We start from the raw sequence: 72089 nt of genomic DNA on the forward strand, positions 1-72089 counted from the left end.
CAAAATGATTTGGGTACCAAAATGTGCTTAATTTCAAAATCTTAAATAACATAAGTTTTAGTCGTTTTTTTTTATTTTCATGGTTTTTAAATGATTTTTGAAATTAAAATTTTAAATGAAATTTTTATGATTTACATATTGAATATATTTACTGATCTCTTGGACATATTATTGTTAATATATACATATTTGAAATTATTTAAAAATAAAACAAGTTTAATATTTCAAAAAGGTTTTTCATGTCCCAATATAGTTCTGAATCTCGTGCGGTCGACCGACCGTGGATCTGCGGTCGACCGGATGAAGACTCGTTCTCTTATTTGGTCACTGGATTTTATGCGGTCGACCGCCGCACCCAATGTGGTCGACCGTACAGGGTTATTTCTGAACTCATTTTTTTTATTCTCTATTTCGATTTTGGGTTTTGGTTTTATTTCTTCTTTGACCCGAATTGATCTCCACCATCCATCATGAGCTTAAACGCATCTGGACCATTGCTGCTCCTCTAAAGAACCCGATCCCCTTCCCTTCTCTTTCATTCGTTCCCAATTCCCTCATCAAATCCGATCTCCCAGCTCTGTTCTTGCGGTCTACCGCCATTCCATCTCCGGTCGCCCGTGTCTGTTCAATTCATCTCCTTCGGATCCTTCATCGTACTGGGTAAATCCTTCTTCCATCTCTTTAAGTTTCTAGGTTCTGTTCTTAGTTTAGGGTTTCTTGCTAAATATGCCTCCTATGAAAAGATCTAAGTCTGATAGTGTACCTTTTCCTAATACTGATCATTATGAAGACTATCTGAGACATTCCCATCTTATTCCCAAGTACAGGGAATTGTGCAAACTAAAAATTTTAACTGGTAGGACTGTTAACTATGATGAACTTGCGCCTTATAATATTCCTAATCTCCTTAATGATGTTGGCCTGTATCATCTTTTAGATAAAAAGAACAAAGAACCTCATTATCCTTTTCTTGTTTATCTCTTCTATGCTAATATATCCTCCTACACATCTGATGATAATGTTTTATATCTTAGAACATATGTGAAGAACACCCAGATTGAGTTTTCTGCTGATGATCTTGCGGGTATCCTCAAGATCCCGACAAGTGATATTAATCTTATGTCCATTGTTCGTAATCACCCTTTTGTCGACAGTAAAATGTTTCTTCCCGACTGTACCTATCCTATGAACAATAACACCTTGAACCCCTCAGGTAAAATCATTGCTAGAATTATTGCTCACAACCTTATTCCCAAAACTGGCAGTTTTGACCACTTTGCCTCTGATAAAGTTAATGATGTCTATGCCATTTTTGCTAAAATCAAAGTCAATTGGGGGCTTGTTTTTCTTGAGAATATGATTAGCAACCATACCAAGTTCCTTCCTTTTGGCTCATTCCTCACTATCATCTTCAAACACTTCCGTGTCGATCTCTCAGGTGAACCAAAAGTAGATGCTAATAAAGAATTTTTTGATACAACATCCCTTTCTAGGATGCATCTTGAAGCCTCAATTCCTGCTCCTTTACCCTCTGCGGGTGCATCTTCTTCTAAACCATCTTCTAGTTCTAGGCCTCGACCTCGTACTCGTTCAGCTCCTATTTCTTCTAGTGAGGTCTATGATCGTTTCGAGCATCTCGATGATCGTCTTGACAGAGTTGAGTCTACTGTTTCTGGTCTTCGGCATGACGTGAGGGAGATTCTGCGGCTCCAGCGTCAATCCCTCGGGATTCAGGCGTCTATTTCCGGATCTGGTTCTGGCTCAGCCTCTGGTTCTGATGAAGGTTCTGCTGAAGAATCTGGTTCAGAGGCAGGATCTGAGGATGTTGGTAGTGATTGATGGACTTTTGGTGGTTCTTTAAATATGATGTTTTTTATTTCGACGTTGTAGTATTTAACTTAAAACACCTCTGTTCTGTTTTGATCTGCAATGTTTTGGGTAACAATCTGACTGTTTGGACTTATACTCGTTTCTAGTTAAAACTATGAATGTTTGGATGTGATTTTGGTTAACAATCTGAATGTTTGGATGTGAATTGATGTTTGAAAACAATAATTGTTTTTGTTTAATGCTCAGTTCTATCTATGTTGGTTTTTTTGTGCTGAATAATTCATATTATATGTTTAGCTTACAACATCATGAAGTAGATTTATTCTATTTTATGTTGCCTTTTTCATCCACATGCTTCTATGTCTCAAATGATCTATCTGGTGGTAAATGTTTGTATATATCTGGTTGTTATTGTTTGTATTCATCCACATGGTTCAACTTATTTTTGTGTGCTTATATCATCATGAAGTGGATGGTACATCATAACTCAAATGTTTGTGAGTTCTTCCTTTTCATTGAGTATGGATCTTATATATATCACATGTAATCACTCATGCTTCTTGACAGGGGGAGTTTGTGTCTATACATATCTTCTAACCTATGCATATATGCAGGGGGAGCACTGCTCCTATCTTTTCCCCATTTTGATGTTGTCAAAGGGGGAGAAAACTTGGTTTATTCATATGCATGTTGTATCTTATTTAATAAATTGTTTGACATCATCAAAAAGGGAGAGATTGTTGGCCCTTTGGTTTTGATGATGATTTGCCAAACAATTTACAGCTAATTTGTTTTCTAGTGGTTGTGGTTTATTTTTCCTTTTCAGGAAATCAACACATGGTGAAAAGATTTCTATATCAAGAGTTAAAGATGCAAGTTTATATGTGACAATCACCTAGGTATAAGAGAGGTTTGTTTACATATATTGTATGACTTTATTTAAGCTCAAAATATATATACACAACACAAGTTTGTTCAAATGATTTTTGTTTCAAACCTTGTTAGAATTGTTTTTTGTTCTTATGTTTACATCTCTATCATACTTCTTAATATATATAATGTATTCATAAAACATAAATACAATTTCATAGTTTAATTCTTATTTTTATGAAAAACAGGCTTTCTGTACACTGTTCAGAAAAACAATGAGCTTTTACAAAATAAAATTGCATTTCCAACAATTCTTTTTCAAAATGCTTATGTTCTCATTTATAAACTTTCCCTAAAGTTTCATAATTGTTGGACAACATTAGCTAATTTTTACATGCCAAAAAAATCCATTTTTAAGTCTGTTGTTTTCATAAATATCTGTCTTCGGTCGACCGAGCATGTCGCTGCGGTCGACCGCAAATTATCCCGAGAGCATACTCTGGGTTTCAGCCTTTGGCGGTCGACCGGCCATGGATCTGCGGTCGACCGCAAATATAGCCGTTGCACTGTAACGGTTACTTCCCTGTTTTGTTTTCTAATGGGTTTTTGGTCTTTTTACTTGGTTTTTTACTGATGTATTGGGTTGATATAAATACCCTACTGCTCTCAACCTTATCCTCTCTAAGAAAATTAATTACTCAAGTTTACAAAGTGTTTTAGACGTGTTTAGTGCCTTGTTTCAAGCCTTGTTTCAAAAGAGAAGTTTTTCACAAAGAAGAAGCCTTGAATTCAAATTGAGGAATCCATCCTCATCATCATTTCTTCAGCTCTTCTTGTTTACTGAGAAGTTTCCCAAACTCTTTCTTATATAGCTTATTATTTCACTTTCATTTGATTAGCTATATTCATTGAGTTATATTATTTTCATTCACTTTTATCACACACATATTTTGAGCTTAATATTTTCATACCATATAGTGTGGGTTGTGGGGTGTGATTTAGTGAGTGTGAGCTTCATTGTGTTCTCACTTGTTAATTGAGAACAAATCATTGTATTTAACTTTTTATTTGTGAGAATCACTTGTAATACACTTGTACACCGAGAGAAGTGTGAGGAGAGAGAGACGGGATCAAATCAAATAGGAGTGGTGTCGATTGACGAACCTAGGGAGATGTTGTAATCGAGCACTTGAGGAGGAGGACACGGGCTAGGTTCCTACACTTAGTGTGTAAAGTGTGATTGTTGAGTGATTGTGTAGTGTGAGAGTTTTCGGTGAACTTGTAAACCGAGTGTGTAGAAGTTCCGACTTCCAAACCGGATTGTGATAGTGGATATCTCCTCGAGGTGAGGAGCGGGGACGTAGGTCGTGGGGACCGAACCTCGTAAACATATCGTGTGTTTGTGTTTTGCTTGTCTCACATTTTATTTGTGCATACTCTTATTACTCTTATTATTCTTATTGTTCTTATTGTTCATATCTATCTCTTGCAAGAACATATTGATCAACATAATTTTAATTGCTATTAATTGGGATTAGATTAGCATAAGACCCTAATCACCCCCCCCCCTCTAGGGTCTAACAAACGCCAGTCAATGCGTTGCGATGAAAAAGTCAACGTTAGGCGATCCGAAACCCTAGGTCAACATTCATCTTGTTTAGGATATGCTATTAATATTGCTCCTCGTTTGGATATTTTTCCCTATGCTCAATGGCGTATTAGATTCAAACTTTTCGTTCAATCTAATCAATTTGATTTATGGGAAATTATTGAGGATGCCTATGTTGTTCCCATTTTGGAAAAATCCAAATTGTGTGAGAATGATAAAAGATTGTTTAACATGAATAAGCTTTTGTTAGAATATTTGATTAGTGCCTTTCACTCATCGTTTTCTAACAAATTTGCTAATTTTGATAGTGCTCACGCTTTATGGAAATTTATTGAAGCACATGAAGGGAAATTGGAGGCTATTCAACAAGCGTTGGAAAATCCCGCTTTGAGTTCTAAGGAAGCCTAATCCCCATGTACAATACCACTAGGTGATAACCCTAGTGAGGTATGCGATAACGATGATATGATTACTTTTGATGAACTTGCTCTTAAGTTTGAAAAATTACACAATTGCTATATTGATGTAAAGAGTAAGTATGTTAATATGAAATTTATTCATGAAACACTAGCTACTAAGTTTAATTTTATTGCAAATGAAAATATAATTCTTAAAGAATGCAATGAAAATTTGAAAATTGAAAATGCTAGTTTGCTTCATGAAAAACGTGATGCTATGTTAGAAGTAGATAAGTTAAAATCTATGATGAGTAATCTTGTTTATCCTACTTCTAGTAGCAATGCTTGTATGCACAATGATGAGTTGAATCAAATGAGAAAAAGAATATCTACCTTAGATTCAACACTAAATACTTGTATTGCTAATAATAAAAAGCTTATGGACTTATGTGCAAAGTTCAATGTTAATTCTTCTAAGAAACCTATTCACTATGCACATATGTATGACAAAATTCACAAATGTTCTATTTGCGGTCTTAAAGGCCATTTAGCTCAATTTTGTCATAATGCACCAAAAATTGACAAACCTATTCATGATTGTGCATCCCATCAAGCTTCTTCATCACATACACATGTACACACACATAGTGTAAATCATAAACATGCTCATGTGTATAAATGTGATTATTGTGGTCGTTTTGGTCATTTGGCCATGTTTTGTTTCGATTTGAAAAGAAATTCTCGTTTGCAAAATAATTACAAAGGAAAATCTATTTCTTAAATTTTATTTGAAATTAAAATTCTAAATAAAATTTTTATGATTTACATATTGAATATATTTACTGATCTCTTGGACATATTATTGTTAATATATACATATTTGAAATTATTTAAAAATAAAACAAGTTTAATATTTCAAAAAGGTTTTTCATGTCCTAATATAGTTCTGAATCTCGTGCGGTCGACCGACCGTGGATCTGCGGTCGACCGGATGAAGACTCGTTCTCTTATTTGGTCACTGGATTTTATGCGGTCGACCGCCGCACCCAATGCGGTCGATCGTACAGGGTTATTTCTGAACTCATTTTTTTTGTTCTCTATTTCGATTTTGGGTTTTGGTTTGATTTCTTCTTTGACTCGAAAACATCTCCACCATCCATCATGAGCTTAAACGCATCTGGACCATTGCTGCATCATGAGCTATGTCAAAGATTTGGTAGGATTCATCTTCAATTGATGAGTCCGCATCAGGTCGAACATCGTTTTCAAGTCTCTGATGTGATCATTCTTGTCACGACTTTTCACGACTAGATTGTCCATGTAGCATTCGACAGTCTTCCGGAGATGCTCCTGAAAAATCTTTGACATAGCTCTCTGATATGAGGCACATGCGTTCTTTAAGCCAAAGAGCATAACCGTGTAGCAGAAAACACCGAGGGGTATTCTAAACGCGGTATGCTTTTTATCATCTGGATGCATCTTTATCTGATTATAACCAGAAAATCCATCCATGAAGGACATTCTCTCGAATCCACACGTATTGTCGATGATAATATCTGTGATGGGAAGAGAGAAATCTTCTTTCGGGCAGGCGGTGTTAAGGTCTCTAAAGTCGATACAAATCCTGATTTTTCCGTTCTTCTTAAGGACAGGGACAATATTAGCAAGCCATTTAGGATGTTGCTCCTCCCTGACAAAACCCGAGTTGATAAGCTTTTTAACTTCGGACTCGATTGCCTCCATAATTTGCGGACAAAACCGTCTTTGTTGTTATTTGACAGGTTTGACATCCGACTTAATATTGAGGCGATGCATTGCCACCTTTGGATCGAGCCCTGGCATATCCTTATAGTTCCAAGCAAAAACATTGATGTACTCCCTAATAAGGGCAATTAACTCCTCTTTCTCATTTGGCGGGAGACTGTCGCTAACGAATATCGACTTCGGATTATCCTCGTTACCCATATTCACCTGGATTATTTGGTCTTCAGTAGGGGGTTCCCTTTGTTCAAATCTATCACCGTACTACATATTCAGATGATGAACCCAAGGGTCTTCCCAAGTTGGCATTTGATCATCTTTCTCTATTGTGGTAGAGTCGACCGTAGCCATGTTCGACATTAGTCTTTTAAACATATTTTCAAGACTAGCGTCGGAGTCTCAGGCTGAAGAATCGGAATAATATCCATCTTTACCCTTATTAACTATTTGGTCAATGACCTGCCAGTAGCACTCGTCGTCGGACGAGGAGACATAGCCTAAACCTCTTCTGTGACTATAATAATTATCGGGTTTTCCTTTTGGTACATAGGCCATACGAGGTGGAACTCGCAAACCTCGACCAAAACAAAAACCTTCTCCGAGTGCGAAGTCATATCCATATCTCTTCATGAGGTTACGCACTTTTGTATCATATCTGAATAAATGAGGAACATGTTTATCATCATCGTCCTCTTCTTCCAAGAAGTGATCTGGTACTGAAAATTCCTTCCCTTTACCATAAACGACTTCTTTTTTACTCCCTGTCTTTGCGGGGACAACAAGTGTCGTTCCGAACGAATCCTGAACATGTTTCTTCGTCATGCAATATGATTGAAGTGGCATATACAAGTTAGGGTCATCGTATAATCCCTTCATGATGTTATCAAGACACAACGAGTACTCTAAATCATCATTTATTGCTATTTCTTCAGCAAGTTGCCAATTACAACTACTTTCTGATGATTCTTCATCGTCAAAATTGATTATAATGGGTACAATGTCATTAAGTACAAAACCATCATCGTAATCAAACCCAGCTTCGGTATCAGCCTCTTCTCCGCTGTCCGTACCTTGGGCCGATGGTTCAGTATCGGATTTAACATCGTAGAGAAGAGAGTCGGTAAAATAATTTTCCAACCCCTTAAATGGTTGCTTATCCGCGACCATCGTCTTGACTTCGTTATTGGTGTCCACATATTTAAGACATTGATGGAGGGTAGAGGAGACTATAACATTACTATGGATCCAGGGTCGATCCAACAGTAAGTTATAGGAAGTCTCTGTGTCAATCACATAACACGTGACTTCCGACTTCAAATCTCCAATCTGGCACTTTACTCGGATTTTACCCAATGGTCTGGATCCATTGGTATTGAATCCGTAGATTGTAGTGTCTGTGATGGCCAACTTACTGATCGGTATTCCGACACTATACATCAATCAGAGTGGCATGATGCTGATAGCGGAACCCAAATCGACATGGATTCGGTTGACAACGTTGGAGCCAATGTGCCCGGTGAAATACAAGGGCCGATCATGCTTTGAATTCTTCATCTGCATGTCCTCTTTGGTGAAAGAAATGCAGGAAAAGTGGTGTGCCACGAGGTTGCAATGTTGGACTGGCGGCTCTGGTTCTTCAGGAGATGGCTTGATCTGAGTCAGGAAAACTTCAGAATTGGGCAAGCCTTATTGTAGTGCTTCCCTTGTGTCTTTTAAAAGACGCAGCAGCTCATATAAGGTTAATCTAGCCAGTATATTAGCTAGTTGCGCCATAATATCGAAGTAATACGGAGTACTCGAGCTTCCCTGTTTATCTCTTCCAATCGGTTGATTGAATCGAGACTGCTTCGGGTTCTGAACCTCTTGGTATAAGGGCTCTTTCCCCTTTGGTTGAGTCTTCTTTGCAACTACGGGTGCTAGGGGATAGTTTGGGTTACCCCTTGCTTAGCTAACTACTCGGAGGTATCCGGATATTTGAAATGATATTCATTTCCACTCCGGGTTGTAAAGGCCGGTTCTCCGTTGGTTACAAAGACTTCTTGTTCATCTTCAGAGAGCGAAAAAGCAGGGATTCTTTCGTCATCTTCTCCCGGATGGCAGAGGCTCCGCAACAGCACTTTCCTTTGCCTTTTGATTTCTTCTTGGATGACGATCCGACCTACTGTTCATCTTCAATCAGATCGGGATGAACCTAGAGAATCTCACCATTTGGGACTGTGTGTGGCACAAGTCCATTCTGGCGCTACTTGTGAGGATCATCGTTGACGGTCTTCACTACTACATTTATTACGGGCTCGGGCTGAAACCAATTCAAAGGAACAGATCCGAAGCTGATTGACATTACGTTCGCACCCACCTTCTTCTCCTTAGATTGCTTCATAGTGATGACCCCAACATCGATTAAAGCTTGGATTTTGTCTTTGAGGGCGTCACATGACTTGGTAGGGTGGTGAACCATCTTGTTGTTCTCTATTAGGTATTTAAAAATACCGGGGACTTTGTCTTCTTTAAAAGAGTAAATCTTTGGGAATTTCGGTTCTGAAGCTTTCTGCTTTTGAGGTTGACGTTGCCACTGTGACTGCTGAGACGCCTTTGGCTGTTGCTGTTGCTGTTGTGGTTGCGTTTGCAGCTCGAACGTTTGGTTCGCGTCGACTGCATTTGCTTGAGCCTTTCCTTTACCCTAGGGAACAAAATTCTGCTGTGGGGTATTAATAGTCGTCTGACCCCTTTCAGCCTTCTTCCTTTTGAGGAAGCGTTCGGCTCGTTCTCCTCGTACTTTCAAATCCCTTCAGGTTTTGGATGGCGCCATTTCCATGACTTTGAGGATATCCAACGAAAGATTATTATGACAAGTTTTAAGGATGAAGTCTTTGCTGATCGGATCTCGATAATTCATTGCTTTGTTTCAGAATCGTTTGACGAAGTTCTCGACTAATTCTCCATCCTTCTGTTTCTCATCGAATAATGTTCCGATTGAAACCTCGGTGCCGTCATTGAAGAAATTTATGAGAAACATATCTTTCATGTCATCCCAGCTGCTAATACTCTTCGGCTTGAGATGGCGATACCAATCGAAGGCTGCTCCGCGAAGAGTGCCGACGAATGATCGTACCATCAGAGGTTCATTCCCGGAGATTATTCCCAAGTAAGACTTAAAGTATATTAAATGCTGAGTGGGGGAACCCTTTCCGTCAAATGGGGTAAAGTTGATCAGATTAAACTTTGTCGGATACGGGATTGATTCCCACTCCCTCAGGTACGGACAAGGTAGCCCAGACTTCTTTATTTCTTGAGCACTCATCAACGCGTTGATTTTGCTCTCCAAGTCCTTCATCTTCTTATCATCGCTCGTATCTTTCTTCGAGCCATTTCAAGGAGAAGTAACGTGGTCCTCCTTCGTATTGTTCTCATCTAAGGGATCACCCCCAGCATTGTTGTCAACGAGAGTGGTGTCCATATTGGTATTCTTATCCGCTTCCCGATCACTATCATCTTGGTTAGGATTATTGTGACGGCTAGACTCTCCCTGCTGATTCGTCAGCGCCGTAATTTGTTGGGTGTGCATGTCTCTCATCTCCTACATAGCCATCTCCATTTTAAATTTAAAATTCTCTTCCTGCTTGGTTAAAGCATCCTCGAGAATTTTAGTCATCTGCTCTGTGCTGATCATGAGTGACTCATAAGATTGCCCTGCGCTAGATGTCATATCATCGGAAGCTATTGCTGAGTAAGCATCTGAGCAAGTATCTGACGTTTTGTCATCTGAGAGTAGTCCTTTTTGCATTCTCTGGTAATCCCATCTACTGGTCCCCGATCGTAATCGAGTTATTCGTTGGGATACTCTTGAAAACTGGACAGGACTAAAGAGTCGTGTTGATTTCCCTCTACCAGTCATATTGATAGATACTTCTGAAAATTCATCATCTTGAGTGGCTGATTTCTTTCTACGAAAACGCCTTGGTTTGGATTCGAACGTTCCGATGAAGATTCTTTCAAACACTGAAACTCTCTCTGGGGCAGTCTTGGGACAACAGTATTCTGACAACACTGTCTTGATGATCTTGGCACACGGACAATGAGAATCCGTTTCTGGGTACTTCTTTTTCGAGACTTGTTCGTACCCCCGGCCCGATAGTACAACTCATCGATCTGATGATCGGAGCAACCCATCGTGTGTTGGCACGACTCCCCAGGTATAACATCATCATCAGACGAATACGCTTCCCTCTGGGGACTCAAGGCTTTGTTAGCGTCTTTAAGAGTCACACGTTCGAGGCTAAATTTACGTGAGCGTAGGACCTCAACGAGCTCCTGAACTTCGACACGCAATCCAATGCGGTCAGTTATAGGAATTTTCCTATCATGCGTTCTCCTCTACTGCTTAGGAGGATGATTACGACCTTCAGCCTGAAAAACCGCTCGAGATCCGTTCAATGGGCCTAAGCGCTCTTTGACTGGAGCTTTGCCTCGATCATCATGTGCAGGGCTAAGGCGATCTGTGATCTTTATCTTAAATCGGGACAAATCCATGCTGTCACGGGGCTTCACCGGAGATACGAAACTCGAAGGGGTTGACGAAACAGGTGCAGAACATCTTCTGTCTTGACCCTAGTACGGGTCAGACTTGAGTGACCCGCGAGTTAGAGGGTCAGATCTAGGTGACCCGCGGGTTAGAGGGTCAGACCTGAGTGACCCGCGGGCTGGAGGGTCAGACCTGAGTGACCCGCAGCTTGGCGGGTCAGACTTGAGCGACCTGCGTTTTTCGATCTTTGCGACCGTCGTTTTAGACTTTGGCCTCCATACTTTGTGCAGTCTTGGTGGCTTCTTTTTCACTTCTTCCTTCTGCAATTTCTTGGCTTCTTGTAAAAGAATTCTCGCATGTGCAAGCAATGTGCGGCGTTTCTGAATCCGCTCCTAAAGAGTCGATCAGGTCCTTTTGACGCGGATCCATTCGTTCTTCGCTGGTTTGAAGGAGGGGTTGTCCACTCGCTGTTGTGGCGGTTGGCGCCTCCTGGACTTCAGATCCGCTTCATAGCGGATTCTATCAACTGGCTCCAAGGCTTTGGCCAGCTGGCGTGCGAGGCGTTGGCGTCGCCTCTGACGTGCTCTCTTTGATAAAGTGGGCACATCATCAACAGTCAACCCTTTGCTCAAGGGGTTCAGATCTGTGGTTTCAGCCTCGTCGGATACCGACGGGGCCTTGGTGCCTCCTGGACTTCAGATCCGCTTCATAGCGGATTCCATCAACTGGTTCTAAGACTTTGGCTAGCTGGCGTGTGAGGCGTTAGCGTCGCCTCTGACGTGCTCTCTTTGATAAAATGAGCACATCATCAACAGTCAACCCCTTGCTCAAGGGGTTCAGATCCGTGGTTTCAGCCTCGTCGGATGCCGGCGGGGCGTTGTGAGCCACAAGCGTAGTAGTGGCGGGAAGATCTTCTTCTTGGGCTTCTGAAGCCGAAGTCCAACGGGTCTTCTTGGAGTAGGCCTTCCTGCACCTATGAGGAGAGGCTGATCTGGAGGAGGAGGACAAATATTTCTCGTACTTCTACTGGTCGAATTCATATTCAACCTCTATTTCAACCAGGATAAGGATCCGAGGTTGCGACACGTCAGCCTTCACAGAAGGCTGTTGGTTCCCACTGTGAATGCCAGTTTATTTTCGTCGAAAGTCGCCTTCATTATCGATTTCATTATAACTTTAATCATTTATAATGAATTCAAATAACAAAAATAAAAGTTACAACTCTCTTGAAAATAAACACAAGAATCATTTATCGGCTCTTGCTTGCGTGGGTTCTTCGCCGATGCCGGGGTTTATCCGTGGACGACCGCGGATCGGATCCGGTTCTCGAAAAATTGACGGAGCTCTTACTTCACCAAGGAAGTATTCGTTTGAAGTTCTGAAATCGACCAAGCAAAATCAGTAGCTCTTCTCGAGATTAAGACTAAGCCTAATCTCAAGAAACGGACGTACGGGGCTTCGGATCATTCGAAAGACTTCTCCTTTATGCTGAAGTTCACCGGGATCTTGTTGGCCTTCGCTGAAATTTCGTGCTCCTTGACTCCTCAATCCAGCAGCACCTTGTCCTCTTGATAAAATTCCTAATCTGTAAAATAGAGGCCTTAGGCTGATATTTATAGGCCTCGGGTGTGGGTATTTGGATGAGAATGAGTGATTTAGCCATATCTTCAGTTAACAACAGCCTATCCACGTTTGTGGATGATATCAAATCAGTTGGGAACCCCTGGAATAGATAAATCCTGTGAAAACCGCTTTAAAACCGTTAAAACGCGTTTCGGACTCTGGACTGCGCGACGGGCCTTGCTGACTCGCGGGGGGGCGCGGGTCGGCAAACCGACCCGCGGCTTGGCGCGGGCGGACAGATCGCGCGGTCAGACACACTCCGACTCGCGTTTACGCGGGTCGGAACAGGCTCGGGGACGTTCCGCCGGCTTAGCGTGGGTCGGAGCAGGATCCGACCCGGCAGCTGGCGGTGGATCAGCACTGTGCCATCCTGGCGCTAGCGCGGGTCCGCCGCCTCCGCCGAGCTCCTTTTCTTTTGGCGCTTTTCTTTTCGGGATTTGTACTTTTCACAGTTTCATGTATTTGGTCGACTCGTTGACTTATACGCTTCGTTACGGGACTGGCCGTCGACCGCGTCGGTCACTTGGGGCTGCCTGATGTACGTGTGTTGGTTGACGTGCGCATGTTGGTTGAGGTGCGTGTGTTGATTGATGCGCGCGTGTTGACTGACGCGCATGAGCTGATTGACGCGCGCGTGTTGATTGACACACACGAGCTGATTGGGTAAACCTTCTTGACTTGTCCACTCTATGCTTCGAGTTTCGTCTGGTCTCTCATAGGCAATTTTAGACGCCTACATCCTTCAACAACGTCTATTTCATTTAAGGGCTATATAACCCCCTCTCCATCCCCCAACACTTAAAGCAAGGCTCACTCAAGATTACCAACTAAAATGAGCAAGTAATTTTCTTCTCTTCCTCCTTGCTATTTATTCTCCGCTCTGACAATGCAAATAGTAAATTAGAAGCTAAACTATTTTTATAGTTATCAACTAAATTTATTAAGTCGCTTTCCTTGGTGGCCAAACTTGACAGTACTGGTGGAGGCTTTGGTGAAGGTGGTGCCGATGGAAGAATAGATGGAAGGTCTTAGCTCGATGGTGGCGACGGAGGTAATGCTTGAAGGAGGCAGAGAAGAAGATGGGTTAGGAGAGACACCAGTGGAGCGGGCAATGGAGATAGAGTCTGTTGTGGGGGCAATGTAGGTGGTGGTGGTCGAGGGGGAAGGGTCGTTGCCGGTGCCCATCATATGGTCTTGCATGTATGAATTAATGAACATTATCCAATTTAAGGTTTAATATGATGTGTTTGTTTGTTGTTGTATTGATAGAAAGTTGTTCAATTATTGGGTTGCAATTAAACAAATATTGTGATTGTTTTGTTTTGTTTCTTTTCATGTATGGTTAATTTGATGAGCACCCAATATTAAGTTGGGTGGACATTGACATATAAGGGTTGTTGTGGGTTTGTACTGCATCAATTCAATGGATTATTTAATAGTGAATATAAAATAAATAAATTATTAGGGCTATTAATATATTTATTAATATTTTAAATCCTAATGTTGTTATTAGAAGATAGTATTAAATATTTTACAAATACAAATTAAAAATTGCAAAAATAATATACTTTTACGACATTAGTTCCCTAAATATTTGATAAACTAAAATTAATCCATCGGTTCCTTAAATCTTTGATATTCTGAAGTACCTCAAATCAGAAAATTAATATCAAGTCCCTCCCCTAAGCTATTTTGAATTAGTCCCTCAAAGTATTGAAATTGCTATTATGCTCCTCAATTAATAAGTTAATTTAAAATTAGGGACAAGTGGTCAAGCTCCTTTGAGAGTTTGTAATAAACTTGAGATTTCATTAATTTTAATTTAACTTTCACTGTATACTTTCTGTATATTTCATCTCTCTATTGTTATCTTATTTATATATCAGTACTATATTATTAGAACAATAACTAATTTTCTTCCTACTCCCTATTAATATTAATTAAATTAATAATTAATGTCAAATTTAAGATTAGTTATCAACTAGAAATAAATTGAATAGTTAGGGGTATAATAGGATTTGAGTTAAGTACTAATTAAAATAGTACATTTTTATTATTTAAAATTATATTTATTTTACAAATACGTGTAATATTTAATGTATCACTATAAATTTAAAAATTAGAACATAAAACAAGTATAAATGCCTACGTGCAACGCACGTCTACTATACTAGTAAAGAAAAATGTATGTGACAATGTTATTAATGTTGGATTTAAATCTAATTAAATCTATTTGTGGGCACATATGATTAATCTGTGTGTATTGCTATTTTTCAGGATAACCCACTAAAGTGATCAATTAATTTGGGTTAATGGGTATTTAAATAAATCATGGGATTATATGTGCAGATACCAGGTTGTAATTGTAATTTGATGAGAGGCCAAATTATAAATATACAACACCTATATATATGGGGTTATGGTCACTAATTTAGGGTTAGCCACTCTCATTTTCTTATCCCCATCTAAAGAGATCTTAAGGAGAGAAACCCTAAGATTAAAAGATCCAAAACCCAACTCAAGTCCAATCCATGGATTCAGGAATAAGCTTCCGCTCTTAATGTTTAATCTCTATGATTTAATCATGCTTAGATCAAACAAGTGGTATCAAAGTCACCCGTGATTAATTCTTAGGGGTTTAAGTTCTTAAAAATTGGGTTTTTTTATCTTAAAAATCTCAAATTTTTCTCAGAACTGTTCACGGATGAACAGTAAATTTCCGTGAACAATAAAGTTTTTTAATTTTTTGTTGGTTTTTCCTTCGATTTTTTTAGGATCTGGATCAAGAAGTTATCTTTCGATTCTGGATCTGGTTTTGAAATAAAATCGATGAATTTTTGGATCTATTTTGTTTGGTCGTCAGTCTCGTGCTCCTCGCTGGCGAAGTATCGCTGGCGGCCTCGCTTTCGACTCTGACGGTGACGGCGACGTCAGGAAACCCTAGGGTTTTGACCGTGGGTGCAGGAGCAATGGCGGTGGTGGTTTCAGAATGAAACCTAAGGGTTCGTGCGTGAAAACGTGCGGGAATTAAGGAGGTGGATACCTCAAATTTTGGCAAGGCTTGAAAGCTTCAAACGAACTTCGCGTTCATTCTAAGGTGAGCCTCGCGCTCAATTCAAACGAACTTCGCGTTCGTTCTAAGGTGAGCCTCGCGCTCAATTCAAACGAACCTCGCGTTCGTTCTCAGGTGAGCCTCGCACTCAATTCAAGTCGAACCTTGCGTTCATCCTTAAGTCGAACTCCGCGTTCATCCTCAGGCGAGCCATGTGCTCAATCTAAACGAACTTCGCGTTCGTTCTCAAGTTGAACATCACGTTCATTCTCAGGTCGAACCTCACGTTCGTTCTCAAGTTGAACATCGCGTTCATTCTTAGGTCGAACTTCGCGTTCATTTTCAAAACGAATCTTGCGTTCGTTCTTAAGTTGAACATTACGTTTATTTTTTCAAACGAACCTCGCGTTCGTTCTTAGGCGAGTCTTGTACTCAATACAAATGAACCTCACGTTCGAAGTCAAGAGAACTTTGTGTTCACTATGGTTAAGCCTCGGCTTTTTCATATTAAATTATGGGTCCACTTTGATATACTTAATTTATTCAATTAAGTTATGAGCCCTAATTAAGCTATGGAAAATTCTTCTAATTCAAATTAAGTTGTTTAATTTGAATTAATTTTGGTAGTTAATCAATTATTCAAATAATATGACGCTAAGATATTAAGTTGTCTCTCATTCCAAATAATTAATTGAAACAAGATGTTGCCAAAGTAACCTCTCTTGTGTAGATTGATCATGAGGGATGTTAGATATTTGTGTGTATGTTTTCGTGTAAATATTTAATCGACCCAAAGGAAGGTTAATATTTATTTAGACTGCATACACATCTGTAATGATAAACATGTGACAATTATAAGTGTGGATAGTAAATCAATCCAAAGATAGTTTCATTATTTGACATGTGTTATTATCAGTGTTTGATTGTTACAACAAGATATCACTTGCAATTAATATTACTGTCCAAAGACTTGATATTAATGTTGTACAGGATATCTTGGATGAGATTTGTCATTGTTTGCGGGAAAAATTGTTTTCTTTGATGATTCCATTGATTACTTTGACAACAGTTTATCGGTTACAAAGATCCGGTCTTTTTATAAGATCCGGTTACAACAAAATCAAAAGAAAAGAAAATTACAACTTTCCTTATTTGTCGAACAAATCGCGAGCTCCTGTTTTTGCGGTCACTCGCTTTGGTGGGTTCTTCGCCTGCGCCGGGGTTTATCCGTGGACTACCGCGTGATCTAGATCCGGTCGGATCTACACGATATAACGGGTATTATTTCGCGAAGGAAATAATAGCCGGGGGGGGATTAATTCACCAAGGAAATAATCGCCCTCTCGGAATCAAATGCCAAGCTTTGATCCGGAGTATAATCACGTAGATCTCAGATCCGATCCCTCTCGAACTCCTGCCTCTTTTGACGTGGACGATCGCCGAGCACCGGATCTGAAAGAGCAAGTCTTCAAAGTTCCAAAGCTTTAATATTTTTTAAGTTTTGAGCCTTCAATCCAGCAGAGCTTCGCCGTCCAAAGTTCCAACCTTTGACAAATGAACCAACCTCTCCTATTTATAGGCACTCAGATTTGTGCCTTGGCATAGATCTGGGTCGGCCACAGGTGGCCGGCCACCTATGGGTGGCTCGGCTTTGGCCGAGCCCCCCTTAGGCGTGGTTTTCCATAGTTTTTCGTTTTCGGTTCAGTCCGTGATCCGGTTCTGTGGTTGATTTATCCGGACTTGAATCGTTGACCTGATTTGGCAGTAANGATTACTTAGGGCTATTATTTCCTTGGTGAAATAATCCCCTCGGCTGTTATTTCCTTCGTGAGATAACACCCGCTATACTGTGTAGATCCGACCGGATCTAGATCACGCGGTGGTCCACAGATAAACCCCGACGCAGGCGAAGAACCCACCAAAGCGAGTGACCGCAAAAACAGGAGCTCGCGATTTGTTCGACAAAGGAAAGTTGTAATTTTCTTTTCTTTTGATTTTGTTATAACCGGATCTTATAAAAAGACCGGATCTTTGTAACCGATAAACTGTTGTCAAAGTAATCAATGGAATCATCAAAGAAAACAATTTTTACCGCAAACAATCTGGCGAGCACAGTGGGAGCCAACGATCTCGCTGCCGAGATCGTCGCGTCGCAGCCGCGGATTTCAATCCCGGCCGAGGAGGAGGTCGAGTATGAATTCGACCAGGCCAAGTTCGAGGAGTATCTTTCATCCTCGTCCGGATCCACCTCCCCCCGCAAGTCTAAGAAGTTCTCCTCCAGGAGAAAAGTTCGTTGGTACGAAGAAGTTCAGAACGCCAATGAAGCTCTCACCCCAGCTGACGCCAAAGTTGCGTCGGGGGAAGTTCCGCCGACCTCCAACCAGGTCAACCCTACTCCCGCCGATGCCTCCACCGTTGAGGGCGTTGTGACTCTCTCGAAGAGAGCCCGCCAGAGGCGACGTCAACGCCTAGCGCGGCAACTCGCAAAGGCGATGGAGTCCACCGATGGAGTCCGCTATCACGCGGATCTGAAGAACAGGAGAGGCAAACAGCCTCAACGGCCGATGAATGGCGACTCCTCCAAGCCTCCAACGAACGAATGGGTCCGTATCAAACGGAACCGTTCGACACTTGAGGAGCGCATTCGCAAGCGCCGCGCACTATCAGCGCAGGCACGGGCTCAAGTCCAAGAGACCCGTAGAAGACTGCAGAAGGAAGTGGCCAAGAAGCCGCTACCAACCCGCCAAGTATGGAGGCCAAAGTCTGAAGCGGCGATTCAGACTAAAGCGAAATCGTTGCAGCATTCGAAGCAAGTTCAACCTCCGGCGAACTGACTGAAGTCGCCGGTAATTCCCATAGCTTCTCCGGGAGATCCCGCGCAATCATCACGAAGAAGGAGATCGGTTCTGGAGCGCCTCGGTCCAATTCCCGATGAGAAATGCAAAGCTCCAGTTCAAGAGCGTTTGGGCCCGATGAAGAAGCCCCGAACGACTCAATATGCTGGGGGTCGCTGCCACCCTCAACATGACAACGAGTTCAAGGTAGCTGCGCGCTCCACTTTGCGCATTGAAGTCCGGGAGCCCGCTGAGAATTCACGCCCAAAAAGGCATGTTTCGAGGCGCGTTACAAATTGGAGGTGATAGGCAACATGTAGGGCTACTCACCAAAGAAGAAATCGGCGAAAACGGAGATTAGAAACGATCAGAAAGTGCGTGCGAAGTCGGCACAAAACTATAGTTCTAGCCCACATCCCACCAGTTCTAACTTGTATCCCACCAGTTCTAACTTGTTTTGAAAGCCCAAAGAAGGCAGTTCGCCCTCAGAAGGAAACATTATCGTCTGATGACGATAACGTTATACCTGAGAAATCGTGCCAACACACGATAGGTTATTCCGACCTTCAAACCGACGAGTTGTACTATCGTGTTGGGGGTACGAGGAAAACCAGGAAGAGGAGTCCTCGAGGACTAGAAACTCAATGCCCCTGTTCCAAACTCATTCGGGCAGTATTGTCGGAGTGCAACTGCACCAATACAGTCCCTGAAAGAATCTCGATTTTCAAAAGGCTCAATACCGAAACGCCAAGGCCAAGGTCTAGGCGTTTCCGACAAAGAAGAAGGGTAGTCGAAGATGGAGAATTTCCGAGGGTCACCACTAATATGACCAGCAAAGGGACATCGGCACGGGATAATCTCGAGTCGATTCAGGAAGTACCCCGGCGTGTAACCCGTCTGCAGTCCGGAGCCATCATACGAGGAACTTATGGTAGGGTTCGGACAAGATTACCTTCAGAAGATGAAGAATCGGATGCCGGCTCCACGGTCGCATCAGATAATACGGTATCCAGCGAGGGACAACCCCGCGAGGCACTTATGATAAGTGCGGAACAAGTGGCCAAGATGCTTGAAGAAGCCATGGCTAAACAACAGGAGAGCTTCAGATTCGAAATGCAGATGGCCATACAGAATATGAGAGAAATGCATAACCAACAAATCCAAGCACTGACGAACCAGCAAGGCGAACCAAGTCGTCGTAACCAGGTTAATCAGGAAGATGAGGATACAAATGCGAATGAAGCTCATAACGCCAATAATCCTCCCGTCAATGTTGGGGGTGGTAACGAGAATGTTAGCGAAAACACAAGTGAAAGCTTGAAGATCAAAAATCTCGAGAGCAAAATCAATACGTTGATTTCCGCTCAAGAGATGAAGAAGACGGGTATTCCTTGTCCATACCCAAGAGAATGGGAATCAATCCCTTATCCGGCGAAGTTCAATCTAATTAACTTCACACCGTTTAATGGGATGGGTTCACCCACTGAGCCTCTGATGGTACGGTCCTTCGTTGGCACTCTTCGTGGAGTCGCCTTCGATTGGTATCGTCGCCTCAAGCTAGGAAGCGTGAATAGCTGGGACGACATGGAGACTAAATTCCTCGCTAACTTCTTCGACGATGACACCGAGATATCCATCGGGTTGTTGCTTGACGAGAAACAAAAGGACGGGGAATTGGTGGACACCTTCGTCAAAAGGTTACGGAACAAGGCGATGAACTGTCGGGACCTGATCACTGAGGAGTTTATTCTCCAGACTTGCCACAACAACCTCGCGTTGGACGTGTTGGAGGCAATGGGAACGGCACCGTCTAACACTTGGAAAGACTTGAAGGTGCGCGGTGAACAAGCCGAACGCTTCCTCCGAAGGAAGAAGGCCGAGAGGAACCTACTGACGGCTAATCCTCTGAACTCAAACTTTGCCTCTCGTGGTATCTTCCGAACTCAAACTTCGCCTCCCGTGGGAAGGGCAAAACACCTACAGCTACTGGTGGCGCTAGTCAAACGTCACAACAGCAATCCCGAAGGCAGCAAAAGACTTCGGACCCGAGACTCCAAAAAGAGTATTCCTTCAAGGACGAAGACGTTCCAGCCATCTTCGAATCCCTCCTTGAAAATAATAAGATCAAGCTACCACCTATCGCAAATCAGGAGGAAGCTGACAATACTGCGGATCCAAAGTACTGTGCATACCACAGGAGGGTCCTTCATCCCACCAAGGATTGCTTCGCTCTCAAGAATAGCATCCAAACCTTGGTTGAAGCCGTAAGAACGGCAAGACTCCGACAAGTATAAGAGTATAAACTGCTTCTCAATCCTCCGACCGGTATAAGAGGTTAAACTGCTCCCTGATACTCCAACATGTATATGAGTCTAAACTGTTTTATTTCTTTCACGGGAAGTTCCTGGAGAATTTTTATATGTAACATTCTTAAGGATAACCCGGTCATGTAACTGAGTACAATGTCGGACCCAGTTCCACAAGGGAAGCTGGGGGTGGATTATTCATGTATCGGGAAGTTCCCGAAAGAATACCACGGGTGATATTCTTAGGGATAACCCAATCACTATAAAAGTGATAAGTAAAACATCCACATTTAAACTCTAAATGTCGGAATGTTTTCCATTATTGTTATCAAATTCACTAATTCTCATGAGTTATCTTGTTGAGACGAGATTCGATCCTTTTGACAGATTAATCTTTCCTCACAAAAATCCCCCACTGATCAAGTCAATTGACGGTGGGTCCACTAAATTTTCTGTCCGCCAATTCATGGCAATTTCCAAAGCTTGACGGGTTAAGTCCTCATCTTTAGTTCGGTAATCAAACCTTCCAACAGTTAGGGTTATCTGAATCTTTTCGATTCTCGGAGTAGAGATCCTACTTTTAGTTTCACCTTTCCGGATTCTGGGGGTGGAGATCCCACCTCGAGTCTCCTTTCCAACTGGAGATAGAATATAAAATTCTACCTCTTCAGCTTTGGGAGATAGAATATAAAATTCTTCCTCTCCCATTTCGGGTTCGTCTTTGCCCCAAGAGAAGACACCACCTTTTTCAACTCTCAAAATCTATGCCTCACAGGTACGGGGAATTTTATCCCGAATCCTAAGCAGGGATAAGTCTGCGCCTAATACGCGCTGCCGGTTTAGTCTTTTTTCCGTAGAAAAAGACACCAGAGTTCGATTCTGGGGTATTCTATCCTAAAACCTAAGCAAGGATAAGCCTGCGCTTAACCCGCGCTGCCGGTTAGTTCTTAACCGTTAAAAAGAACACCCGTTCACATATTCAATAAACATTGTGGCAGGGTGGTATTAATAACACCCAAATCCATGCCTTACACTCGACGCCTAACACGCGTCGCCGGTTTAGTCTTTTTCCGTAGAAAAAGACACCAGAGTTCGATTCTAGGGTATTTTATCCCGAAGCCTAAGTAGGGATAAGTCAGCGTCTAATACACGTTGCTGGGTAGCCTATTCCCGTAACAATGGCGAAGTCTACGTATTCGAAGTCGTAGCACCGAGTCTAAGAGAATTCACTCTCTTAGCATAACGTTACATGCAGAACGGATTTAGACAATCCGTATGCTAGACCGACTCAAACGGTAGTCGGTAAAGGCTTATCAAACCCGTTGAAGGCTGGGGGTTAGCCAAAAATCCTAAAGTCAACACCTAACACGTGTCACCGGGTAGCCTAGTCTCGTAACAATGGCGAAGTCTACGTATTCGAAGTCGTAGCACCGAGTCTAAGAGAATTCACTCTCTTAGCACGGTAGCCTATTCCCATAACAATGGCGAAGTCTATGTATTCGAAGTCATAGCAACAAGTCTCAGAGGATTCAATCTCTGAGCGCAACGTCACATGCGGAACGGACTTAAAATAATCCGCATGTAAGCCCGAGTCAAACGGTAATCGGTAAGAGCACGTCAAATCCGTTGAAGGCTGAGGATTTGCCAAAAATCCTAAGTCAACGTCTCATACACGTTGCTGTTTAGTCTTTTCACAGGAGAAAGCCGAAGTCTACGTATTCAATATCGTAGCACTAAGAGCGTTAACTCTCTTAGCACAACGTCACATGCGGAACGGATTTAGACAATCCGCATGTAAGCCCGATTCAAACGGTAGTCGGTAAGAGGACGTCAAATCCGTTGAAGGCTGAGGATTTGCCAAAAATCCTAAGTCAACGTCTCATACACGTTGCTGTTTAGTCTTTTCACAGGAGAAAGACGAAGTCTACGTATTCAATATCGTAGCACTAAAAGGGTTAACTCTTTTAGCTTAACGTCACATGCGGAACGGACTTTAATAATCCGCATGCTAGCCCGACTCAAACGGTAGTCGGTAAAGGCTCATCAAACCCGTTGATGGCTAGGGATTTGCCAAAAATCCTATAAATGCTAGAGTCACTGACGCATCAGCTTCATTAGTTGGTCTCGTGACTTGAGCATCCTACGACGTTCGAAACCCTAGGGTTAACGCCGGACAACGCGTACCCCTAGGCCAACGCCAGTCAACGCGTTGCGATCAAAAAATCAACGTACGACGTTCGAAACCCTAGGGTCAACGCCGATCAACGCGTAACCTTAGGTCAATGTTGATCAACGTGTTGCGATCAAAAAGTCAACGTACGACGTTCGAAACCCTAGGGTCAACGCCAGTCAACGCGTAACCCTAGGTCAACGCCGATCAATGCGTTGCAATGAAAGAATCAATACTCCAATAAGGATAACTCAACAACACTACGCCGGACAACGCGTCGCAAATAAAGACTCAACGCTAACAATCAGTTCTATGTTGAACCAACAAACACGAGCTAAAGATCAGAAAATCAGGAATTGACTTCAAGTTTAAAATTCCGACAACGGTCAGACAATAAATGCAGCACCGGAGCCCTTACAGACATTCGACAAAGCACCGAATAGCCTGAAGGATCGAAGGAATCAAGAACAGAAGCCATTCCAAGGTCCCGTTACACCGACTGAAGGTTGGGACAATCATATCCAAAGTATTCCAGACTCTTCTATAAAAGAACGAGACTGAAATACTTTGGAGGGGGGTATCTGTAGGCGTATAAAACTGCCTATAGGTCCCTTAGAACAGCTCGGCATGGTGATTCGACAAACCAACGAACCATCAGGCGACGTATCCAAGCGTGGTCGTTAAACCACAACATCGAAGCTAAGTGAGATGCGACGAAGCGGATTAACGAAGTGACGAGGTTAACGAATCGCACGTAAGCAACGAAATGCATCCATTCGCGTGCGGAATCAAGCCAACGGTTCGGGGAGTCAACGAGTCATCCAACCATAGAACGGATTCAAACACCAAGGCAGATTTACTGCCAAATCAGGATCCAGACTCCCAAATCAAAGTCCAGATCAACAACGAAGCGCGGAACCGGACAACGGACACAACGGCGCCACACCCGGGCGACTCGGCCAAAGCCGAACCACCTAGGTGGCTCGGCCAAAGCCGAGCCACCAAGGGGTGGCTCGGCGGCCGAGCCACCCCATGGGGTGGCCGAGCCACCACTACAGTTGGATGACTCGTTGACTCACCGAACCGTTAGCTTGATTCTGCACGCGAGTGGATCTATTCCGTTGCTTGTGTGCGATTCGTTAACCTCGTCGCTTCGTTAATCCGCTTCGTCGCATCTCACTTAGCTTCGATGTTGTGGTTTAACGACCACGCTTGGATACGTCGCCTGATGGTTCGTTGGTTTGTCGAATCACCATGCCGAGCTGTTCTAAGGGACCTATAGGCAGTTTTATACGCCTACAGTCATTATTTGAATTTTATTGATTACTAATTATGGTTATTAATGTGAGCATTTTTTTATTTTTCAGCTAATGCATCTGCTGCAATAATTTCTGCTAACATCAACTCAATTCTCATACTAAATAGGACAAATTTAAAGGTTTGGAAAGAGAACATATTAATTGTTCTTGGCTGTATGGATCTAGACCTTGCATTAAGAACTGAATAACCTCAACCTCTCAATGCGGATAACACTCCTGATGCAAAGCAGGAGTATGAGAAGTGGGAGCGTTCAAATCGCATGAGTCTTATGATCATTAAACGCGGCGTTCCGGAAGCCTTCAGGGGCATAGAATCCGAAGGGATTACTAAGGCTAAAGATTTTCTTGCTGAAATTGAGAAGCGTTTTGCGAAAAACGATAAGGTAGAAACAAGCACGCTTTTAGCTCGCTTGATTTCGATGAAGTATAAGGGCAAAGGAAATATCAGGGAGTACATTATGGAAATATCTCATATTGCTTCAAAACTTAAGGCACCTAAACTCGATCTTTGTGATGAGTTATTGGTACATCTGGTTTTATTGTCTCTTCCTGCACAGTTCAGTCAGTTCAAGGTCAGTTGTAACTGTCAAAAGGAGAAATGGACTCTAAATAAGCTCATTTCATACTGTATACAAGAAGAAGACAGGTTGAAGCAAGATAAGACAAAAAGTGCTCATTTGGCTTATGCCTCTAAGGATAAGGGCAAGTAAAGAAAGAATGATAATGAAGCTGCTAAGGGTCCAGTTCAGAAGAAATAACATAAGGATAATCAGTGTTGTTTCTTCTGTAACAAGCCTGGACACGTAAAGAAGGATTGTATCAAATATCATGTCTGGCGTGCTAATAAGGGTATGTTCCTTACTTTGGTTTGTTCTGAGGTTAATTTAGCTTCAGTACCTAAAAACACTTGGTGGTTAGACTCTGGTGCAACTACTCACATAAGTGTTTCTATGCAAGATTGCCTGAGCTACCGAAAGCCAAGTGATGTTAAAAGACACATCTTTGTGGGCGACTGACAATCGGTAGATGTGGAAGCAATTGTGCACTTTAGGTTGCTATTAAGAACTGTTCTTATTTGGATTTGAAAGATATTTTTGTAGTATCGTCTTTTAGACGGAATTTGATTTTAGTTTCTGTATTGGACAAATCAGATTATTCTTGTTCATTTGGAAACAATCAATTCAGTTTATCTTTTAATTCAAATGTTATGGGAACTGGTTACTTAAGTACTTATGACAACCTATATTTGCTTGATATAATTGCTTCTTATAATGAAACTTTGCATGCGGAATCGCGTGGTACTAAGCGTAAATTAAATAAGGAAAATTCAGCAACATTATGACATAAGCGTTTGGGTCATATCTCAAAAGATAGAATTGAGCATCTTGTGTCTGATGGCATTTTGGATTCACTTGATTTTTCGGACTTCGACGTATGTGTTGAATGTATCAAGGGAAAACAGACCAAAGTTAAGAGATTAGATGCCAACAGATCTTCGGATATCTTAGAATTGATACATACAGATATTTGTGGTTCATTCCCTACGGCATCCTGCAATGGTCAATAATATTTTATATCATTCATAGACGATTACTCACGTTATGGGTACCTATATCTTATTCATGAAAAATCTGAGTCTCTGGACATGTTCAAAGCCTATAAAGCTGAAGTTGAGAATCAACTCAACAGAAGAATTAAAATCATTAGATCCGATCGTGGTGGTGAGTACTACGGCAGATATGATGGTTCAGGTGAATAACGTCCAGGACCATTTGCTAGATACCTAGAGGAATACGTTATCGTCCTACAGTACACCATGTCGGGTTCACCTAGCATGAATGGTGTAGCTGAAAGACGAAACATGACTCTTAAGGATATTGTAAGAAGTATGATTGCTCATTCTTCTTTACCAGAGTCACTCAGGGGAGAAGCACTAAAGACAACATCTTATATTCTGAATAGAGTACCAAGTAGCAGTTGCTAAAACACCTTATGAGCTTTGGACTGGTCGAAAGCCCAGTTTAAAGCACTTACATATTTGATGATGTCCAGCTGAGGCAAGGTCTTATAGGCCAAATGAAAAGAAATTAGACTCCAAAACAGTTAGCAGCTACTTTATTGGGTATTCTGAACGCTCTAGGGGCTATAAGTTTTATGATCCCACACTCAGGAATATTTTTAAGACAGGAACAGCAACATTCTTTGAGGATGTTGAGTTTGGGGTGAGAAATAAGGTTAGAGACATTGTTTTTAAGGAGGAATTGGCTTCAGATCTAATTCATACAGTTACTCTTGACAATATTCAGGTTCATATACCCGCTGTTGTTGCTCAAGAAGTAAATCCGGAACCTCAAGATGATAATGTTGAACAACTCCTTGTTCCAGAAGAACAAACTCAATAACCTCAAGAACTAGTGCCATTAAGGAGATCCACGAGAGAAAGGAGAAATGCTATTTCGGATGATTATATTGTATTTCTCCAAGAACATGAGGAAAGTAATTAAATGTTGGAAGATGATCCAATCAACTTCTCTCAGACCATGAAAAGTTCTAACTATCAACAGTGGATTGATGCCATAAATGAAGAGTACAAGTTTATGCAAGACAATAAGGTTTGGGAACTTGTCCAATTGCCAGAAAGTGCAAAACCAATTGGTTGTAAATGGATTTTTAAAACCAAACGGGATACAAATGGTAATGTGGAGAGGTATAAGGCACGTCTTGTAGCTAAAAGCTTTACTCAAAAGGAAGACATTGATTATACATAGACTTTCTCTCCGGTTTTATCGAAAGATTCTTTCAGAACAATCATGGCATTTGTTGCTCATTATGATCTTGAGTTACATCAGATGGATGTTAAGACTGTATTTCTCAATGGTGATATTGGTGAGATGATTTATATGGTGCAACCAGAAAACTTTGTGTCAGGAGACCCAAAGAATATGGTTTGCAAATTAAGGAAATCCATCTATGGACTCAAGCAAGCTCCTCGTCAATGGTATTACAAGTTTCAACAAATAATTATCTCGTTCAGTTTTGAGATGAACATTGTTAATGACTGTGTATATCACAAGTTCAGTGGGAGTAAGTATATTTTTCAGGTTTTGTATGTCGATGACATATTGCTTGCCACTAATGATATAGACATGTTGCACGAAACCAAGAGATTTCTATCAAAGAATTTTGAGATGAAAGATCTTGGGGACGTCTCTTTTATATTAGGAATCCAGATACATCGAAATCGCTCTCAAGGTATACTTGGATTATCACAAAAGAGCTATATCGATAAAGTACTTAAAATGTTTGGAATGCAAGATTGCAGACCAGGAGACACCCCTGTGGCTAAAGGAGACAAGTTTAGTCTCAATCAGTGCCCTAAAGGCAACCTTAAAATCCAAAAAATACAGAAGATTCCTTATGCTTCAGCTGTAGGAAGTCTAATGTATGCTCAGGTATGTACCCGTCCGGATATTACGTACATTATTGGGATGTTAGGCAGATACTTAAGCAACACTGGTATGGATCATTGGATAGCAGTCAAAAGGGTTATGAGGTATCTTAAGAAAATAAAAGATTATATGCTCACATACGGAAAATCAGAACAGCTGGAGGTCATTGGGTACTCTGATTCTGATTTTGCTGGATGTCAAGATAGTAGGAAGTCTACATCAGGCTGCATTTATATGTTAGCAGGAGGAGCTATATCATGGAAAAGTGTCAAACAAACACTTGTAGCTTCCTCCACTATGACAGCAGAATTTGTAGCTTGCTATGAGGCATCCAATCAGGGAATATGGTTGTAAAATTTTGTCACTGGACTGCGTATTTTGAAAAATATGGAAAGACCACTAAGATTATATTGTGATAATAAATCTGTAATAATGTATTCCAATAACAACAGGAGTTCAACTAAGTCAAAACATATTAACATTAAGTTCCTGGTTGTGAAAGAAAGGGTACAGAGTGGACAGATATCCATAGAGCACATTGGGACAAACTCCATGATAGCAGATCCTCTTACTAAGGGATTGCCACCCAAGGTCTTTCATGAGCACACCGCTCATATGGGTGTGGTGATATTAGAGGATATCATGATTTAGTGGGAGTTTATAATTTTTGGTGCTTTGTGTTTGGTTGTATTGTCTGATTAAAATAAAGCATTCAGTTAAGACACTCTGTTACATTATGTTTGGTTTTGACCTCACTAAAGTAGGATCAGTTGAAAATAGACATGTACTGATCACATTGCATGTAATTTTCATGCTGCACATCCATGATTGATCTATGTCGTTTGATTGTATTGGTATATGTGACCATTGATGGGTCGAGTCACGATAAATGTGACGAAGGCCTCTTTGATCCTATATTGATATAGTCAATGGACGGGATTGTTCAGAAATACATTTTCAGTGGTAGCAATTTTGAGCTCATAAAGTTATACACAATTTAAGGAATCATATGGTGCTCAAGTGGAAGATTGTTGGATTTAAATCTAATTAAATCTATTTGTGGGTAAATATAATTAATCTGTGTGTATTGCTATTCTTCGGGATAACCCACTAAAGTGATCAATTAATTTGGGTTAATGGGTATTTAAATAAATTATGGGGTTATATGTGCAGATACCAGGTTGTAATTGTAATTTGATGAGGGGCCAAATTACAAATGTACAACACCTATATATATGGGGTTATGGTCCCTAATCTAGGGTTAGGCACTCTCATTCTCTTATCCCCATCTAAAGAGATCTTAAGGAGAAAAACCCTAAGATTAGAAAATCCAAAACCCAACTCAAGTCAAATCCATGGATTCAGGTATAAGCTTTCGTTCTCAATGTTTAATCTTTATGATTTAATCACGCTTAGATCAAACAATTAATAATACGATGATATACTTTTCTCAACATATGAAAACTTATTGAGGGTAATTATATTTTTTTAATTATTAATTACATGGTGACACTATTTTTCAAAAATCCAAGATCATGCTGCTGACATTCACAATCAGAATTGAATTGGAACCATCTATATACCGAGCCCAACAACCAGACACTTGCACGAATATACTCGCTACCCTTGATTTCGTGTCTCTAGGGGCTTAGTGCATAAAGTTGTAGCATGTTCTTCGCAACCCAGCTGATGGCCTTGGACAAATAGTCTCCACCTTTGCATGAGTTAGGCAAGTTCTTCATTTTGTCGCCACAAGGTCCACAAGCCACTTTCTTCCACATCAATAATAATGCCAAAAGTACACGAACTTGACTTCCCATGAAACTGCAGTTTTGCCTTTTACCAAGCGAGGATTTTATGTATTGTTTTGGTTAATTGCACAGAGACCCTATCTTAAGAGTATAAAATGGTAAAGGTGAGGGTTGAACGTCTATATTTTATATTCACACTCTTCACTATCCTAATGTGTCATTTATTTATGGAGAATTTTTTTTTTTAAAAAAGACTTTTTTATTTTATAAGTAAAATCCAATTCTTTGTGTTTTAATTAGCAAAATCAATTTTTTTTGTCACGTCATCACAGCTAGCTAAAAAGAAGTCGAATTTACAAAATACAATGTTGGAAATACACAGGACTACGAGTCCCCTATTTAACAATCACTAATTACTAGCTAATTAGATCTTTACGTGTAAAGAGGACTAAATAAAAGTAGTTAATTCTTAATTAACGACATATAAATATAGGGGGTACTAGTCCCTTATATTTTGAAGGTTACATTTTATATATTCGACCTCTTGTTAGCTAGCCGTGATGACTTGACAAAAAAAGAGATTGATTTTGTTCATAAAATTGCAAGAAAGGGTCTTCATAAAATTGGCGGGCCTAAACAATATCTAATGGTGTTATAGGACGCCACTGAATTGACTAATTTTACTTGTTTTCACTATTTAGAACATCACTAGAATTATAATAGGACACCACTAATTAAGTTACGAGGATCTATCATCGGTCACGGTGGGGTTCAGCTCGGCTTCAGGACTCTATTTGCCAATATCAAACTTGAAGAAATGCAGAGGGTCTAAATGTAAAAAAAAAATTGTTCTTTTTTGAAGAGCAAATGGAAGGAGACCTAAGCAAAGATTTTTCTCTCCTGGATTTATGTACACGTCAGTAAGTTTGCGTTAGCTTGTGATTTGGATTCTCTTGCAACGGCTTGGGAGAGAGGAAGCAGCTGAGTAACTTCTTCTCACCTGCTGCCTTTGAGACCTCGGATTCCGATGAAGAACATGCTCTGGATTTCTCCAAAATTAAAGAGAGGACAGCACAGTACCAGACAAGTAGGTAAAAGAGATGCTTCGTTAATTAAAGAAGCCTTTACGGTAAACTGTGGGCTTATATTTTTATGCTGGCCCATTTTCCCTCAAGTAACTTTGAAATCTTGTTTAAAAAAGCTTGCAGTTGTTAAAAACTGTACTGATTTTTAAAAAATATATATGTCGGCACTTGTTTACATTTTTTAACGTTGAAAATCAATTGGTGACGATCTGATTAGCGTCTTCAGATCAATCAAACAGACGGCTTCGTGGGGCTCCACTAATCATCGTCCTTAATCAAACTACACGACAGAAATGACACTCACCTTTCCAAATCTATTATATTTGCAAATTCATCCCTGAAATCTAAATATTTACCTATTTACCCTCCAATATATTATATTGATTTCTTCTACCCCTAAATTTTCAAATATCAGGAATTTGCGCCTATAAATTAATTAATTTCGTTAACTTATTATTAAACATAGAGAAACTGGCGGGTGAACGGTTATTCATATGCAAAAATTAATCAACTTAGTCAAGGAAATACTAATATGATTATGGAACACCAGGGCGTAAGAAACCAATGTGGGGCTTTGGTGTAAAGTAGAGGTACCTGTATTTGGGGTTAAAAAAAATTGGATGCCTGATAAATTCAGCTGCATACGTGTGCAAAAACCCAGAATTAGTCAAGTTAATTGAGGATATATATATATATATATATATATGTATATGATTTGTGCTTTTCTTCTTGTACCCATCAATACTCGCTTAAAAATTCCAAAAATCTGATGAGAAACGAGAAAAGAGAGGAGAATTTGTTGCACACCCGAGACAAAATCCTCAAAGGAAGCTTCCTCGCACTTTCCCTCCTCTTGCTCTTGCTGCTCCATGCGGCCATGCCCACCCTCAATAAATAAACACCCCATCCTCCTCCTCCTCCAATGCTCCACCTCTCTCCTAAGAAACAATGAAGCTCATCAAAACCCTCAAGCCCTCATTCACACATCCTACAAGAAGGCAAAAGCAAAGTACCCCTCCTTCGCCTCTCCTCCTCTCCGACTCCCTCTCCTTCCCGCCGAAAATCGCCCGCCAAGAACTGAGCGGATCCTCCGCCGCTCGCCCGGCCCGCACCGCCGACGCAGGCCGAGATCCTGACAATGCTGGCGGAGGCCGACTCGATGAGCGTCGACGACATCGTGGCCTCGGGTCGGGCCTGGGGCCCGAGTCGAGGAGCTGGAGGAGGCGTTTCGGGTTTCGACGCGGACGGGGACGGGAAGATATCGGCGGAGGAGCTGATGGCTGTTCGTGACGATTGGGCGACGAGGGACTGTGGGATCGAGGAGTGTAGGAGGATGATCGATGGGGTGGATTACGATGGGGATGGGTTTGTTTGCTTTGAGGATTTTGTGAGGATGATGATGGAGATGGAGAGATGAGAGGTGTTTTGTGGGTTCGGGGTGTAATTAAATGAAAATTTAGTGGTTTGTTGGGGGTTTCTTTTGCACTTTGTTTGATTGATCTCCAGCTAAGGTTGTTTTGTTCGCTCGTCCTTCTCCGGAAGGGACCTGGCCATCTAGGGGGCTTAGTTAGGGCGTGTTCGGCTAATACTTACCTCTTCAAATTTATTATTTATATATATTACTTATTTTTACAAGTGCCTATGCCCATACCTGCACGGCTGCACGGCGTTATATATAAAAAAAATATTAAAATATGGTTAAATTTCACTAAATCCCAACACGTTTAGGTGTTTGGAACTAAATCCCTGGTATTGTTGAAACTCTCACGAAACCTCTGCAACATTTTGTAGAAAATACTTAAAATTAACATTGTTTGTTCATGTGTAGTCAAATGATTAAAATATCCCCCAATAAATTTTGGGGGAAACCGTAATAAGTTTTATATTTTGTCACTCAACCCCTAGTAATTTGGAAAAAAACACTCCCAAAAACGGATGTTTATAATTTTCAGAATTTTTTTGGGGATTTGTTTATAATTTTTAGATTTTTTGGAGCATATTTGTAAATTTTTTATTTTAAGGGGGTTGTTTATAATTTTGGACTTTTAGGGGTGCTGGTAATTTTCAAAAAATTTGGGCTTTTGCATAATTTCATTAATTTAAAGGGTATGTTTTTGTAATTTTTGGGAGTTGTTTGTAACTTTTAAATTTGTCAGGGTGCTATTTGTCATTTTCTATTTTTATACGGCTTTTTAATTTTCATATTTTCAAGTGTTTGTTTGAATTTTTAGGTTGTTCAAGGGTTGTTTGTAATTTTTAGATTTCAAAATGGTTTGTTTGTAGTTTTTAGATCTTTCAAAGAGTTATTTAGAATTTTTTTCATTTTTGGTGGGTCATTTATAATATTAGAATTTTAGCATCTTTTTGCAATTTGTAGATTCTCGTGTTTCTGTTTGCAGTTTAAGATTTGTTTGGGGGTTATATGTAATTTTTTTTATTTTCTGTAATCGTTAGGGATTTAAAGGCATTGTTTACAACTTTCAAAAATTTCAATGAGTTGTTTGTATTTTGGGAAAAATGTGTCCAGGCCTCAAAAGCAAAAACTTCATGTGACAAAGCCCCTCATATTTTTTTCCCCATGTGGATCAGCCCCTTGAAGTGTGACACTTTGTACTGCAGCCCTTTTTTATTAATTATCACATGCCAGCTAAAGTAAAATTCCCAAACTATCCTTATTCTCTCTCCTCTCTGACCCAGCACTCACATCATCTCTCTCTCATCTCTCCTCTCTCTCTCTCTCTCATCTCCTCTCTCTTTCTCTCTCTCTCTCTCACCTCTCTCTAAAACTAAGAGCTTTATTAAGCTCGTCGTCCTGGCCGAGACGCACAGAGCATTAATCTATTAGCTAGAAGAAGAAAAGAAAAAAAAGAAAAAAAGAAAAAAAGAAAAAAGAAAGGTAAGGAGAAGTAGAGTAGAAGGGGAATGAAGAGAAATATCGTAATTAAGAAATAACGAAAATGTGTATTAATGTATCTCTATGAATGAAATTGCCACGGTGTCGCCGAGCGATATTCGAAACAATATAACGAGAGGTAGAAAATGAGCTCAAATGAAAGAAAGATACCGTGTGATAGACAATATAAAGGGCTACACACCGGCGCAGACGGTAGTGAAAACGGAGACCGGAGGTGGCCGTAAAACACGCGCGAAGTCGGCACGGCGCTGCTGTTTTCTGCTCGCTGTTAGTTCTAGCTCACATCCCACTAGTTCTAACTTGTATCCCACCAGTTCTAGCCCACATCTTGCTAGTTCTAATCAAAGCCCTTGTTTTTTTCATGCTAAGTTGTTAATTCTGGGTTCCATGTTAGTTCTAGCCCACATCCCACCAGTTCTAACTTGTATCCCACCAGTTCTAACTTGTATCCCACCAGTTCTAGCCCACATCTTGCTAGTTCTAATCAAAGCCCTTGTTTTTTTTCATGCTAAGTTGTTAATTCTGGGTTCCACGTTAGTTCTAGCCCACATCCCATCAGTTCTAACTTGTATCCCACCAGTTCTAGCCCACATCTTGCTAGTTCTAATCAAAGCCCTTGTTTTTTTCATGCTAAGTTGTTAATTATAGGTTCCACGTTAGTTCTAGCCCACATCCCACCAGTTCTAACTTGTATCCCACCAGTTCTAGCCCACATCTTGCTAGTTCTAATCAAAGCCCTTGTTTTTTTCATGCTAAGTTATTAATTCTGGGTTCCACGTTAGTTCTATCCCATATCCCACCAGTTCTAACTTGTATCCCACCAGTTCTAGCCCACATCTTGCTAGTTCTAATCAAAGCCCTTGTTTTTTTCATGCTAAGTTATTAATTCTGGGTTCCACGTTAGTTCTAGCCCACATCCCACCAGTTCTAACTTGTATCCCACCAGTTCTAGCCCACATCTTGCTAGTTCTAATCAAAGCCCTTGTTTTTTTCATGCTAAGTTATTAATTCTGGGTTCCACGTTAGTTCTAGCCCACATCCCACCAGTTCTAACTTGTATCCCACCAGTTCTAGCCCACATCTTGCTAGTTCTAATCAAAGCCCTTGTTTTTTTCATGCTAAGTTGTTAATTCTGGGTTCCACGTTAGTTCTAGCCCACATCCCACCAGTTCTAACTTGTATCCCACCAGTTCTAGCCCACATCTTGCTAGTTCTAATCAAAGCCCTTGTTTTTTTCATGCTAAGTTATTAATTCTGGGTTCCACGTTAGTTCTAGCCCACATCCCACCAGTTCTAACTTGTATCCCACCAGTTCTAGCCCACATCTTGCTAGTTCTAATCAAAGCCCTTGTTTTTTTCATGCTAAGTTATTAATTCTGGGTTCCACGTTAGTTCTAGCCCACATCCCACCAGTTCTAACTTGTATCCCACCAGTTCTAGCCCACATCTTGCTAGTTCTAATCAAAGCCCTTGTTTTTTTCATGCTAAGTTATTAATTCTGGGTTCCACGTTAGTTCTAGCCCACATCCCACCAGTTCTAACTTGTATCCCACCAGTTCTAGCCCACATCTTGCTAGTTCTAATCAAAGCCCTTGTTTTTTTCATGCTAAGTTATTAATTCTGGGTTCCACGTTAGTTCTAGCCCACATCCCACCAGTTCTAACTTGTATCCCACCAGTTCTAGCCCACATCTTGCTAGTTCTAATCAAAGCCCTTGTTTTTTTCATGCTAAGTTGTTAATTCTGGGTTCCACGTTAGTTCTAGACCACATCCCACCAGTTCTAACTTGTATCCCACCAGTTCTAGCCCACATCTTGCTAGTTCTAATCAAAGCCCTTGTTTTTTTCATGCTAAGTTATTAATTCTGGGTTCCACGTTAGTTCTAGCCCACATCCCACCAGTTCTAACTTGTATCCCACCAGTTCTAGCCCACATCTTGCTAGTTCTAATCAAAGCCCTTGTTTTTTTCATGCTAAGTTATTAATTCTGGGTTCCACGTTAGTTCTAGCCCACATCCCACCAGTTCTAACTTGTATCCCACCAGTTCTAGCCCACATCTTGCTAGTTCTAATCAAAGCCCTTGTTTTTTTCATGCTAAGTTATTAATTCTGGGTTCCACGTTAGTTCTAGCCCACATCCCACCAGTTCTAACTTGTATCCCACCAGTTCTAGCCCACATCTTGCTAGTTCTAATCAAAGCCCTTGTTTTTTTCATGCTAAGTTATTAATTCTGGGTTCCACGTTAGTTCTAGCCCACATCCCACCAGTTCTAACTTGTATCCCACCAGTTCTAGCCCACATCTTGCTAGTTCTAATCAAAGCCCTTGTTTTTTTCATGCTAAGTTATTAATTCTGGGTTCCACGTTAGTTCTAGCCCACATCCCACCAGTTCTAACTTGTATCCCACCAGTTCTAGCCCACATCTTGCTAGTTCTAATCAAAGCCCTTGTTTTTTTCATGCTAAGTTATTAATTCTGGGTTCCACGTTAGTTCTAGCCCACATCCCACCAGTTCTAACTTGTATCCCACCAGTTCTAGCCCACATCTTGCTAGTTCTAATCAAAGCCCTTGTTTTTTTCATGCTAAGTTATTAATTCTGGGTTCCACGTTAGTTCTAGCCCACATCCCACCAGTTCTAACTTGTATCCCACCAGTTCTAGCCCACATCTTGCTAGTTCTAATCAAAGCCCTTGTTTTTTTCATGCTAAGTTATTAATTCTGGGTTCCACGTTAGTTCTAGCCCACATCCCACCAGTTCTAACTTGTATCCCACCAGTTCTAGCCCACATCTTGCTAGTTCTAATCAAAGCCCTTGTTTTTTTCATGCTAAGTTATTAATTCTGGGTTCCACGTTAGTTCTAGCCCACATCCCACCAGTTCTAACTTGTATCCCACCAGTTCTAGCCCACATCTTGCTAGTTCTAATCAAAGCCCTTGTTTTTTTCATGCTAAGTTATTAATTCTGGGTTCCACGTTAGTTCTAGCCCACATCCCACCAGTTCTAACTTGTATCCCACCAGTTCTAGCCCACATCTTGCTAGTTCTAATCAAAGCCCTTGTTTTTTTCATGCTAAGTTATTAATTCTGGGTTCCACGTTAGTTCTAGCCCACATCCCACCAGTTCTAACTTGTATCCCACCAGTTCTAGCCCACATCTTGCTAGTTCTAATCAAAGCCCTTGTTTTTTTCATGCTAAGTTATTAATTCTCTAAAATTCAATTTATTACCTCTTGCATATAAATCAAAACAACCACTCATACAATCACACTTATTCTTTATTCCTAATTGTCATGCACAAAACATAAGAACCATTTCTAATAATCCCTTAAAATCACCTTCCTCGTGGGATCGATATCTTAAATACTATAACTTGACACGGTTGTGCACTTGCAACAATTTTGGTACATGTTTATGCCGCATCAAGTTTTTGGCGCCGTTGCTGGGGAAGGTGCTAAAATAGGATTTTATTATTTTGGTTCTTTAACTTTTGTGTTTTTGTGAAAGAACTACTTGGAGATTAAAGACCAAAGAATTGGAGATTGAGGAATTGGAGATTCGCTGTGGTAAGTCTTCTTTCTAATATTTTCAATTCCACACCTTTAGTTAGTTTCTCACAATTAGAGACAAGTAAGGATTTTAAAAAAAAGATTTTATTTTTGTTGACCATAATAAAATTCACCTTTCACTTGGACATTAACTAACAAGATAATAAATTAAAACAAGAGCTCTCTTCTCACATTTGAGTGTAAAAAATATAAAGATTTTTTTTATCATCCTTTTTTAGTCACTTTTAATTTCTAGGGTTGCATTTCATATAGTTAGTAGGAATTCACCAAAGTGATTTGAGCATCTTGGTTTGGCACACACCTGGAAATATTTTTAAGGGCAAAATCCCATAATCAAGATAAGGTGGGGATTTCATCACCCTTTCCTTAGCCCAAAATCACTAATTCCTCACTACACAACCCAAGCCTAATAAAACTCATTAGACGTTGGCCCTAAGGAATCGAGCTCAATAAGGAACAAGAAATCCTTAAGTGAATCGGTTTAAGTTTTCTTAGATTAGTTGGTGTTTAAGGCAAGGTTTAGGGGTTGCGTAATGCGCTCCGCAAGGAACGAGGTACTTAATTGATCACTGATCACCCTCTAGTACTATCCTTACCTGGCTAACTACCTGTGTAAAACTTTAATCTTTTCACTGTAGGAGTTTTTGGTTAGGAGCTGGTCTAGTTGAGTTTGGCTAAACCTTAGAATTAGAGTTGATTGAAAAGTGTTTGATTTGATTTGTTTTAGTTAGGATTTTTCTTTTTCTTTATCTTCTCATATATTTTAAAAAAAACTAATTTTCTTTCCTTAAAAAAAAACTAAATTTTTTCTTTCCTTAAAAAAAATTTCCTGGGATAATTTTCCTTCCTTTTATAAAAAAAAAATCGAACTTAAAAAAAATAGGATTTGTTTTAATTAGGTTTTCCCTTTCTCTTCTAAAAAAAACTACTTTTTTTTCTTTTAAAAAAAAGACAAATATATATACATATTTCCTCATTTTGCTTTTCACATATATAAAAAAAAAGAAATATTTCGAATAGTTTCTCAAAAAAATAATACATATATAGATGTTTATTAAAAAAAATTATATACATATTTCCTCATAAAAAAATATATACATATTTTCTCACCTTTTTGTTTTTCACTTAAAAAAAACACCAAAAATTTGAATAAGTAACATAGTAAAAAAAATACTTACAATTTTTCTTTTTTTTTATTTCTTCATCCTCATACTAACAGTAATTGCAGATCCTTATCATCATTATCAACCGAACTACTGTAAGTTCTTCAATTTTATCTGCTTTACTTTGTGCTTCAGCGAATTTGCATTGAGGACAATGCAAAATTTAGGTGTGAGGGTGAGAATTAGTTATTTTTTCTCTTTATTTTACATTTTTAGTTACATTTTTTACCTTTTTCTTTTAAAAAAAATTTATAAAAATATTATCACTTGCCAAATTAATAGAGTTAAGTAATAATTGATCAAATTGGTAGATTTTAAATTTTCTAATTCATAGTTAGTGATATATTCAAGTTCACCTTTTATGATAACTCCAAATAAAATTCTTAAGAAATGATTTTTCAACTAGTATATACTTTGCTTAAGTCTTACCTTAGACTTTTAATTAAAAATAATGAAATTTTTGCATGCTTAACTTAGAGTTGAAAATATTTTTTCAAGTTATCTTAATTTACACAAATTTTTTTAAAAGACTATATATACTTACACATATATATATTAAAAAAAAACTAACCTTATAAAAGAAAAGTGCGAAAAATGGGCACCACTAAAAAAAAAAAAACTCTTAAATTCAAGGTGATTCTATCTTATAAAGCCAAAGTTGACTGAGCAATTAAGCCCAAGGAGTATCTCTATACTTAATGACCTAAGCCCAATTGGGTTGGGATTCATTGGCCCAAAACTCGTTAAATGGTCACTTAGAAAGCCCGTTAAAATAGAAAACAATCACCAAGAATTAGAGAGTGGAAAAAATATACATATATATAACACTAACAATTGTTTTTATATATTGTTGTTTTGTATATATGGTCTTGAAAAATAATTTTTGATCAAGAAACTTAAAAGTTATTTAAAACAAAGAGTTAGCATGTTCTTTTCAAAACTTTTTAATTAAATTTCTAAGATTTGACTTGGTTTTGTATTGCTATAATGAAAAAGATTTTCTAGGGGATTTACATTGGAGTTATATATAAAAACGTTTTCTTGATTATTAACTAGCTTCAATTAGAATGTTTAAATATATCAAGGAAAATCTGTTATTTACTGACTTATTTAACTTGGCAAGTTGACCGAATTTTGTGGGTATATTCACTGCAAACCCTCACGAGACTACAACTCGTCCACTAGGGTAACCTAGGGGTTTAAAGGCTTGTTGTATGCGCTAAATACAACCGCGATTCCTGCGAAAGTGAGTTAGGATTTTCTTTTTATTTTCTTTGCTAGAGGACTAGCAAAAGTTTAGGTGTGGGGGTATTTGATAATCACATTTTATTATAATTTTATACCCTCATTATCTATTTTATATGAATAAATATACCACTAATAATTGTTTTTATCTTTTAATTGCAGGTTAATGAAGAATAAATCTCAAATTCCCATCTCTCAACAAAAAGCCCATGATTAAATGAAGAAATGAAGCCAATTGGAAAATCAATTTCCAAATTATCCAAAAGCCCAAGCTAAGAAAAAGAAGAAAAGCCCAAGAAATGCCAAAGCCCAAAATAAATACATGAAGAAATCAAGAAGCCCAAAAGCCCAAGCAAAAGCCCAAAATCCAAGTCCAAAAGCCAATAGAAGAGGAACTCTGCGGACAGCAAAAGGAGAAGGGCAGGCATCGATGCCTGCATCGATGGCGGCATCGATGCCTGCATCGATACCGACATCGATGCCTGCATCGATGCCTGTATCGATGCCTGCATCGATACGCTGGGCAGTCTGTTACGAATCTAAGGCTGAAATTTGTTGTTTTTGGATAAGATTTCAATCCAATGGCTCTCATTCACTGATGTTTACTATAAATAGGGGTAGAGAGTGAGGGGTTAGAGGTGTGAAAATTTTGTAAACTCCTTTTGGAGAGGAGGGCTACTCTTAATTGAGAAGGCCTTCCAAAAATTGTAACTTTAGTTGCAATTAATAATAATAATTTTTTCACCACTTTAAATATTTCTTCTCTTTGTTGGATGATGAAGATGGAGATGAAGAATTATTTAGAGGTTTGCATTTTCTTTCCTTTTTCTCTTTTATTTCCTTTTTATTGCTTATTAGTGTAGATTTATTTCTATGCTTGTAGTTTAGATTTTATTTTCTTGTTAAATAGCCAAGAGGCTAGAACCCTCTTGCCTTAGATTTATTTCATGCTTATAGAATAGATTTAATTTCTTGCATTTAATTCTTGCAATTTTATTTTGTAGTTTAGATTTTGCACTTTATTTTGTAGTTAGATTTTAATTTCTTATACTATTCACCTTGAGGCTAGAACCCTCTTGGGTTTAGTTTTTCTTTTTGTTTATTTTTATTTTGTTTGATTCGCCTTTAGGCTAGAACCCTCTAGGGAATCACCCTTTTCTAAGAAGTGGGTTCAATTGTAGATTACCCATATCTATAATTGAATCCACCATCTTTAATTTCTTGCATTTTCTTTTATTCTTGAATTTTATTTTCTTTATTCTTGATTTTTATTTTCCTTTTCCTTCTTGCCTTATTGATCATATTCATTCTTTGTCACATCCACTCTCACTTATATCTCGTGCCGATTTACACACTATCACTTCCACTCTCTCTATCTCTCCACAATCACATTCACTTATCACTCCTACTTGTCACACACACAACATAAGAACCGATTTTATATTTTCTCCTACAAAACACCTTCCTCGTGGGATCGATATCTTAAATACTATAACTTGACACGGTTGTGCACTTGCAACCTTTTTGGTACATGTTTATGCCGCATCAAGTTTTTGGCGCCGTTGCCGGGGAAGGTGCTTAAGTAGGTTTTAATTATTTTGGTTCTTTAACTTGTGTGTTTTTTGTGAAGGAAACGCTTGGAGCTTGAAGATCGCGGATTGGAGAGCTAGGATTTGAAGATTTGCTTTCGGGTAAGTCCTCTTTCTAGTTTTTAATTACACCCTTTAGCTACTTCTTCACAATTAGAGACAATTAGGACTTAAAAAAAAGAAAGAATTTTATTTTTTTGACCATAATAAAATTCATCCTCCACTTTGACATTTACTAACAAGATAATAAATTCAAACAAATCCCCCCTTCTCATTTGTTTGATTGTTAACCCTAATTAAAAAAAAAAGAAAAATATTTTTTTTTCCCATCCTTTTTAGTTGCTTTTAATTCATAGGGTTGCATTTCATATAGTGTAGGAATTCACCAAGTGAAAATAAATACACCAAGAAAAGCAATGGAATGGACTTGGATGCAAATAGTTGGAATGAATGGGCTTTTATGCAAAGATTTGGATTTCATCAAGAGACTGGACTTCATTGGACTGCTGAGGGATGTGGGCTTCTAATTTTGAAAATCAATTCTCACTTGGGCTTGCTTGGACTTTTAATTTTTGAAAATCAATTGATTAAGGACCTATGTGCTGAAGAACTTCATGGACTGGACTTCAGCTTTGATGGGCCGAAATCAAGTGTTCTTTGCTGCTGATTTTTCTTCTCAAAGACCACGGACTGTTGCTATGGCTTAGGGACTTTGGACCTGCAGCAAATAAATCAACACCGGACTTGAGTGGCCGGTTGTTGCACAAGTGGGCCGAAAGAAATCAAATGTGAACCTGCAGCCCAATGGAGAATTTGATTTTCTAGATCATATGGGCCGGACCTCTTTTGCTAAAGTTTTCTATAGGCTGAAAAATCAAATACATATTTGTATGATTAGCTTCAAAGGACCGGAGTTGATTGCTAAGCTTCATTTTTCGGTTTTGACAATGAAATGGGAAAATCCAAATGGGCCAATTGACATTGCTTTGCTGCAGAGAATTAATGTAAAATCACACACATGATAGACCGGACTTGGGCTTGGAATTTGCAAGAAAATTCTTTTGAAAATCAAATGAACATGGGCTCAAGAATTGGATTTTGATTTTCTTTTGAAAATCAAATAAATCAAAGGTGGAGATTGTTGCTTGGGGCTCAAGACAAATCCAATGGCTCATATTCATTGAAGATTACTATAAATAGGGGTAGAGAGTGAGGGGTTAGAGGTGTGAAAATTTTGTAAACTCCTTTTGGAGAGGAGGGCTACTCTTAATTGAGAAGGCCTTCCAAAAATTGTAACTTTAGTTGCAATTAATAAAAATAATTTTTTCCTCTTTAAATTTGTTCTTTCTCCTCTTTGTTGAATGATGAGGATGGAGATGAAGAGCAATTTGAAGGTTTGCATTTCTTTTCTCTTTTATTTCTTTTTAGTAATTTCTTTATTATTGCTTATTAGTTAGATTTAAATTCATGCTTGTAGTGTAGATTTATTTTCTTGTCTTTTTTATTTCTTTTTGCACTTTAATTTGTAGAGTAGATTTATTTTTCTTGCATTTAATTTCTGCAATTTATTTTGTAGTTTAGATTTTTATTTTCTTTGTAGTTAGATTTATTTCTTGTTCATAGTTTAGATTTTTCTTTTCTTTTTATTTTTGTAATTAGTTCTTTTTCTTGTTTTTATTTCTTAAAGATGTGAATTTAATTCTTGTAGGAAGTTTAGAATTATATGAAACTAGTCTAATTTCCTTTATATTGTATGAATTATTCTCTTGCACTTAAAATGTTCATGTTTAGGATAATCAACTAGAGAACTAATCGGTAGAAGAAGAATTTGATAATCTATGCTTATCTTAAATGGTTTGATAGGTTATGCTTATGAATTCTAGGATTATTATCATGTTGTTGTTCTTATCATGAATAGTAATTTTAACTTAGATGATAATTTGATAGGTTATACTTTCTTTAAATGGTTTGATAATCTATTCTTAATAAATCTAAGTTGAAATGTAATTGAAATTGGTTAGTGGATTATATTCTAGATTTCTTACCTCTTTTGAATCCTCCATCTTAACTTTCTTTAATTTTCTTTTCATTCTTGTTTTATTTCTTGATTTTATTCATTCATCTTTCTTGTCTTGTGATTTCATTTATTTTTTAATTCTTCCTTCTCTCCTCTAAAATTCAATTTATTATCTCTTGCACATAAATCAAAACAACCACTCATCATAATCACACTTATTCTTTATTCCTAATTGTCATGCACAAAACATAAGAACCATTTCTAATAATCTCTTAAAATCACCTTCCTGATACAAGTTAGAACTGGTGGGATGTGGGCTAGAACTAACGTGGAACCTATAATTAACAACTTAGCATGAAAAAAATAAGGGCTTTGATTAGAACTAGCAAGATGTGGGCTAGAACTGATGGGATACAAGTTAGAACTGGTGGGATACAAGTTAGAACTGGTGGGATGTGGGCTAGAACTATAGTTTTGTGTCGACTTCGCACGCACTTTCTGATCGTCTCCAATCTCCGTTTTCGCTGATTTCTTCTTTGGTGAGTAGCCCTACATGTTTCCTATCACCTCCAATTTGTATCACGCTTTAACTCATTCTCTATATCTATCGGTAACATCCGAAACATCGCTCGGCGGCAGCAGCGAGCAGAAAACAGCAGCGCCGTGCCGACTTCGCGCGTGTTTTACGGCCACCTCCGGTCTCCGTTTTCACTACCGTCTGCGCCGGTGTGTAGCCCTTTATATTGTCTATCACACGGTATCTTTCTTTCATTTGGGCTCATTTTCTACCTCTCGTTATATTATTTCGAATATCGCTCGGCGGCACCGTGGCAATTTCATTCATAGAGATACATTAATACACATTTTCGTTATTTCTTAATTACGATATTTCTCTTCATTCCCCTTCTACTCTACTTCTCCTTACCTTTCTTTTTTCTTTTTTTCTTTTTTTCTTTTTTTTTCTTTTCTTCTTCTAGCTAATAGATTAATGCTCTGTGCGTCTCGGGCAGGACGACGAGCTTAATAAAGCTCTTAGTTTTAGAGAGAGGTGAGAGAGAGAGAGAGAGAGAGAAAGAGAGAGGAGAGATGAGAGAGAGATGATGTGAGTGCTGAGTCAGAGAGGAGAGAGGATAATGATAGTTTGGGAATTTTACTTTAGCTGGCATGTGATAATTAATAAAAAGGGGCTGCAGTACAAAGTGTCACACTTCAAGGGGCTGATCCACATGGGGAAAAATATGAGGGGCTTTGTCACATAAAGTTTTTGCTTTTGGGGCCTGGACACATTTTTCCCTTGTATTTTTCATATATTTTAGAAAGCTATCTATAATTTTTATTGTTTAAAGAATTGTGTGTAATTTTATAAGTTAACTTACAAATAGGAACGATTGGAGGGGTATATACCGATCTTTAGGGTTAGTTTTCCTCAATGCAAAATTATGGGGTAACGCCATATAGAGGTTAAATACAAAAAAAAGTATTTTTGAGTTTTGTTGAAATTTTCAAACTTGCTGGGGATTTAGTGAGAGTTACAAATATTTATTGAGTTTAGTGCTAAATGCCCAATGTTGTGGTAGTTCTATTGAAATTTACCCTTTAAAAAATTAAGTAGAATCATATGAAAATGTTTTTAGATTTTTTAATGGGAAAAATGTGTCCATGCCCCAAAATGAGAAAGTTCATGTGATCCGCCCCCTTGTATTTTGGCCCATGTGATTCAGCCCCAAAAAGTACCATTTAATATTTTAAGGCCCCTCCACGTCAGCAGTATAAAAAAAGAGATTGTATTTTAAAAAAAATCCGAAATTACCCCTCCACTTATCTTCCCTAGACGTTTGGTCCACAAAATACATGGAAAGTCACGCCCATTAATGCGATCTGATGGAAAAAATAGAGGGAAAAATTTCCCGCCCTTTTTTGAACTCTATCATGAGCAATAACTCATGTTAGTTCTAAGTTATTTAATGTTAGTTCTAAGTTATTTAATGTTAGTTCTAACTTATTTTATGTTAGTTCTAACTTATTTTATGTTAGTTCTAATTTAGTTCTAATTCGTGTTAGAGCTAATTTTATGTAGAACTAATATATATACTTTAGGCTATTTGGTCTAGTGATAAACCTTATTTTATATTAGTTCTAACTTTTTTTATGTTAGTTCTAACTTAGTTCTAATTCATGTTAGAGCTAACTTTAATAGAACTAATATGTTTATACCATGTTATAGTGGCTATGTTAGTTCTAGTTAAGCTCATGTTAGTTCTGGTGGTTCTCGTGTTAGTTCTAGCTGATTCCATGTTAGTTCTAACTGATTCCATGTTAGTTCTACTTCTAGCTAGTGTTGGTTCTAATATAAGCGTTAGTTCTAGTGGCTATATTAGTTCTAGTTGAGCTCCTGTTAGAACTAACACGATACCTGTTAGAATTGATACTGGAGAAACTAGAACTAATACATCATCAAGTAGAACTAACATGACGTTTAGACCTAACAATTACACTAGAACTAACGACTTAAATAAATTAGAACTAACACGATACTAGTTAGAACTAACACTGGAGAAGCTAGAACTAACACATCATTAAGTAGAACTAACATGGCGTTTAGACCCAACAATTACGTAGAACTAATGACTTAAATAAATTACAACTAACACGATATCTGTTAGAACTAACACTAGAACTAACGCATTAAATAAATTAGAACTAACACGAGCTGGTAAAAATTAGAACTAACCACATTAGTTCTAATTTATACAAAGTTAGTTCTATTTTATAACAAGTTAGTTCTAATTTATACCAAGTTAGTTCTATTTATACCACGTTATAGTTCTATTTTATACCACGTTATAGTTCTATTTTATACCATATTATATCTAATTTATACCAAGTTAGTTCTATTTTATACCAAGTTAGTTCTAATTTTATACCACGTTAGTTCTAATTTTATACCACGTTAGTTCTAATTTATACCAAGTTAGTTCTAATTTATACAAGTTAGTTCTATTTTATAACAAGTTATCTCTAAATTATACCATGTTAGTTCTATTCTGTAGCGCGTTAGTTCTAATCTACACCATGTTAGTTCTATTCTGTAGCGTGTTAGTTCTAATCTACACCATGTTAGTTCTATTATGTAGCGTGTTAGTTCTAATCTATACCATGTTAGTTCTATTCTGTAGCGTCTTAGTTCTAATCTACATAATGTTAGTTCTATTCTGTAGCGTGTTAGTTCTAATCTACACCATGTTAGTTCTGTCGCAGTTCATGTCAGTTCTAGTGTATGCCACGTTACTTCTAATTTATACCAAGTTAGTTGTAATTTATAGCAAGTTAGTTCTATTTTATACCACGTTATAGTGTTGTTTTATAACAAGTTAGTTCTAAATTATACCACGTTAGTTTTATTTTATACCACGTTATATCTAATTTATACCAAGTTTGTTCTATCTTATAACAAGTTAGTTCTAATTTTAACCACATTAGTTCTAATTTATCCCAATTTAGTTCTAATTATACTAAGTTAGTTCTATTTTATAACAAGTTAGTTCTAATTATACCAAATTAGTTCTATTTTATAACAAGTTAGTTCTAATTTATACCAAGTTAGTTCTATCTTATAACAAGTTAGTTCTAATTTTAACCACATTAGTTCTAATTTATCCCAAGTTAGTTCTAATTTATACCAAGTTAGTTCTATTTTATAACAAGTTAGTTCTAATTTTAACCAACATTTACGCTAGAACTAACGCATTAAATAAATTAGAACTAACACGAGCTGGTAAAAATTAGAACTAACATGAGCTGGTAAAAATTAGAACTAACATGAGCTTTGATAGAACAAACATGAGCTAACTCTAGTTATTTATGCCCTTTTTTAAACTCTATCATGAGCTAACTTATGTTAGTTCTAACTTATTTCATGTTAGTTCTAACTTATTTTATGTTAGTTCTAATGGCAAGTAAGAGCTAACTTTAAGTGGAACTAACATTAACACTTTGGCTACTTGGTCAAGTGGTAAAGCTTGGGAATTTGAAGAGGAGGTCAGGAGTTCAAACCCTTGTAACTACAATATATATTTAAAGGTCTTTGATTGGGCCTTGGGCCTTGGGGCTCTTTGTTAGTTCTAACTAATTTTATGTTGGTTCTAACTTGCTCTTTGTTAGTTCTAACTCACTTAAAGTTAGTTCTAACTTGCTCTTTGTTAGTTCTAACTCACTTCATGTTAGTTCTAGTTCTAATTTATGTTAGTTTTAACTCGTTCTTTGTCTAACCCACTGCATGTTAGTTCTAGTTCTATTTCATGTTAGTTCTAACCCACTGCATATTAGTTCTAGTTCTAATTCATGTTAGTTTTAGGCTCTTGTGCTCTTTGTTAGTTCTAACTCATTTTATGTTGATTGTAACTCACTTCATGTTAGTTCTAGTTCTAATTTATGTAGTTACTTTCACCAACATAAAATCTATAGACAATTGGGAGTACACAAGCTCATACCTGATGTAGTTACTTTCACCATCCTTCTCAAGGGAATGGCTGTGCAAGGAATGTTGAAGGAAGCAGCAATAATTTTCTTTCAAATACTAAAGAGGAGATTTATGCCAGATGCCGTAGCACACTGTAGTTTGGTCGATTGCTTGTGCAAGCATGGCAATCAAATTGCTGGGTTTAAACTTTAAGAATGATGCTTAAAAATGGTGTTCATCCTGATATTGTTGTTTATAATGTTCTCATAAAGAAGGTAGAACGGACAGAACTAACATGGCAGCGAACAGAACTAATGTAAGAGATAACAGAACTACCATGAAAGCGGGTAGAACTAACGTAAGAGATGACAGAACTAACATGAAAGCTGGTAGAACTAACAGTCCAGTCCTTAGAACTAACAGTCCAGCCTTTAGAACTAACAGTTCAGCCATTAGAACTAACATTCCAGCCCTTAGAACTAACAGTTCAGCCCTTAGAACTAACATTCATAGTTCTAATTTTCCTTGTCCCCCCTTTCAAATTCACATGTTCTTAGATTCTTTAGTCGAATTTTAATCACATTATCTTTAATTTTTAGCTAAATGTCGGCATGCCTGAAGATTCAATGTGAGCTTTTGAAAATTTCTGTTGTTAATCTCTTATATAGAACTCTGTCAATCACCAAATCACACAAGAAAAATGCATTAAAGGAAAACCCAAACCACTGTTTAAGAATTCAAGGAGATCCCATTTCAATTAAATAAAAGAGAAAAACTACAAAAACCCAATATTGATTCCCTTCATAAATTACAAGAAAACAAGAGCACTATCTTGATTAAGACATTGATTTGGGTAAAGATATTCCGTAACTTAGAAAGGGGAGAACAACGATGCATCAGACCAAAGCTCCGGGCTCCGTCAGCTCGCGGGCCCCACCGGACCATGTTCCATGTTTGTCGTTGAACCAGCATTCACGAACTGTTTCTAAGATGACTCCCCGACCTCCGACTCCATGACCACCGTCCTCGCCTTCGCCTTCCACGACCTCTCCAGGGTCTGATCATTTTCAGTGGCCATGACGGAAGTGAGAGAGAATGAGAAGTTGAGAGATAGAGGGGAGAGAGAGAGAGAGAGAGAGAGAGAGAGAGAGAGAGAGAGATGAGATGAGGTTAAAGGGATGAGTGCAGTTACCAAGCTCAATCAAATCAAAGGGTAAATTTGTAACTTTTGTTGGGCTTTTCTCAGGATCCGATACTTTGGGGCCTTAACACAAATACAGTGTGTATTTGGGGCTTATACACATAGGTCAGAATACAAGGGGGCGGGTCACATGATTTTTCTACTTTTGGGGCCTGGACACATTTTTCCCTTTTTTAATTATAGGTAGATATTATTTAATTAGGTTTAACAAAGATTAGCTTATTAGAAAGTTCTACTTTTTCATGGATAGAATTTCTAAATATGGATATGAATAATTTTAATTTGATGTGAATTCCTGTGAAGATAGAACTAGTTATACATGTACCATCTTTTAGTAGGATAGTTATTGGCATCTGACATGTGATAATATTTTATACACGTGATGCCTTTTGGTTTCTTAGGAGTGGGTTCACTAATTCCTCTTAATTATATAAAGAAGAATTACAGGATAAAGTAGTCATTTAATATTAATAAATAAATTTATTGATAAGTATGCACAAAATAAGTAAATAAATAAAACTTTATCAAACATCACTTCGAGCACTTAAATTTATAAGTTCAAAAAGTAGGTAGTCAAACACGCTCTTTGTTGACAGCTAACAGGGTTGCAAAGCTAGTGACACAAGTGAATTTCTATTTTTTTTTTTTTTTACAAAAGAAACAGAGCTTAAAGCCCTGTTCATGTATATTTATATATTCATGAAAGAATAAGAGGTAACATTTACAGTAAGAGAGTGTGGTGAAGAGAGGGGGAACATTGGAAGATGTGAGCTACCAGGAGAGGGCCTTGCCGTCACTGGTAAGTACAAATCTTCAATGTTCCCTCCCCCATACCAGCATCAAAACAACAAAAAGGAAATCCAAAAGACAGAGTTAAGAGCTGATACAGGTCAAAGAAAACAGCAACAAAAGAGTACAAAGAACAAAATGAACCCTTGGGGAGGCTAACTGATGGCTAGCTGAAGGGAGGATGGGAATCATGCAAGCCTGTTGCTGTCTTCGCTGGATTCCAGGATCTCAGGGAGGCCCGATGAATGAAGGATATTCTTCAGTTTAGAGGCCTTCTTGGAGGCAGATGCACCTGTCCAGAGAAGAAGAGAGTTAACTGATTTGTTGATGATATGCTGAGGGGAGCTGCTCAAGTTGGAGAAGGTGCAATCATTCCTAGCTTGCCATATAACCCAACAGGTGGTGGGGAAGCATATGCTCCAGAGGTGGCGAGCTGCAGGTTGAATGGATCTATCCTGGCAGATGGAAAAGCATTGGGGGATGCTGCTAGGGAGAGGGCCTATGTTAATCCTAGATAGCAGAGGAGCCCATATCTGGAGGACGAAGGGACATTCAAGGAAAAGATGCACTTGTGATTCATGCGAGCTGCAAAAGGAACAGGAAGGATCCCCTAGCCATCCTTGGTTAGACAATCTATCTCTGGTTTTAAGTCTGGATAGACTCAGGAGCCAGAAGAAAATTTGCACTTTACTAGGAAGCAGGTTGTTCCAAATGATTGATAAAAATTTGCTGCGCAAACCTCCGTCTGCCAGGCAGAAATAAAGAGATTTGACTGAGAATGTGTTTGACTTAGAAATAAGCCATAATAGCCTATCATCGGAAGTGGAGAGTTGCAGATTGCAGGAGGTAAGATGGTTCATAAGATGCTGCACTTGGAGTCTTTCTTCTTCATTAATAGGGCGTCTGATGATTGGTTTCAGATGGTTCATAAGATGCTGCACTTGGAGTCTTTCTTCTTCATTAATAGGGCGTCTGATGATTGGTTTCTAGATCCAAGTATCCCCCTGATATCTTCCTTGGGAACAGGAGGGGACTAGCTTAGTGAATGCTAAGAGGTACGCCTTCGGAAAGAGGCTAGCAAGAGAGTTGGGACCTGTCCATTTGTCTTCCCAGAAGAGAATCTTAGAGCCATTACCAAGAGACCAATTGATGAATCCAGAGAAGTATTTATAGCAAGATAGGACATCTTTCCAAAATCTGGAGTAATGAACAGGGGTTGGAATGAGAAGATTAGGTGGGTATATAGAGAGGAGCACTCTACCAATGAGGTTGTTACTGTCAAAGAATTTCCACATCCATTTGGAGAGGAGGGAAATATTGAAGAGATGAAGGTTGTGGACTCCCAGCCCTCCACAAATTTTGGGAGAACAAACAATCCCCCACCTAACTGGGTGATGGCCAGAGAATTGGGCAGCAGCTCCTCCCCACAGGAAGTTGCGCCTAATTTTGTCAATTTTAGAAATGAGCCAGGAAGGGAGTTTGTAAAAGGACATGTAGTATAGGGGGATGGACGAGAGGGGAGTAGGAGTAGTGTTAATCTCTCCGAACGGCCACGTAATCCCCAGGGGATTCTCTTTAATCGAACCTTGCACCAACAATGTAGCCGAGTATAATGCTCTGCTATTAGGAATGCAATGTGCTGAAGAACTTAATGTTCAGCACCTCGAGGCTTACGGTGACTCTCAGCTTATCGTTAATCAAGTCCGAGGAGAATATGAAGTACGTCATGAGGATTTGATCCCGAATTACTTCGCAGTACTAGAGCAGGCACAAAAGTTCGAAGGCTTCTTTATCGAATACGTGCCAAGAGCTCAGAATGCATATGCCGATGCTTTAGCCTCTTTGGCAACTTCCCTGGCCTTGTCACCAGAGGTCGAAACAACGATTCCGGTCATGAGACGTAAGCTATACTTTTCCAAGATTCCTACAGAGGAAAACTCAGACGAGACGACGTCAGGAGAAGTCTGTACGGCATTTATGGAGTTTGAATCTAGGGATTGGCGATTCCCGTACATCGACTATGCCTTATATGGAATTCTGCCTGAGGATTCTAAGGAAGCGGCTGCAATCAAACGAAAAGCCCTACGATTCTATTACGATGTAGTTTCTCAAGTCCTGTATCGTAAATCACACGATGGGGTCTTACTTCGATGCCTTTCTCGGAAGGAAGCAAAAGAGGCCCTCAAGGAAGCTCACGGCGGAATGTGCGGGGGATGGACGAGAGGACTGATTTAAGGAGCACCAGTCTACCACCTATCGATAGATGCTTGCTTTTCCAGAGGGAGAGTTTATTGTTGATAGAGTCTAGGAGTGGTTGCCAGTCGGCTCTAGTTAATGAGCCTCTTTTCATAGGGAGACCTAGGTATTTGAAGGGAGGGGATAAAAAGGAACAGTTGAGGGAGTTGGCCAAAAAAGTACCCTTATTGGCTGATTTGCCACTGTAAAGGAGGTTGGATTTAGAGAAGTTAATGGCAAGACCAGAGACATCTTCAAAAAGATAAATGATAGATTTGAGGTTGGTGATGTCAGAGAAGTTAGCTTTACAGAAAATGAGAGTATCGTCTGCAAATTGTAAGGATTTGATATCATTGAGTAATCCCTTGAGGTGGAGTTCAGATAGGTCTCCATGGTTGCAGCTATTGTGGAGCATCCTAGAGAGGACATCAACAACTAGGAGGAAGAGCATAGGAGACAGTGGATCTCCTTGCTTGAGGCCTCTATGACAATAGAAGGGGTTGGTAGGAGTGCCATTAACTAGCACTGAAGAAGATGAAGAAAACAGAATGGATTTGATCCAAGAAATCCATTTGCTGCCGAAGCCCCTAGCCTTGAGAAGAGAGAAGAGAAAATCCCAACTTACACAGTCAAAGGCTTTGCAGAAATCGATTTTGATGATACAAGCTTCTAATTTCTTGGAGAAGCATTGATGGATCATCTCATGACCCAGAGCAATGGAGTCCAAGGTGGATTTATTCTTTTGGAAGGCCGATTGGGAGGGATGAACCAAGGACGATATGAAAGGACTTAACCTGTTAGCTACTACTTTGGTGAAAATTTTAGATATGCCATTGATGAGGCTGATGGGTCTGAAAGCTGAGGGATGATCAGGAGAGTGAGATTTGGGGATGAGGGATATGAAGGAGTGGTTGATAAGGTGGAGGTTGGAGGAATCTTGGAAGATTTGAGAGAAGAAGGAGATGATGTCTGGTTGAAGGACGTCCTAGAAAGTCTGGAAAAAGAAGAGAGGGAAACCATCTGGCCCAGGAGCTTTGTCTGGGTGAAGGCCAAATACTGCTGACTTGATCTCATTAACTGTGAAGGGATTGTCCAGAGAGGAAAGATCAGGGCTAGGGAGAGGGTAGAGATGATCCCAGTCTAACTGGAAAGAGGACGGGGATTTGGATTTAAACTGGTTGGAGAAGTGATGGAAGAAGGCCATTTGTTTATCCTGTTCTGAGAAGAGAGTTGTGTTGTTGATGGAGAGGAGCGGAATAAAGTTCCTTCTTCTGTGGTGAGAAGCAATCTTATGAAAGAAGGAGGTGTTGGAGTCACCTTCACGAAGCCATTGAATCCTGGATCTTTGCTTCCAGTAAATTTCCTCTTGTTTGGCTATGGAGGAGAGGGATGCAATGAGTGAATTTCTATTTTTATTATTTGCTAAGTAAGAAATAAGTAGGGAAACGTTATTTAATTTACATTTGCACAAAAAATTAGAAGCATTTGTTATAGCTAATTTTCCTTTAGAAGGAACATAAATAATTGGGAAATAAATATTTTTGCAGTTATGCATATACATAAACTTCAATTGCAATGAAAATCGATCTTTTACAATAAAGTAAACATTGAAATTGAATTTAAAAATAAACTTTCTATAATAATATACAAATGTCTAAATAACAGATTTAAGATTATTTTCCCGCATTAAATGTTGCATAAATGAGGATTTTTCTCTTAAAAAAAACCCTGAAATTCTAGGGGATAGTTAGGAACGAGTCTACGATTTTTTCGGCTGGGGGAACTGGTGTCATGGATGGGCAAATAAAGGTAAATCTATTATTAACTAAATCATCTTCCATTTTGTCGATTTCAACTAGGTTGTCCTGTATAAAGATAAAAAGGAGAACAAAATTACTTGTCGGTTTTACTTAAGTACTCAGTAACAAATCTTTACAATTTTAGTGGTTACTCATAGTTTCTAAATTATCATGGCAAGGCAATATATAAGGATAATTTACTGATAATGATCATGCATCCAATTATATTGAAATTATTAAAGAGCAATCTCTTTAAGAAGATATTTTTTTGACAAATTCCTAACTTTGTATACAATATATATGTTGAAATTCATAATTTTTTTGCTGTTGAATTAAAAAATGTTTGTGATAGAGACGTATTGGAAATTTTCATGTTTCCAGGAGAAAAATATATTTTATTATGCATAAACCAAATAAATCAGGGTTTCTTATGCTGGGTGTTAACTGTTGATTGAATTAACTAACCAGCTCTTCTCTTTCCTTCAGTTAATATTCACAGCTGAAAACTACCAAAACAAATTCATCAACAGAAGATGCCTGCAAAATGGCAAATGATAAAATTGAGAAAAGCTTATTAAGAGAATTTTGTGAGACACCTCAAAGTTTACGTGGTTGCATGAGATTAAATAAATAAAAAAAGTTCGAGAGCCTTAAGTGCAAAACCCCCTAAAAATCAGTCGGTTTTGTGAAATTAACCCGTTTTATTGCTCTATAGTATAAGTTGGCTCAAGAGTTCCCATCAAAAAACATTGGGCTGGAAGCTAGCTCAAAGCAGACACCTTGCCCAACGGAATTCAACACATAAGCTGCTCTAAACTTCCAACCCACTATATTGTTGAACTGAGTAAAGCCCATAATCTTAAATGGCTTGAGAGAGTTCTTAAAAAATGTAAAAGATACGTGATGCCGAATAAAGTTATCGATTATAAACTACACATCTTCTGTATTATTCTTCAACAACTAGCTAATATGGTCATATCTTAAAGCTTGATTTGGTAGGAGAGAATGTGAGAAGAGGGAAGGGACAAAATTTTAGTTTTGACTCTAAAATATTAGAGAAAGACGAATCCACTAAATTGGGAGGACGCAAGATAAGAAGGAAAATAAACTATAAAAACATGCACCTCTCATCCCCTTCTTCCAAATATAAAGGATGTTCATTACTCCACCGCATTGCATCTCCCGTCACCTCATCTTCCCTTCTCAAGCCCCCTGCCAAACCAAGCCTAAGACTTCAGTCTAAAAACGAAGGTACCCATTAATGTAATTTATATCTTTTAAACAGTTCACTTGTGAGATATTATTATAGACCTTTTAAGCATCAACAAATAACTTTTTCAAAGAGTGATCTCAAATTATGATGGTTTCATATTTAAGCTCGAATTACATTCATTTCGAAGAGTAATGTACTCCTTTTTTGGGTAATTGAATAAACTTTGCTTACCGTGAGAAATATGTACAGCGGTATTCCCAGGCATATATACGTGGCTATATGTGGAGAAGAATTGGAAAAAGCAGTTTTTTGGTCATAAGTCGACTCATGCACAGGCATAAGTCGACTTATGGTAAGTCGACTTATGTTGGTGCATGAGTCGACTTACGTTCTGCTCTGGATTGTTGGTTTTTTGCTCTGCCAAGTCGACTTATCAGGTCTGATAAGTCGACTTATGATCTCTTCTCCAGTTGCTGTTTTTCGCTCTGCCAAGTCGACTTATGCAGACTGATAAGTCGACTTATGACGGGTTTTTTGGAAAGTTCAGGTTCCTATTTGCAGTCTGTTTGGGTTTCTGTTTTGGTATAAATACCAATACGATTTGAGGGTTTTGTGGGGAGAGTTTTGGGGTTTTGGAGCACAGAAAAAGAGAGATCTTTCTGAGCTATTTGTTAGGGTTATTGGTTGAGAGATTGAGAGATTTGTTGGTGAGATTAGTTGGTTCGTTTGAGCGATTTGTAATCTCAATTTGTACTCTCCTTCTCTATTAGTGAAAACCCACCCCCTTCTTGCCCCGTGGACGTAGGCAATTTGCCGAACCACGTAAAACCTTGGTGTTTGTGTTTTGTTTGGTCTTTCTCTCGGCGTTCGTTGGTTTGGTTTCTCAAAGCATCAGTCACAACAAGTGGTATCAGAGCACGGGCAACGCTTGGGCTATTTGGAGGAGTAGATCGCTTTGGAAGTTCATCTAGGGCTTCGTTTGGTGATAAAGGTGGGATCTTTTTTTGTAAAAATCTCGTCTTTTTCAGTTTGGATCTATTTCTCGTTTGTTTCCGCATTGGTTTGGTGGTGCCTTGAGGATTATGGCCGAGAAAGAAGGAGTTGTGGGCAGTACTTCCGGCGTGAAGACCGTCCAAAGCTTGAATATCCACTCAATGAAGATTGATGTGGAAAAGTTCAATGGCACAAACAATTTTGGACTTTGGCGATGCGAAGTCATGGATGCGCTCAACGCGCAAAATTTGGAAGATACGTTGGAGTTGGACGGGAAACCGGACAACATTGATGAGAAGGTTTGGAAAAAGATGAATCGAACGGCGTGTGGTGTGATTAGGTCTTGTCTCACTCAAGATCTAAAGTATGATGTGATCAATGAGACTTCTGCAAAGAAGATTTGGGAGATCCTTGAGAGCAAGTATTTGACCAAGAGTGTGGAGAATCGCTTGCATTTGAAGAGGAGGCTTTACCGCTTCCAGTTGAAGAAAGGAACCTCCATTGGTGATCACATGAACCACTACACGAAGCTTCTTGCGGATTTGGCGAATGTGGATGTTAAGATTGAAGATGAGGACAAGGCGTTGTTGCTATTGAGTTCCTTGCCTGACGAGGAATATGAGACCTTCGTTCTTACTCTTATTAATGGGAAGGCATCTCTTTCGTATAGTGAGGTCACCGCTGCACTTGTGAATTATCAGCTTCGAAAGAAGGATAAGGAGACTTCGTTTGAGCCGGTAGCGGGGGCGTTGGTCGCAAGAGCAAAGGGTCCAAACCGTAGTGGGAGGTCGCAGTCTAGAGGGGCACATCTTGGAGTTCGTAAGAATCAATGTGCCTTTTGCAAAGAAGATGGACATTGGAAAGCCGATTGCCCAAAGTTAGTTGATCGAGCCGGGAAGAATAAGGGAAAAGCTATTCAAGCTTCAGAGGCGAATGTTGTCAAGGCTAGTGGCAACGATTCAGATTCGGATTCTTCGGGCTACTCGTTATCTGCACTGCCGTCAGTTTGTGTTGCCTACTCTACAGAGTGGATATTGGATTCGGGTGCTACATACCACATTTGCCCTAGGAGGGATTGGTTCTCCAGCTTTCAGGAGTTGGAAAGAGGGGATTTCGTGCTCATGGGGAATGATCACAAATGCTCTATTGGTGGTATTGGTACTGTTCGGATCAGGATGAGTGACGGGGTGATTCGGGAGTTGGTTGGAGTGAGGTTCGTTCCTCAGTTGAAGAAGAACATCATTTCACTTGGAGCTTTGGAGGCAGCTGGCTATAGGGTGACCTTGGCGGATGCACGCTTGAAGGTTACATTTGGGTCCATGATTGTGATGAAGGGCGTCAGAAGAAGAAATTTGTATTATTTGCACGGAAGCACGGTGATTGATAGGGAAATGACGACTTCATCAGATTCGGCTAGACTGTGGCATTGTTTGGTGCTGGGGTATATGATTGGTAATACCGTGCATTGGTTGTTGAGGAGTGCTATGACCTGCAGATTGAAGTCCTGTGAGCACATTAGGATGAGCGAGACCGTGGTGGAGTTTGGCACTTCTATCCATCGAGCGAGGGGTCTTTTTGGAGGTGTTCAGTCAGGCATTTGGGGGCCTTCCAAGGAGGCATCATTGGGAGGTAATCGTATCTTGGTTTCCACAGTTGGTGATTGTTCTAGGCATTATTGGGTCGCGACCAGTTCCCGTTGGTGTAAAGTCCTAGAAGTCAACAACAATTGGAAGAAGTGTATTGGCAGAAAGGTAACTCATTGTTTCAGCTTTGGTAGGGGTCCTTTCTTGCGTTGGTGCCGAGCTCACGGCAATAGGAGACACTTCATTGGTGTGGAGACTTTGGGGCGACGAGATGAGATGACAGTTTCGATGGGTCGTTCCTTTCTGGAGGAGGATCGGCGTTTGATGTCGAGCATTGGCATTGGTGTGCGGGCTTCGACATATTTGGGTCATCTTATGCATAGGTCGCCGACTGCTGCTTTAGGAGTTATTAGATCTGGTGGAGCTGCTTCAGATTTTGGGTCGCGTCGGATATTTGGATACCCAGCATTTGGTCACATCGTGGATGTGAGATTGGATCCGATTGCGCGTTTGGGGTTCGGAGGCTCAGTTGATTATCGTTTGGGAGCTTCTGATTTTGTTCTGAGCAGGTATGTCACTTTTGACTCTCGGCAGGTGGAGAGTGTTGATCAGGTCATTTGGATATCGCAGCAGGTGGAGAGTGATGCTACTCCACGTTGGGTGGAGATTACTCCACATACTCCAGATCATACTGCGTCATTTGGGATTCCAGCTAAGGTGACACAGGTTGGAGATCATTTGGTTTTGGATGCAGATGATGGATTGGTTTTGGATTCAGTTGCAGCTGGTAGATATAGTTTGGATATGGCCATTGGTTTACCTCAGGTGGAGGTGTTTGATTTGTCTCAATTTGGGGTCATTGGGAATACTATCAGTTGCAGATCGTTTGGTGATATTGGAGAAGAGTTGCAGACTTTTCTATTTGATTGAGGGCCTTTGGAGGCCGTTTGGGTGAACTACGTGAAGGCTTGATTCCTTGGGCAAAGGATACGTAGGCAGTCATTTTGATGCAGCCGATTTGGTGAGCGACATCGACATTTGGGGTGAGTGTTCACACTCTCATTTGGGTCTCAGCATGTGAGGCATTTGTTTGGTTGGTGTCGGCTCAGTTTTGGGAAAACTTCGCCGAGGTGGAGAATTGTGGAGAAGAATTGGAAAAAGCAGATTTTTGGTCATAAGTCGACTCATGCACAGGCATAAGTCGACTTATGGTAAGTCGACTTATGTTGGTGCATGAGTCGACTTACGTTCTGCTCTGGATTGTTGGTTTTTTGCTCTGCCAAGTCGACTTATCAGGTCTGATAAGTCGACTTATGATCTCTTCTCCAGTTGCTGTTTTTCGCTCTGCCAAGTCGACTTATGCAGACTGATAAGTCGACTTATGACGGGTTTTTTGGAAAGTTCAGGTTCCTATTTGCAGTCTGTTTGGGTTTCTGTTTTGGTATAAATACCAATACGATTTGAGGGTTTTGTGGGGAGAGTTTTGGGGTTTTGGAGCACAGAAAAAGAGAGATCTTTCTGAGCTATTTGTTAGGGTTATTGGTTGAGAGATTGAGAGATTTGTTGGTGAGATTAGTTGGTTCGTTTGAGCGATTTGTAATCTCAATTTGTACTCTCCTTCTCTATTAGTGAAAACCCACCCCCTTCTTGCCCCGTGGACGTAGGCAATTTGCCGAACCACGTAAAACCTTGGTGTTTGTGTTTTGTTTGGTCTTTCTCTCGGCGTTCGTTGGTTTGGTTTCTCAAAGCATCAGTCACAACACTATATACAAAGTGGACTCACAAACAATCCATAGTAACCAAATACATAATGAGAAGCAGAACATCTCTTTTGGAATAGAAAAATGCTAAGCGTACTACCCTCTATATACTACTTTGGCACTACTACTCACAAAGGATGGGATCATGAAGACTCACTATTTGAAAATTATAATGGTGAGTCATCATGACCCCATTATTTTGTGAGTGATAAAGCCAAAGTAGTATATGGGTAGTGGTACACTTATCACATTTCAGAGGCAAGTGATAGTTAGAATCTTTTTAATCCGATGACATTTTGCTGGCATTTCAAATCTTTGTCACGTATATATAATGTACCAAAAGTTCATGGATAAGGTAATTTGTTCAAATTCTGGTTCTTGTTGTTGCATGAGAAGCAAGATTTAGAGGAAAAATATGGTTCAACCTGAGTACCTAGAGAATAAATTTAGCATACTCATGTGCGGGACCAAATAGTTACATTGGCATTTAATTCCACTATACTTATTTTATACACATCGTCAGTCAAAGGTGTTTGATTTAGAGAAGCTAGAATGGTAACTGTTTTTGCAACATGATGTTGTTCCCATTCTTTGTATTAGAACACTCTTGAATTTAATGGCTCATTTAGTACATGGATAAAGAGGGAACAGTTTACCCTGTTAAATATTATCATATCTTTAAATATTTGTTATCTTTCTAAAGTTTTACCAATGATAAAGTTTAAAGTTTAACCTCGTATAATGATAAACTTTTAACCAAGTTAAGGGGTAGGAGAAAAAGGGGTGAATAATTAAAGTTTAGATCATTTAAGCATGCGGGTTTATACAAACAAGCTAAAAAGTTCTAGAACTTAAAAGAAGCCTCCTTAAACCTGAAAATTGACAAGATCCTAAAGTACAAAATTATAAACAACCCTCTGAACAATTATAAAATTATAAAAAAACCCTTAACAATATAAAACTAAATAAAAATCACAATAAATTTTTTGAAAAAAAATTCTAAACGGAGAAAAATAATTTTTGAAAACGTACAAACAGCCCTAGACTAAAGTTTAAATTTATAGAAAACATCTTAAAAGTTTTAAAACTTACAAAAAGCACCTTAAACTTACAAAAAACCCCTAAAATTTTCAAAAGGTACAATACTACATTGAAATTCTAGGAAATCCAAATGGACTCCTAAAAAAATTAAAATTTGCATAAAACACCCTAAAAGTTTTGTAAATTGTAAAAAACCCTTAAATTTCAAATTCGACAAAGACGCCTTAAGAATTTCAATCACACAAATAGTACACATAAAATATAGGAATTACAAACAGACTTGTCATAGCCATTTTAGTGATGAAAAATAATCTGTAATCAATGGCAGACAAGTGTCTCACATTATGCATAATTAAGTCAACACCTCAAGATAATCAGAGGCCTAATTCGGTCGACTCGACACGACGACATCTTGCGAGGGCCCGAAAAGCGTTATATGTCGTCCCCTGGCTGAGTCGACTGCTTAACCACTCCACTCAACCGACTCATTGGTCGACACCATGCGAGGGTGACTCAAAAGGTGATACTTCTCGACCATCCGACGAGCAGAAAGGCGACGAAACGCCTCAAGCCTCGAGCCCCCTCCTATGCACTGATGACCAATCACTTCGCAATAAATGTCATTAAATGTATTATCGACGTCATCATTCCTCTGCATCAAATAGTATTTATGACACATCGGACCACGTCAGTACCGCACGCCTCCTATCACTTCGCATTAAACACCAAAGTGATCTCTCCTCCACTCGTCGGCCGACAACTGTAAAGTTGAGACTGACGTGGCCGTCAGCCTATGCTCGGCCAAAATTACCCTTCTACCCTCCTTTCACTACTATAAAAGGAGATACTATTTTTAATTATAGGGTAAGCTTTTTTCTACTACTCTCCGAGCTTGAGAACTACTACGATCCATTTTACTTCTCCATACAAGTAACTTACTGACTTGATCGTCGGAGGAATAACTAGGAAATCAGACCCCGTCCTCTTACGGTTTGCTACTTGTGCAGGGAAGAACAGCTTGCTCAAGAACCGGATATTCGGAGAGTTAGAGGACCTCCGTCAATTTAATCAACTCTTTCTATTTGATTGTGTGATTCCATACATCAACAAGGCCCCTAAATATTTTGCCAAAAACTACCTAAAAGTCATAAAAATTGTAAAAAATACCCTCATACTTCAAAATTTACAAAAAAAAATTTGGAAAATTCAAACCTATAAACAATGTACTAACAATATAGTATTACAATAAACCCCCTAAATTTTTGGATTTTGCCAACAACACCCAAAAAAGTTCTAAAAATTATGAAAAACATCCTCATACTTCAAAATTTACAAAAATTAACCTAGAAAACTCAAACATATAATCAATATAACGATAATATATTATTACAAAAACCCCTATAGTTTTGGACTTTGTAGAAAACACCCCAAAGTTTCAAAAATTGCAATCAGCAACTTTAAAAATGAAGAATTTATAAAAACTATCCTAAAAATTTCAAAGATAAAAACATTAAACCGACAAATTCACAAATTGTAATTTAAAAAGCACCCTGAAAGTTTTAAAATGTGCAAAAACACACTAAAAGTTTAGAAAATTAAAAAAAATCCTAAAAATGAAAATGTTTCAAAAATACTTGTTCGTAAGTTCTGATCTTTTCAGGGTGTTTTCTATAAATTTTGAATCTTTAAGGGTACTTTTTGTAATTTTTGAAACTTCTAAGGTGTTTTCTACAAATTCCAAAACTTTCAGTTGGATGTTTTTAATCCTATTGTCACGTCCCAGGCCCGCGGGCCCGTTGGCGCGTGCAAGCCGTGGGATCCACCGAGTGTAACGTGCTATTTGGTTCAAACCACTGCTAAAATCGACTAGCCGATGTTACACTTGAGTCTTTAGCTTCACTATATAAACCACTTATTTTTCTATAATCCCACCGATGTGGGACTAAATTTTGAGTCGGTGGGATGCTACATTCACCCCACCTTACAAAGGCGACGCCCTCGTCGTAGCATGACAATTAGCACATCCCAGACTACCAGGCGATGTGAACTCTAGAGGTAGCTTCTACGGGCTCTAGAGGTGACTCCCACCACACGGTGTAGCACTTTAGCCTCACATAGCACTTAGCTCCACACTTTCGGCTAGCAACTGCTTTGATACCATTTGTCACGTCCCGGGCCCGAGGGCCCGTTGGCGCGTGCAAGCCGTGGGACCCACTGAGTGTAACGTGCTATTTGGTTCAAATCATTGCCAAAATCGACTAGCCGATGTTACACTTGAGTCTTTAGCTTCACTATATAAACCACTTATTTTTCTATAATCCCATCAATGTGGGACTAAATTTTGAGTCGGTGGGATGCTGCACCTATATTTTCAATTTAATTTTTATAGGTTTGAAGTTTGAGGATGCTTTTGTAATTTTAAATTTTTTTGGTGTTTTCTGTAATTTTCTAAACTTCTATGGTGTTTAAATTTTGCATGAGTCTTTTTACAATTGTCATATTTTTTTTAGGAGATTGTTTATAAGTTAATATTTTGAGGTTTTTTTTTATAATTTATGCATTTTGAGTTGAGAGTGGTAGAAATCCATTTTACGTTAAATTTTAATCTTATGATAGGAATGTTTACCCCTACTAAGTGTTCCAGGGTAATAATTACCATTTTAAAGTTAAACCCCAATTGCTTTAACCTCATACCAAAGGAGCCCTAAATATTGTTCCAACACATCCATTTTTATCTTATTTTGTTGCTACAACAACCTTTGACTACGATAACATTAAACCAAATAAAACCTTTAAACTCTTGATATAATTAGAACAACATGGGTTTGCAACTAAACAAGCCAAACAAACGAAATTGGCTAATTAAGAATATGACACACGAAGCATTGTGAAACCTACAGCTGTTTTATACAATTTCTTCTTCAATTTCAAAGGTATTCAACAATCATATAGGACTCCAGAAATACGCACTTTAACCATCCCAATATGATCTAATGAACCACATCATCACATTCAATCGACCATCTTGACAAATTAAGTGATCATAAATAGTGGAAATGAGTATTCTTATGTTGTATTATAGACTTGTTTTTTTCTAATAATTGAATGTCATTCTATTTAATCGGTTTTTTGTTACGCTATATACTTTAGATTTAGGTAATCTTTCTGGGTTCGAAATAATCTCTTTCTTAATCTCATCAACTAATATTATATGAGATGTGTTAGACGCAGAGACACGCCGTCACGCTGCGGAAGCGATATAACCCGAGAGAAAGTCTTGGCTTTTGTTTTCACATAAGCTCAAACCAACCTCTATGTTCTTGTTTCACGAAGGAAAGAAGAACAGAAGTGAAATATCTCAACTGAGTGAGATATACACTCTTCCTCTCATCAGTTCTAGGACCGACTTATCGAGGGAACCTACAAGCAATAGCCAACGCCCAGAAAAATAGTAAAGACATGAGATTTACGTGGTTCAGCAAACTTGCCTACGTCCACGGGAGGGGTGAGGGGAGATTCCACTATGAGGAGAACACCGACGACTTGTACAACCCACAAGCTCGTCTCAAAGAAGAAGCTTTGATTTTTATCCAAAAGAAATTAACATCTCTCTTATAAAATCTCTCCAAGCTCTCTCTTTTTCTCTCATCAAGGTCTCATATCTAAGCCTCCTGATAACTCCTCAAAACAGCTAACTAAACCCTCTGTTTTCACCTCACACACAAAACCCTAGAAGAGACGTCGGGTATATATATAGCCAAAATACCGCTCGTCAATTTGTTGAGGAAAAACCCAAACAAGCCCAAATACCCGCTGACGAAAAAAACCTGCGAGTCAGGTACTCGCACTCCTCGTGGGTCGACCTCGAGGAATCACATGGGTGTGGCCCCCACGCACCCCACACGTTCACAATTCTCCATCACATACATCATTTGATAAACCTCAAATTTTGGACGAACACCAAAAGAACACCGCGAATGCCAACCAGGCTAAAAATAGGCCAAAACAGCTGCACCATTATATCATGGCTGCCTATGTACCCTCTGATCAGGATCAAGCTAATCGTAGTTCTCCAAATAGTCTCCACCTCACCCCATCACTGCCCCGAAGGGCCATGCCCTCTTGGGCAGATCAACACGAGCTGATATGAAGCAAGTCCAAGCAATGCTGGAACTTGCTGCCTGTGACAACCTTGGTTAACATGTCCGCGAGATTCTCATTCGTATGCACCTTCATGAGAGAAATATAACCTTCCTCTATGACATCCCGCACAAAATAATACATGACATTAATATGCTTGGTATAAGCATGATGAACTTGATTCTTTGCCAAGTGAATCGCACTCTGACTGTCGCACCACAAGTTCACGTTCTCCTGCTCAATCACCAAATTGTCTAGAAGACCCCACAACCATAATGCTTCCTTCACTCCCTCCGTCATGACCATGTACTCGGTCTCTGTAGTAGAAAGTGTCACTGTAGCCTGCAACATCGATCGCCAACTAACTAGAGCCTAATGTATCCTGAATACATAACCAGTAGTAGATTGCCGTCTATCTAGATCACCGGCATAATCAGAGTCTTCAAACCCATCAATCTGACATATATCTCCACCAGAACACAAACCCGTGTCAACGGTACTCTTCAAGTACCTCAGGACCCACTTCACCGTTTCCTAGTGCGCCTTTCCCGGATTCACCATGAATCTCCTAACCACACTGACCGCTTGTGAAATATCTGGGCGTGTACACACTGTTGCATACATCAAGCTACCAACTGCACTAGCATAAAGTACGCGCTCCATGTGTGCCTTCTCTTCCGCTGTAGTGGAAGATTGTTTACCTGAAAGCCTGAAGTGTGGAGCCAATGGAGTCACCACTAACTTAGCACTTTGCATCCCGAACCTCGCGATCACCCGCTCTTTGTAGCCCTTCTGACTCAAGAACAATCGCTGATTCGTCCGCTCTCTCCTAATCTCCATACCCAGTATTTTCCTTGTAGTGCTCATGTCCTTCATCTCGAACTCTTTACCAAATTGAGATTTCAGCCTATCTATCTCCACCCTGCTCTTCGAAGCAATAAGCATGTCATCCACATATAAAAGGAGATATATATAATCACCTCCACGAAGCTTCTGAATGTAAACACAACAATCGTAATCGCTTCGAGAAAATCCATGCTTCAGCATGAAGGAGTCAAATCGCATGTACCACTACTAAGGAGATTACTTTAATCCATAGAGTAACTTTCTCAAGCGACACACATGATTCTTTTTGTCCTCAACCATGTAACCATCAGGTTGATGCATATAGATCTCTTCATCCAAGTCTCAGTGCAAGAAGGTCGTTTTAACAACGAATTGTTCCAGCTCAAGATCATTATGAGCAACAATACTCAATAGCACCTGAATAGAAGTGTGTTTCACCACCAGAGAAAAGATCTAATTGTAATCCACACCATCTATTTGTGCAAATTCCTTAGCCACTAGCCTAGCCTTGTACCTTGTCCCACCAAGCTCTGAAGGATCCTGTTTTTTCTTATACACCCACTTACAACCAATAACTTTTCTTCCTACGGGTAATGGGACCACCTCTCATGTTTGATTCTTCTGAAGAGATTTCGTCTCCTCCTCTATTGCAGCCAATTAACTCTCACTATCTCTATCCCGAATAGCTTCTTTGAAGGAGACCGGCTCATCATCCTCTATCGAGAGTGCGTACTCCACCAAATTAACCTACCCATAGTGCTTTAGGGGTTGATCAGCCCCCAGCTTTAGTACATACTTGTATGTTCGCCTTGGCCTAGTGGAAGCCAAACTATCCTCGAGCTGCTATTATTGTAGTGCTTGTGTATTCTCCTGCTAAACCTCCTTTTGCTCAAGCTCGTCATCTACCTGATTTCCCACTTGAAATTGACTAGAACCTGGTTGGCCTTTAGGTTCTATCTCAATAACATGAGACTTTGAAGTCCCAACAGTCCCAACATCATCATCATTGGGTGCCTTAGCAATCATGGATTTCTCATCAAAGGTAACATTCCTACTGATCACGAACTTTGAATCTTCTGTACACCAAAGATGGTAGCCTTTTACACCCTTTGCATATCCCAAGAATATAACATTCTTGGCCCTCGCGTCAAGCTTTCTCTCATTGACGTGATAATAGGTGGTACACCCAAAAATCCAAAGTCTCTCATAATTTGCATGCTCCCCTGACCATACCCTATAGGATGTATCACCATCCAATGTAGAATATGGAGAACGATTCACAATATGACAAGATGTAGCCACCGCTTCTGCCTACCATTCCTTATCCAATCCAGCATAAGATCGTATACTCATTGTTTTCTCCCGCAATGTTCAGTTCAGTCTCTCCGCGACCCTGTTCTGTTGTGGTGTTGACCTGACTGTTCAGTGTCGAACAATGTTCTCATGATCACAGAATTTCTTGAAGGCACTACCTGTGTATTCTGTACCGTTGACAGATCTCAGTGTCTTCAATTTCTTCCCTGTCCTGTTTTCAACCATTGTCTTCCACTTCTTGAATGTCTCGAACACCTCATTCTTATGCTTTAGAAAATAAATCCAAGCATACCTCGAATAATCATCTATGAATGAGATGAAATATCTAGAACCCCATTTGGAAGTTGTTTGAGCCAGACCCTAAACATCCATGTGCACATAATCTAGTATCCCCCTACTCTTAGATTTGCTTCTCAGAAACTGGACCCTGTGTGCCTTTCCGCACACACAATCCTTACAAAACTCCATGCAAGATTTATTCAGATTCTTCAGCAGACCCTCATTACCAAGCAGAACTAGACCCTTCTCTGACATGTGCCCAAGCCGCCTATGTCATCTATTTGTGCAAATTCCTTAGCCACTAGCCTAGCCTTGTACCTTGTCCCACCAAGCTCTGAAGGATCCTGTTTTTTCTTATACACCCACTTACAACCAATAACTTTTCTTCCTACGGGTAATGGGACCACCTCTCATGTTTGATTCTTCTGAAGAGATTTCGTCTCCTCCTCTATTGCAGCCAATTAACTCTCACTATCTCTATCCCGAATAGCTTCTTTGAAGGAGACCGGCTCATCATCCTCTATCGAGAGTGCGTACTCCACCAAATTAACCTACCCATAGTGCTTTAGGGGTTGATCAGCCCCCAGCTTTAGTACATACTTGTATGTTCGCCTTGGCCTAGTGGAAGCCAAACTATCCTCGAGCTGCTATTATTGTAGTGCTTGTGTATTCTCCTGCTAAACCTCCTTTTGCTCAAGCTCGTCATCTACCTGATTTCCCACTTGAAATTGACTAGAACCTGGTTGGCCTTTAGGTTCTATCTCAATAACATGAGACTTTGAAGTCCCAACAGTCCCAACATCATCATCATTGGGTGCCTTAGCAATCATGGATTTCTCATCAAAGGTAACATTCCTACTGATCACGAACTTTGAATCTTCTGTACACCAAAGATGGTAGCCTTTTACACCCTTTGCATATCCCAAGAATATAACATTCTTGGCCCTCGCGTCAAGCTTTCTCTCATTGACGTGATAATAGGTGGTACACCCAAAAATCCAAAGTCTCTCATAATTTGCATGCTCCCCTGACCATACCCTATAGGATGTATCACCATCCAATGTAGAATATGGAGAACGATTCACAATATGACAAGATGTAGCCACCGCTTCTGCCTACCATTCCTTATCCAATCCAGCATAAGATCGTATACTCATTGTTTTCTCCCGCAATGTTCAGTTCAGTCTCTCCGCGACCCTGTTCTGTTGTGGTGTTGACCTGACTGTTCAGTGTCGAACAATGTTCTCATGATCACAGAATTTCTTGAAGGCACTACCTGTGTATTCTGTACCGTTGACAGATCTCAGTGTCTTCAATTTCTTCCCTGTCCTGTTTTCAACCATTGTCTTCCACTTCTTGAATGTCTCGAACACCTCATTCTTATGCTTTAGAAAATAAATCCAAGCATACCTCGAATAATCATCTATGAATGAGATGAAATATCTAGAACCCCATTTGGAAGTTGTTTGAGCCAGACCCTAAACATCCATGTGCACATAATCTAGTATCCCCCTACTCTTAGATTTGCTTCTCAGAAACTGGACCCTGTGTGCCTTTCCGCACACACAATCCTTACAAAACTCCATGCAAGATTTATTCAGATTCTTCAGCAGACCCTCATTACCAAGCAGAACTAGACCCTTCTCTGACATGTGCCCAAGCCGCCTATGTCATAACCGTGTGTGTTCACATGGGTCTCCATCACTTCCTTTAGTTCTAACCGCTACATCTCCCATCACCGTCGTACCTGAAAGAGTATATAAATTACCGTGACGAACACCCTTCATCACTACAAGGGAACCCCGAATAACCTTCTTCACTCCGTTCTCTATAACAATCCTGCAACCACTAGAGTCCAATGCACCAACAAAGATAAGATTCTTCTGTAAGTCGGGAATGTGCCTCACATTCGTCAAGGTTCGGACCACTCCATCATGCATCTTGATCTTGATATTACCTAGCCTCACCGTTTTACAAGCATGGTTATTCTCCATCAATACGGTTCCACCATCAATACTTCTGTAGTTAGTAAACCACTTTATATTTGGGCACATGTGGTAAGAGCAACCTGAATCAAGAATCTACTTCCCGGAGATATCCTCGCCACCCGTGACGACATAGCATTCCTTCTCGCTCCCTTCCTCTGAAACATAGCTTGCTTCGTCCTTGCCTTCTCTCCTCTCAATCTTATTGTTGTTGTTCTTCCCACCTACTCTCTTATTTGGACAGTCGACCTTAAAATGTCCAACTTTACAGTATTTGAAACACGATCTTCCCGCAAAGAGGGCTTGATTTAGATCTGGACTTTCCTCCCTTGCTTTTTCCTCGCTCATTGCTCCTTCATCTAGCAAACAATCCATGTGCTTGTTCTTTGCTACCACCAGTAATCATTGTCACTGGTTGTAAACTTCCGAAGGTCATCCGCTAGAAGCGCCGTTCTAGTCTCATCCATCGTCAAATTGTCTCCCACAAATATCAGTGTTTGCACCAGGTTCTCATAAGACTTCGGCAGAGATAGAAGTAGTAGAAGCGTCTGATCCTCGTCTTCAACTGTCACGACTATGTCTTTTAAGTCTGATATGATCCTATCAAACTTGTTGATGTATTTCCGGATTGATAAGCCCTCCTCCATTTTGTAAGTATACAACTTGTTGATGTATTCCCACAAGTATCAGTGTTTGATACCAATTGTTGGGCGCAGAGACACGCCGTCACGCCGTAGAAGCTATATAACCCAAGAGAAAATCCTGACTTTTGTTTTCACAAAAGCTCAATGTTTGTTGGAAATTTGCAGTAAAAAGATAATGAAAGAAAAATTAACTTGTATTCCTCTCAAAATCAATTACAATTTGGATTCCGATTACAAAAGAGAGGAGAACGAATTTGACTCTCCCCTTTGTTTAAAACTGGGTTCTTCACGGTAGCGATGAGATGCCTCCCTCGAATGCTCGTGTCGAGTTTGCTTCTCGTTGACGATCCAAACGTCTTGATTCACTGGAACGTAGTCTTCTCCTCAGAATTTGACGCTGTGGAGAACTTGCAAAGCAAGTTTGAAACTCTGGACGAGTTGATAACTCTGATCGAGTTCGAAACTCTTGAAAAAGAGTCTTAAAAATAACTCTTAACGAGTTGATAACTCAAAGCGAGTTTATCTCTATGAAAGAGTTGATTTAAACCGAAAGAGCTCCCGAAATAGTGGGGAAAACGGTTTTGAAACCGTTCTGTTAGTGCTTTGAACGAGTCAAAACGCTGAAAACAGCGTTCTGGGCCTTAACTCTGCGTCTTATTGATGAGACGCAGAGTTGGGCGCTTGTTGGGAGTTGAAAACGCAAGGGCCGCTTGCGTTCGGACCTTAACTCTGCGTCTTAAAGATGAGACGCAGAGTTGGGCGCTCGCTGGGAGTCGAAACGCACAGGCCGCATGCGTTTTAGAGATGAACTCTGCGTTTTAGGCTGAAAACGCAGAGTTGGGCCTGTTTAAAGGCTGAAAACGCACAGCTAGTGCTGTTTTAGAGATGAACTCTGTGTTTTAGGCTGAAAAGGCAGAGTTGAGCCTGTTCAAAAGCTGAAAACGCACAGCTAGTGCTGTTTTAGAGATGAACTCTGCGTTTTAGGCTGAAAACGCAGAATTGAGCCTGTTTTAGGCTGAATACGCATAGCTAGTGCTGTTTTAGAGATGAACTCTGCGTTTTAGGCTGAAAACGCAGAGTTGAGCCTGTTTTAGGCTGAAAACGCAGAGTTGGGCCGTAACTCTGCGTTTTGATGTTATATCACAAGGATATCTCTGCGTTTTGAGGTTATAACGCTGGTTCGACCTGTGCGTTTTGACTCTGTAATGCAGAGGCGAACCTTAGGCGGGCTTGGAGAGCTTCAAGCTAAGTCCAATGTTCTAACGAAGTCCGGTCTTGCAGACGGACTTCAGAACATAACTTGCTGCGAAGAACAGGTCATAACTTTCAAACCGTAAGTCGGAATTGGACGAATTATATATAAAAATCGGCTATCTCGACGAGACGGGGTCATCCGAACCAAGCCAAAGGCTTTGGTTCGCTTCCTCCGTTTTGCCAAATTCCTTACGGTTTGAGAGATATCTGTATTCTAATATGAAGAGACCGTCAATTTGTAGTCTCTTTTGCTAGAGCGTTGCAAAGATCATCACCTTGTAATCTTCATCTTGGATCCTTAAAAATATGAGAGTCGTCAGATTGTAACTCCCGATGTTGATTGTGAGTGCTGTTGAACTAGAGCTCTCATCGGTTGTCGTGAAGGTCGTCAGATTGTAACCTTCAGCGATCTACGTGAAAGTCTTCAAATTGTAGCCTTCTGGAAGTCGTCAGATTGTAACTTCCATCATCGGTGTTTGATGGGGGATAAGCTATCTATTATGATTTTTAGACAGTCTACAAAACCCCCTCCAAAGTTTTCGAAAGTTCGCGGTTGACTGGGACGAATTTTCGGAATACTTTGGATCTCAACCCTGATCTTGGAGCTGTTGATTCCTTATCGTAAAGGAGTCGTTCTCTGCACTCGCTTCGAAGGTATCTTGGTTGAAGGGATTTGCCACGTAGGACCTTTGTGAAGGTATGCGTCATAATCCTTCTTCTGGAATGCGGGGATGGACCCTGCATTTTGGACTTGAGACGCGGGGCTGACTTCGACATTTTGAATTTGGAACCCGGGTGTGACCTCGGCGTCGTGATTTTTGTAACGCGGGTCTGACCTCGGAGTTTTGAATTTGAGACATGGAAGTGGCTTCCGTGCATTTTTGGCTAAATCTTTGAGACTTGTCTTTAGCTTATCAGTTTCAAGTCTCGGCTCACGTCCATTAAGCTGATGGGCCTGCAAACCTGCGTAGGATTTTTGGCAAACCCTCAGCCATCAACGGATTTGATAAGCCTTTACCGACTACCGTTTGAGTTGGGCTAGCATATGGATTGTTTAAGTCCGTTCCACATGTAACGTTGTGCTAAGAGAATGAACTCTCTTAGTCTTGATGCTATGATTTTGAATACATAGACTTTGTCATTTTGACGGGAAAAGACTAACCGGCAACGCGTGTTAGGCGTAGGCTTATCTCTAATTAGGGATCGAGATAAAGTCCCCCATGCGTGTGAGGCATGGATTTTGATGTCCTTTTCATGGTAAAAGACTAACCGGCAACGTGTGTTAGACATTGACTTATCCCTACTTAGGATTCAGGATAAAATTCCCCATGCGTGTAAGGCATGGATTTTGGCGTTATTAATAACGACCTGCTACGATATTGAATACGTAGGCTTTGCTATTATTGCGGGAATATGCTACCCGGCAGCATATGTTAGATGCAGACTTATCTCTAGTTAGGGATCGAGATAAAGTCCCCCAT

Source organism: Asparagus officinalis, chromosome 8 (genome assembly GCF_001876935.1).
Source record: "Asparagus officinalis chromosome 8, Aspof.V1, whole genome shotgun sequence".
NCBI classification, from domain to species: domain Eukaryota; kingdom Viridiplantae; phylum Streptophyta; class Magnoliopsida; order Asparagales; family Asparagaceae; genus Asparagus; species Asparagus officinalis.